The sequence below is a fragment of the Procambarus clarkii genome, chromosome 5 (genome assembly GCF_040958095.1).
Source record: "Procambarus clarkii isolate CNS0578487 chromosome 5, FALCON_Pclarkii_2.0, whole genome shotgun sequence".
Lineage (NCBI taxonomy): Eukaryota > Metazoa > Arthropoda > Malacostraca > Decapoda > Cambaridae > Procambarus > Procambarus clarkii.
Window position 1 is genome coordinate 50,960,694 of NC_091154.1, and position 65,553 is coordinate 51,026,246.

The window sequence follows — 65,553 nt, forward strand, 5'->3', positions numbered from 1 at the left end:
CAAGTTGTGCATTAAGCATAGACACGGAGTTCTCCCATATTAATAGGAATTTGATGAAAGAACGTGAGTAGCCCCTCACTATGCTCTAGTTGCCCTTGGGAGATGGTGATCTTTGGAGGTGAAATACTCCGAAGTTACCATCTCTTTTTAAGGGTCTGAGCTGTGGTGCAGTGGGTTAAAGGCGTACCAGTTATGCCAGTTGCTGTATGGCTTCTGTGCTGGCTAGGGTTCGAATCTCCAGGTGGGAAAGTGTTCTAAGGTTGTATAATCTCTCTTGCGTGTTTAGGCAAGTTGTGCATTGAGCATAGACACAGAGTTCTCCCATATTAACAGGAATTTGATGAAAGAACGTGAGTAGCCCCTCACTATGCTCTAGTTGCCCTTGGGAGATGGTGAGCTTTGGAGGTGAAATACTCCGAAGTTACCATCTCTTTTAAGGGTCTGAGCTGTGGTGCAGTGGGTTAAAGGCGTACCAGTTATGCCAGTTGCTGTAAGGCTTCTGTGCTGGCTAGAGTTCGAATCTTTTGGTGGGAAAGTGTTCTAAGGTTGTATAATCTCTTGCGTGTTTAGGCAAGTTGTGCATTAAGCATAGACACAGAGTTCTGCCATATTAACAGGAATTTGATGAAAGAACGTGAGTAGCCCCTCATTATGCTCTAGTTGTCCTTGGGAGATGGTGATCTTTGGAGGTGAAATACTCCGAAGTTACCATTTCTTTTTAGGGTCTGAGCTTTGGTGCAGTGGGCTAAAGGCGTACCAGTTATGCCAGTTGCTGTAAGGCTTCTGTGCTGGCTTGGGTTCGAATCTCCTGGTGGGAAAGTGTTCTAAGGTTGTATAATCTCTCTTGCGTGTTTAGGCAAGTTGTGCATTAAGCATAGACACAGAGTTCTCCCATATTAATAGGAATTTGATGAAAGAACGTGAGTAGCTCCTCACTATGCTCTATTTGCCCTTGGGAGATGGTGATCTTTGGAGGTGAAATACTCCGAAGTTACCATCTCTTTTAAGGGTCTGAGCTGTGGTGCAGTGGGTTAAAGGCGTACCAGTTATGCCAGTTGCTGTAAGGCTTCTGTGCTGGCTAGAGTTCGAATCTCTTGGTGGGAAAGTGTTCTAAGGTTGTATAATCTCTTGCGTGTTTTGGCAAGTTGTGCATTAAGCATAGACACAGAGTTCTGCCATATTAACAGGAATTTGATGAAAGAACGTGAGTAGCCCCTCACTATGCTCTAGTTGCCCTTGGGAGATGGTGATCTTTGGAGGTGAAATACTCCGAAGTTACCATCTCTTTTAAGGGTCTGAGCTGTGGTGCAGTGGGCTAAAGGGGGCATATCAAACGCAAAAATTCGGAAAAATCGAATATTTTTGAAAAATTTATAAAAATACTACAACGTTCTGGCAACACTTTGGCGCAAACACGATAATGTTATGATATAAATTAAAGTATTATCGTACATTTCCATGCGTAATTGTGCAGAATGCAGCCACGGCTGTGGCGCGCCAAGAGTATTGCGTCTTATGTTCTAAACGTCAATTTTTTCGTAATAACGTCGGAAATAACTATGTATATATGACAACAAATATACACTAATTGGCAACTGTCTCCTAGTGCGGGTGAGTGAGGTAGTCACATGGTGTGTCCTGTTGAGAGTGGAGGTGTCGACGCGCGCTCCATTTTGGCTCCTGAAATCTCGCTTTTTTAGCGTCTAGTGCACAATGACCTATAAACGGAGGGCTCGGAAGACAAAGGAAGCCAATTTGGCACGCGGTCGCCGTCTTTGGCAGGAAAGGAGAGCCGCTGTAGCACAAGGGAGAGTTATATCAAGTGAGGATGTAGGCGGCCTACCCTCCTCACACACCCTCCTCAACCCCAACCCCTCGATGTGTATGGACCGGCCACGACAGTGCCATCTACATCTACTGGTGTGGCAGTGCCATCTACATCTACTGATGTGGCAGTGCCATCTACATCTACTGGTGTGGCTGGTGTTGCAGTGCCATCTACTGCTGTGGCTGATGTTGCAGTGCCATCTACTGTTTCAATAGACCAATTTCAATAGGTTAGTATGTTTTAGTGTTATAATTTGGTATTTTGTAATATGTATGTGCAGGATATATATATGTATAATTTTTTTTTTTTTTTTTTAATTTTTTTTTTTTCGTTTGTTATCAGGGGATGTGCATGGAACTTTCACACCTTGCTCAATGGATGCCTATCTGCAAGGGTGCCAATTATGAACAAAATCTGTTGAAGTCAAGCTCAGTTACAGGTGGCCGAACTTTGATCTTATTTTACTCAGGTAAGTAATTTACAACTTCATAGTACTTCATAGCTTTCATTTATTAATCAATTTACATGCAAATTACACCTTATATGTAGAGTTTGTGCTTCTACAAAACCTAGTAGACATTTTAGTTCAAAGTCTATTTGTTGATTTTATAAAAATTTATAAACATCATATATTGCATATTTTTGGAAGGGTAACTTTGAAAACTTATATTATTGCACTAAACACTTTATTGATAAAACTGATCACTACAATCCTTTATTATGTGCTAATTTTAATATCTGAGTGTTATAGAAATGATTTTAGTTGACAAATGTGGTCCCTAAAATTATTTGAAAATGTTGAAAATTCGTTGCATAATACGTTGTGTATTTTTTTTCTCCTTTTCTGTTTAGGGTGTGATGGTGAAACTTGGACCAGTTGCCACTACAGCTCAGACCCTTGGTCTGAGCTGTGGTGCAGTGGGTTAAAGGCGTACCAGTTATGCCAGTTGCTGTAAGGCTTCTGTGCTGGCTAGGGTTCGAATCTCCAGGTGGGAAAGTGTTTTAAGGTTGTATAATCTCTCTTGCGTGTTTAGGCATGTTGTGTATATATATATATATATATATATATATATATATATATATATATATATATATATATATATATATATATATATATAAATGTAAAATTTCACCAATTGTTCATTTGGTGTTATTATGGTCGCATAATTGCTTATAATCTTCATCTGTATAATTGTAGAATATAGTTTTCAGTATAGTTTACTTTAAAAAAAATTGTCACTGTGACATTTTAAATGTGCGGTATTATGAGTCAAAAATTTATAACTCCAAACGTTTTGTGTTTATCAATAATCTGAATGAGGAAGGTGTGGAACAGACAGTGTTGCACACTATATATTAGAATGGTGAAAATCGGTAAGAAACTGTATTTTTGAAGCAGTATTAAAATTTTATTTTTAGTTTTAGCAAAATTGAAGTTTAAGTTATTGACAAGGAATATGGAAGTTCTAAATGATGATTCTTCTTGTATGTTTTAATAAACATTGTCTGACATTCGTAATCGAATATGTGAAATTTGAAGGTCAATATGTGTTAAAATTAAGTTAAAAAAATACCCCCACCCCACAAAAAAAATATTGGGATAATTATAATGATTTAGGGGATATATAATGTATACGTAAAAAAATTGATAAAACCCTAATCTGGTCCCCAATTACCAAAAAACTCTGAAGAGAAAAGCAAATAGAGTTTGAAATATGTGAACAAATCGGCTAAAACATACTTTGTGACGGGTATATATTTTCCAAGATGAAGAAGCCACAAAACAATCAAATAATAAACAAAGGAGAAAAAAAATCCCTCCCGCCACCAAAATACAAAAAAAATAAAAAATGGAGGACATAAAAAATATTGGCATTGGACAATGATATTTATAAAATTCAGCAAAATAACATACCTACTCATTACTATTAGTGTGAAATTTGACCTTCCTGGTGGCACTCAGCACTCCTAGAAGACATATCCACTTCACGACGTTGACATTTTCACAACGCTGATGCCAAATAACGTTAGATTTGTTTAATATTTGATACTAAATTTCATATGAGGACGAATACTTTTTCGTGTCTCGTCCCCTTCAACTAATCTGAAACATTCAGATAGAAGGAGCTGCTAACTATCCGTCCCCCAGGAGTAGAAGAGTTCATGTGAGAGTATTGCCTTATGTGGTGGTGTCTAGCACAACACACACAGTCACCATGACAACAGTCACCATGACAACAGTCATATTGACAACAGTCACCATGACAAGTCATATTGACAACAGTCATATTGACAACAGTCACCATGACAACAGTCACTATGACAACAGTCACCGTGACAACAGTCACCATGACAACAGTCACCATGACAACAGTCATATTGACAACAGTCACCATGACAATAGTCATATTGACAACAGTCACCATAACAACAGTCACCATGACAACAGCCACCATGACAACAGCCACCATGACAACAGTCACCATGACAACAGTCACCATGACAACAGCCATCATGACAACAGTCACCATAACAACAGCCACCATGACAACAGTCACCATAACAACTGTCACCATGATAACAGCCACCATGACAACAGTCACCATGACAACAGTCACCATGACAACAGTCACCATGACAACAGTCACCATAACAACAGTCACCATGACAACAGCCACCATGACAACAGTCACCATGACAACAGTCATATTGACAACAGTCACCATGACAATAGTCATATTGACAACAGTCACCATAACAACAGTCACCATGACAACAGCCACCATGACAACAGCCACCATGACAACAGTCACCATGACAACAGTCACCATGACAACAGCCATCATGACAACAGTCACCATAACAACAGCCACCATGACAACAGTCACCATAACAACTGTCACCATGATAACAGCCACCATGACAACAGTCACCATGACAACAGTCACCATGACAACAGTCACCATGACAACAGTCACCATAACAACAGTCACCATGACAACAGCCACCATGACAACAGTCACCATGACAACAGTCACCATGACAACAGTCACCATAACAACAGTCACCATGACAACAGCCATCATGACAACAGTCACCATGACAACAGCCACCATGACAACAGCCACCATGACAACAGTCACCATGACAACAGTCACCATAACAACAGTCACCATGACAACAGCCACCATGACAACAGCCACCATGACAACAGTCACCATGACAACAGTCACCATAACAACAGTCACCATGACAACAGCCATCATGACAACAGCCACCATGACAACAGTCACCATGACAACAGTCACCATAACAACAGCCACCATGACAACAGTCACCATGACAACAGTCACCATGACAACAGTCACCATGACAACAGTCACCATAACAACAGTCACCATGACAACAGCCATCATGACAACAGTCACCATGACAACAGCCACCATGACAACAGCCACCATGACAACAGGCATCATGACAACAGTCACCATGACAACAGCCACCATGACAACAGGCATCATGACAATAGTCACCATGACAACAGCCACCATGACAACAGGCATCATGACAACAGCCATCATGACAACAGCCACCATGACAACAGCAACTATGACAACAGGCATCATGACAACAGTCACCATGACAACAGCCACCATGACAACAGTCACCATGACAACAGCCACCATGACAACAGCCACCATGACAACAGCCACCATGACAACAGCCACCATGACAACAGTCACCATGATAACAGTCACCATGACAACAGGCATCATGACAACAGTCACCATGACAACAGGCATCATGACAACAGTCACCATGACAACAGGCATCATGACAACAGCCACCATGACAACAGTCACGGTGACAACAGCCACCATGACAACAGCCACCATGACAACAGCCATCATGACAACAGCCACCATGACAACAGCCACCATGACAACAGCCACCATGACAACAGGCATCATGACAACAGTCACCATGACAACAGCCACCATGACAACAGTCACCATGACAACAGCCATCATGACAACAGCCACCATGACAACAGCCAACATGACAACAGCCACCATGACAACAGGCATCATGACAACAGTCACCATGACAACAGCCACCATGACAACAGTCACCATGAAAACAGTCACCATGACAACAGTCACCATGACAACAGTCACCATGACAACAGTCACCATGACAACAGTCACGGTGACAACAGCCACCATGACAACAGCCACCATGACAACAGCCACCATGACAACAGGCATCATGACAACAGTCACCATGACAACAGCCACCATGACAACAGTCACCATGACAACAGCCATCATGACAACAGCCACCATGACAACAGCCAACATGACAACAGCCACCATGACAACAGGCATCATGACAACAGTCACCATGACAACAGCCACCATGACAACAGTCACCATGAAAACAGTCACCATGACAACAGTCACCAAGACAACAGTCACCATGACAACAGTCACCATGACAACAGTCACGGTGACAACAGCCACCATGACAACAGTCACCATGACAACAGCCACCATGACAACAGCCACCATGACAACAGGCATCATGACAACAGTCACCATGACAACAGTCACCATGACAACAGTCACCATGACAACAGTCACGGTGACAACAGCCACCATGACAACAGTCACCATGACAACAGCCACCATGACAACAGCCACCATGACAACAGGCATCATGACAACAGTCACCATGACAACAGGCATCATGACAACAGTCACCATGACAACAGTCACCATGACAACAGTCACCATGACAACAGTCACCATGACAACAGTCACCATGACAACAGTCACCATGACAACAATCACCATGACAACAGCTACCATGACAACAGCCACCATGACAACAGCCACCATGACAACAGCCACCATGACAACAGGCATCATGACAACAGTCACCATGACAACAGTCACCATGACAACAGTCACCATGACAACAGCCACCATGACAACAGGCATCATGACAACAGCCATCATGACAACAGCCACCATGACAACAGGCATCATGACAACAGTCACCATGACAACAGTCACCATGACAACAGTCACGGTGACAACAGCCACCATGACAACAGCCACCATGACAACAGCCACCATGACAACAGCCACCATGACAACAGCCACCATGACAACAGCCACCATGACAACAGGCTTCATGACAACAGTCACCATGACAACAGTCACCATGACAACAGCCACCATGACAACAGCCACCATGACAACAGGCATCATGACAACAGCCACCATGACAACAGCCACCATGACAACAGTCACGGTGACAACAGCCATCATGACAACAGCCACCATGACAACATCCATCATGACAACAGTCACCATGACAACAGCCATCATGACAACAGTCACCATGACAACTGTCATGGTGACAACAGTGTAACATCTAGTTTTCTCTATCTAGTCTGTAATGGTGAGAAAAAACAGCAAAGTAGGGAAGAGAGGAGGGGAGGAGGAGGGAAGAGAAGAGAGGGGACAGACATGGATAAGGTTGAGGGGGGAACTCGTCCGCCTGGCAACAGAAAACGAGAGGCGCACAGGGAAGAGTGGAGGTAGGAGGAATGAAGGAAGGAGGAGGGGGAAGGAAGAAGGGATAAGAAGGAGTAAGGTGAGTGGACTGACTTTATTCTATCTATGCTGTTATACTATACTGATGTTCTGATGAAACCTGCCACCACCTGTCATTGAAACTAAATATAAATTCCACTTATTTATACAATGCGACAGGAACACTGCTTAATTTAGTTATCTCTCACTTGCTCATCTAGGTATCTCTGTCCTTCACTCTTACTTGAGGGGACATTGATTCAAAAAGAGGACTGAACTAAAGTCAAGCTTGTTATTTTACACATAGACATTTATTGAATAAAATTATTTCAGATTATTTCAATTTCCAGCAATTGATATTTAACACTTTGACATTCTATTATTTAACACAATATTGGCCAAATTAAAAAGTGGGAGATCACCCACTCCATACACGCCCACACCATGCATGGCTAAATGGTTCAGACTCCACTAGCTTGTCACCACTAAGACACACTTCTGGCTTAAGACAATGCATAACTGAACTCTCACCTTCTGAACTCAGACGGATACACCCTGAGGGTGTCTGGGTGTCACCCGTCAGGGTGAGGAAGCTGGCTGTCACCTTCCCTCTCTGAAAGCTTGCCTCTAACTGAATCTACCAGCCACCCCCAACGTGGGGAAGCTGTATACTCCTCCCTCGTGCCCAAATAAAGACTGAGAAGCAAAACTAGCCCTTATAGGACCCAGGCAGGTCCTGCAGTACACAAGGCCCTTCTTATTACGTACTGCCATGTCAGCGGATTGAAGCTAGTCAACACCTCCCTCGTACCATCTCGCACCACACCAACACGCTCACACACACACACACACACACACACACACACACACACACACACACACACACACACACACACACACACACACACACACACACACTTGGGGGCCTCGTAGCCTGGTGGATAGCGCGCAGGATTCGTAATTCTGTGGCTCGGGTTCGATTCCCGCACGAGGCAGAAACAAATGGGCAAAGTTTCTTTTACCCTAAGTGCCCCTGTTACCTAGCAGTAAATAGGTACCTGGGAGTTAGTCAGCTGTCACGGGCTGCTTCACCCCAGGAGTGTGTGTGTGTGGTGTGGGAAAAAAAAAAAAAAAAAAAAAAAAAGTAGTTAGTAAACAGTTGATTGACAGTTGAGAGGCGGGCCCAAAGAGCAAAGCTCAACCCCCGCAAAAACACAACTAGTAAACACAACTAGTAAACACACACACACACACACACACACACACACACACACACACACACACACACACACACACACACACACACACACACACACACACACAGATCCCCCCTGCCCCCAGTCACCCCCCAGACATCCCCCAGATCCCCCCAGACCCCCAGAGAAAGGGAGAACTCTGATACAAGAGTTTCCATGAAGAATCTCAAGGTTTGGTACACCAATGCTGATGGGGTATCTAATAAAGCAGAAGAGATAAAAGAAAGAGTGAGTGAAGCAGATCCTGACATAGTTGCAATTGTGGAAACTAAAATTAATGACATGATCTCAGATGCAATGTTTCCTGAAGGGTACCAGGTAATACGAAAAGAGAGGACACAGAGACAGGGAGGGGGAGTAGCACTCCTAATAAAGCGGAAATGGAAGTTTGAAGACCTGGGAAATCGAGTTACCAATGAGTGCACAAGCTTCATACATGGAACTCTGACAGTAGATGGGAGGAAGATTGTGATCTTGGTAATCTACAATCCCCCACCAAACAGTAGAAGACCCAGGCAGGAGTATGATGACAACAACAAAGCATGTATAGATGAACTGCAGAAGGCAGCAACACTAGCCCACAGAATGAGAGCGAAGCTGCTGATCATGGGGGACCTAAATCATGGAGAGATAAATTGGGAATCAAGGAATCCCCATGGAGGGGACGAAACGTGGGGAGCAAAATTAGTAGATGTTATAGATAGGAATTTCCTGACACAACATGTGAAGGAAGACACAAGGGAAAAAGGAGGAGATGCACCGAGCCTATTAGACCTTATTTTCACCCAGAACGTAGAAGATATCGAGAATTTAGAGCATGAAATACCTCTAGGGGCCAGTGACCATTGTGTCCTAGTCTTTGACTACATGATGGAATTCAAACTTATGACCATGGGACAAGAGATCTGGGAAAGGAGAGCTGACTACAGGAAAGGGGACTATATGAGGATAAGGGACTATCTGGGTGAAGTGCAGTGGGAGGAAGAAATTAGAGGAAAAACAGTCCAAGATATGATGGACCTAGTCATACAGAAATGCCAGGAGGCCGAAGAGAGATTTATACCAACGGTAAAGGGAAAAAATAAGAAGGAATATAATAACCCATGGTTTAATAGACAGTGTCAGGAAGCAAAAATGGGCAGCAGGCGGGAGTGGAGGAAGTACAGAAGACAAAGGACAGAGGACAACAGAAGCAGATACAGCAGAGCTAGGAACGATTACATTAACATAAGACGAACATCGGAAAGGGACTATGAGAACGATATTGCAATCAAAGCGAAAAAACAACCTAAGTTGCTACACAGTCATATAAGAAGAAAAATGTCGGTGAACGACCAAGTGACAAGACTAAGGAAGACAGAGGGGGCATATACTGAAAGTGACAAGGAAATCTGCGAGGCACTGAATGCCAGTTTCCATGGAGTGTTCACTACCGAGCCTGAGCAGCTCCCATTGTTGGAAGGGGTTACCCTAGATGAAAGACTATCAGATATAGAGGTGACAGCAGAGGAGGTAATGAAACAGTTGACAACTCTAGATGCAACTAAAGAAGTTGGACACGACAAAGTATCACCGTGGATACTAAAAGAAGCAGCACAGGCCTCAGCGTGCCTCTGGCAATGATCTTTAATGAGTCACTTATGTCAGGAGAATTGCCCAGTTGCTGGAAGAAGGCAAATGTCGTGCCGATCTTCAAGAAAGGTGATAGGGAGGAGGCACTTAACTATAGACCTGTATCACTGACAAGCATCCCCTGTAAAATACTGGAAAGAATAATTAGGCTACGACTGGTTGCACACCTGGAAAACATTAGGTTTGTGAACAAACATCAACATGGGTTCTGGACAGGGAAATCGTGCCTAACAAACCTTCTGGAATTCTATGATAAAATAACGAGGATAAGACAGGACAGAGATGGTTGGGCAGACTGCATATTTCTGGACTGCCAAAAAGCCTTTGATACAGTACCGCACATGAGACTGCTGTTCAAGCTCGAGAGGCAGGTGGGGGTGGGGGGAAAGGTCCTAGCATGGATAAGGAACTACCTAACAGGAAGGAGCCAAAGAGTTACGGTAAGGGGCGAGAAGTCGGACTGGCGAACAGTAACAAGTGGAGTACCACAAGGATCGGTGCTGGGACCAATTCTATTTCTTGTATATGTTAACGACATGTTTACAGGCGTAGAGTCCTACATGTCGATGTTTGCGGATGACGCAAAGTTGATGAGAAGAGTTGTGACAGATGAGGATTGCAGGATCCTCCAAGAGGACCTGAACAGGTTGCAGAGATGGTCAGAGAAATGGCTACTGGAATTCAACACAAGCAAATGTAAAGTTATGGAAATGGGACTAGGAGATAGGAGACCAAAGGGACAGTACACAATGAAGGGGAACAGCCTACCTGTAACGACGCGTGAAAGAGACCTGGGGGTGGACGTAATACCTAATCTATATCCTGACGCACATATTAATAGGATAACGACAGCAGCGTACTCTACACTGGCAAAAGTTAGAACATCATTCAGAAACCTAAGTAAGGAGGCATTTAGGGTGCTTTACACTGCCTACGTAAGGCCAGTCTTAGAGTATGCCGCCTCATCATGGAGTCCCCATCTGAAGAAGCATATAATGAAACTGGAAAAGGTTCAGAGGTTTGCAACGAGACTCGTCCCAGGGCTACGAGGGATGGGGTATGAGGAGCGCCTGAGGGAACTGTGCCTTACGACACTAGAAAGAAGAAGGGAGAGGGGGGACATGATAGGAACGTATAAGATACTCAGAGGGATTGTCAGAGTGGACATAGACGAAATGTTCACACGGAATAGTAACAGAACGAGAGGACATGGATGGAAGCTTGAAACTCAGATGAGTCACAGAGATGTTAGGAAGTTTTCTTTTAGCGTGAGAGTAGTGGGGAAATTGAATGCACTTCAGGAACAGGTTGTGGAAGCAAGTACTATTCATAATTTTAAAACCAGGTATGATAGAGAAATGGGACAGGAGTCATTGCTGTAAACAACCGATGCTCGAAAGGCGGGATCCAAGAGTCAATGCTCGATCCTGCAGACACAACTAGGTGAGTACACACACACACACACACACACACACACTCACACACAAACACACTCACACTCACACTCACACTCACACACACATACACACACACACACACACACACACACACACACACACACACACACACACACCTACAATTATAATTCACACTTATACATGAAAGAATGCAAAATACTTGCACTGTAACAACAGTCACCATGACAACAGTCACTATGACAACAGTCACCGTGACAACAGTCACCATGACAACAGTCACCATGACAACAGTCACCATGACAACAGTCACCATGACAACAGTCACTATGACAACAGTCACCGTGACAACAGTCACCATGACAACAGTCACCATGACAACAGTCACCATGACAACAGTCATGATGACAACAGTCACCATGACAACAGTCACTATGACAACAGTCACCATGACAACAGTCACTATGACAACAGTCACCATGACAACAGTCACCATGACAACAGCCACCATGACAACAGTCACCATGACAACAGTCACCATGACAACAGTCATCATGACAACAGTCACCATGACAACAGTCACCATGACAACAGTCACCATGACAACAGTCACCATGACAACAGTCACCATGACAACAGTCACCATGACAACAGTCATCATGACAACAGTCACCATGACAACAGTCACCATGACAACAGTCACCACGACAACAGTCACCATGACAACAGTCACCATGACAACAGTCACCATGACAACAGTCACCATGACAACAGTCACCATGACCACAGTCACTATGACAACAATCACCATGACCACAGTCACCATGACAACAGTCACCATGACAACAGTCACCGTGACAACAGTCACCATGACAACAGTCACCATGACAACAGTCACCATGACAACAGTCACCATGACAACAGTCACCATGACAACAGTCACCATGACAACAGCCACTATGACAACAGCCACCATGACAACAGTCATGATGACAACAGTCACCGTGACAACAGTCACCATGACAACAGTCACCATGACAACAGTCACCATGACAACAGTCACCATGACAACAGTCACCATGACAACAGTCACCATGACAACAGTCACCATAACAACAGTCACCATGACAACAGTCACCATGACAAGTCACCATGACAACAGTCATGATGACAACAGTCACCGTTACAACAGTCACCATGACAACAGTCACCATGACAACAGTCACCATGACAACAGTCACCATGACAACAGTCACCATGACAACAGTCACCATGACAACAGTCACCGTGACAACAGTCACCATGACAACAGTCACCATGACAACAGTCACCATGACAACAGTCACCATGACAACAGTCACCATGACAACAGTCACCATGACAACAGTCACCATGACAACAGTCATGATGACAACAGTCACCGTGACAACAGTCACCATGACAACAGTCACCATGACAACAGTCACCATGACAACAGTCACCATGACAACAGTCACCATGACAACAGCCACCATGACAACAGTCACCATGACAACAGTCACCATGACAACAGTCACCATGACAACAGTCACCATGACAACAGTCATGATGACAACAGTCACCGTGACAACAGTCACCATGACAAGTCACCATGACAACAGCCACCATGACAACAGTCACCATGACCACAGTCACCATGACAACAGTCACCATGACAACAGTCACCATGACAACAGTCACCATGACAACAGTCACCATGACAACAGTCACCATGACCACAGTCACCATGACAACAGTCATGATGACAACAGTCACCATGACAACAGTCACCATGACAACAGTCACCATGACAACAGTCACCATGACAACAGTCACCATGACAACAGTCACCATGACAACAGTCACCATGACAAGTCACCATGACAACAGTCACCATGACAACAGTCACCATGACAACAGTCACCATGACAACAGTCACCATGACAACAGTCACCATGACAACAGTCACCATGGCAACAGTCACCATGACAAGTCACCATGACAACAGTCACCATGACAACAGTCACCATGACAACAGTCACCATGACAACAGTCACCATGACAACAGTCACCATGACAAGTCACCATGACAACAGTCACCATGACAACAGTCACCATGACAACAGTCACCATGACAACAGTCACCATGACAACAGTCACCATGACAACAGTCACCATGACAACAGTCACCATGACAACAGTCACCATGACAACAGTCACCATGACAACAATAAGTGTTTAATATCTCTCCTCTGACAATAATAACAGATAACAGGAGAGGACTTCCAGGGCCTAACAGAACAAGGTGGAATATAACGTTAAATGAATTGATGTTGTTGAGGCGGAAGACCATTACTGTTCCTGACAATAATGATCCCATTGAGAGGTTCACCTTCCTTATGTATCCTTCTTGTCCTGTAAACTCCTGCAAGTATAAGTGTTCTGTCAACACAAGACTCCCTGAGTCCCTACAGTCTCACAGCTGAAGTTAATGACTCACTTGTTAAGGAAGCCCAGTCCTAGTCCTAAGTAACCTCTCTAGGGTTTTCCAGCTATCTTAGACAGTGTCAAGATAGCTAACAATTTCGGGAGCTCCTTCACCCATCTTGGGTTTTTCACAATCTCCACCGAAGTAGGCATTAACTTTGGCTGGCACGAGAGACTCGACACCAGTTGATGGATCAACCATCTCATGACACATGTCTCTGAAGACAGACTTCACTATGATCAATATGTCTTGCTCGTGCCAGTCGATTCCTTGCTCTCGCTTCCTTTGCAACTGCCTCAGGAAGGAATTTTTGAGGCAGAATCCTGCAGGAGTTGGAACTTTCCAATTGCGGGAGTCCCACCAGAAAAACTGGTTCTTGACGTGTCTGGGCATCCAAGGCTCAGCCTTCAAGCGGGAGAGGAGAGTCTTGCAGGTGAGGAACACCCGACGCTCCTGAGGCTCCAGCTGCTGCAGCACCTCCACCTCTGTCGCAGCCAGGCTACACCTCCACGACCCATCTTCTGTGTTGCTGAGCTGGATTATTTGTGAGGAGTCGGGCGTGAGGGGAGGTCTGCTGATCTCCTCAGGCCATGGCACCACCACCACTGGCACTAAGTCAACACTGACCAACAACAGCGGATACTCACTTCCCTGCCAGGCCAGTGACAGTGCCACACCCACCTGCGTCCTGGTCAGGCCAGGTGGCACTAGACTAAGACGCTTGTCACCGATGGTGTAGTTCTTCAGGCACTTTCCCACTCTATCATAAAACTTTGTTACTAAGTTATTCCCATGGAGACTTGAATTTTTAGTCTTAATTTTGACTTTTAACTTGTGACCGCTGGCTAAGACGTCTTTCTCTGTTTGTTGTATAACTTTAACTTTGACTCCAGAAAGCTTCTGGAGAACAAAATTAACATCAAACTCATCGGGACAATAGAGCCTTGTACCATCTGCAGCGCTCCCAGACAGTCTCAGTTCCCCTCTAAAAGTTTTATTTGAAACATTTTCTGTAATTTGTTGAAGCTCTCTCATTACTTCATCCTTGACCTCTTGTGCTTCACGCATGGTAAAGTCAACCGTTGTCTTCTCTAAGTCTCTCACCAAGTTCCTTAAGTCAATACGGCGGAGAAGATTCATAGCAGCTTCTGTTGGGTCATTATTTATGTGTTCAGAATCAGCTGATGATACAGTTCCACGTATATTGTACTTCTGCAGATATTGAGAGAAATGTCTAAAGACATCTTGTGGGGTAGTTCCCGCCCTGCAGGAAGGTTGGGGTTCCATGATAAATTCTGCTAAAAGTTGATAAGTGTGTTGATGGCCGAACATTGCAGCGAGGTGGGGAGGTGTGTGGCCATATCTGTCAGGCAGGAGCGGCTGGGCACCAAGGCTCAGGAGGAGGAGGACGCAGCCAGACTTGCCATGAGCGGCTGCCTGGTGGAGGGCAGTGGTGGCACCGGTGGGATCCACTAGTGTGTCTACAGCCAGGCCTCCCACCTTCACCAGGAGGTATATCAGCTGCTGCAGCCCACTTCGTGAGGCCACCAGGAGAGCCTGGGGTCCTGTGGACCACACTCGGAATCTTATAGCTTCGGCAATCTTCTTGGCCCAAGTAGTCTTCTTCAAGTAGCGAGTGAAGAGAGTCTTCTGAACGTCCAGAATCTCTTGCACCTGTTTCTTGTCGCTGGGGTGTTTTGTCTTCTCCTGTAGGTCCTGCAGCTTGTTCCTTTCCTTGTTATAAATACTCTGTAAAATATGTTGGGATATAATTATTATCACAACATTTTAATACCAACGATATCTGATTTCATTTTTTTTAAATAAAAAGCAATAGATATCGAAAGAAAGAAAAAAAAAATTAAAAAATCATTATAATAATGCCTCTTGCAGATTGTTGTAACTATTGCCGTAAAGAAGTTGTTGAAGAAACCGAAATGCCTCACAAACAATTGTTAATGCTACTATTTTTATCTTATACACTGATAGATACATAAATTATAACATAAATTATATACAATTTGTATTAGACCAAAAAAACTTTGTAACCTCATATTACAAAATATACAGATTATTCCTCAGCACTACCAAAATATAATATTAATATAGTTATTATAAAGTATTATTGATGTTGTAACATAACGGAAAATAGAGAAAAATGAAAAGTTAAAAACGCATAGAGTGAGAGAGAGTGAAGTGGAGGGGAGGAGTGAGGAAGAGCGGTCAGGAGAAAGGGAAAGTTTAAAATGGGAGAAAATGGGTTAGAGTAGGTAGATTAGATAAGAGGTAGATAGGTAGGGTAGAAAGTAGTAGAAGTGCTAGAAGATGAGAGGAAAAAAGAAGGAAGGGGGAAGGAAGAAGAAGTTCTGCCACCATTCATTCAAGATTTATTTATAAGACAATGAATGGAACTTGTCTGTCCTACAATATTAACTGATGTTATCATGTAACGACTGTAAGTATTTATATCATTTCATCAAGAATTATTATGTCATAATCTTTAGCAAGTAAACTTCCTAGTGCTCTCCACTCTAGCTTTCACTATATCATAGACATGAATACAAAATCTTGGGATCAGAATTAAAGACAATTTAAGAGTAAGATAATCAATTATTAATTTATATGTATATATTCAGGAAAATTCACAATCATATGGATATCATAACTCATCCCTGTCCCCTTTATGTTCAGATATCAACATTAATTAATAATTTGAGTCACCACACAATAATTTGAGAGCGCCTACGGCTGACTGTTCCTAAAAATCACACAACATATAAGTTGGAAAACACAAAATACTTCAATCAAACAATTTCACTCACCAAAGTCAGAGTATAAAATGGTCAGCAAGGAGGGGAAGATACGGCTGACAGACAGAGTCCCCACCGGCCTGGGACAGATCGGTGGGACAGGTGCCATGACAGACAGACCTAGTCTGGGCTACTGGAACCTCACTCTCTCTCTCTGTCTATCTCTCAAATGTACAATTTCTCAGGTATTTAAGGGAGAACCGAGAGCTAAACTCCTTCTACCGAAAGATAGCCTATTGATATCTTCCTACACACAAAGACAGCGGCTTGTTTGATGGAAAGAACACAGCCACCCGACTGCAGTTATCAGTTTAGCAGAGACCGAGGTCACATAACACGACCTGACCTACTCAACCTGTGACAATTAACACTCATAAGGTGTGACTTTTGACATGCCAAGGATCGACAGCCTGGCGCCACCAATATCCTGTTTACTGACACTCGTTGTATGTAAATTATTAAATACAACCATTTATGGTGTTACAACACAATGTTAACAAAATGTACTTGAAATGTCATCCAAACAGGAATATTTTATTTATTCTGCATGTTCAGCCTCGCTTACTAGGCTAAGTGGGACAGTTCTACTTGTTAGGCACAATATGTGGGCTGGTGTAAGAGAGAGAGATCATAGTACTATAGTGTACCAGTCAATGGAATATCACTGAATATATATAACTGCATATTGATCAATTTCCTTAATTGGATGTTAGTTTAGTTAGTCATGCCAAGTAAAGTATGAATGTAGTGAGGTGAACGACTGACTTGTGGAGGTGGAGCACCTCACCCACATACTGAGTGAGGTGTGGAGCATGTACACTGACCTGCTCCAGAGAGTGGGTGAGGTGTGGAGCATGTACACTGACCTACTCCAGAGAGTGGGTGAGGTGTGGAGCATGTACACTGATCTACTCCAGAGAGTGTGTGAGGTGTGGAGCATGTACACTGACCTGCTGCAGAGAGTGGGTGAGGTGTGGAGCATGTACACTGACCTGCTCCAGAGAGTGTGTGAGGTGTGGAGCATGTACACTGACCTACTCCAGAGAGTGGGCGAGGTGTGGAGCGTGTACACTGACCTGCTCCAGAGAGTGGGCGAGGTGTGGAGCATGTACACTGACCTGCTCCAGAGAGTGTGTGAGGTGTGGAGCATGTACACTGACCTCCTCCAGAGAGTGGGTGAGGTGTGGAGCTTGTACACTGACCTGCTCCAGAGAGTGGGCGAGGTGTGGAGCATGAACACTGACCTGCTCCAGAGAGTGGGTGAGGTGTGGACCATGTACACTGACCTCCTCCAGAGAGTGGGCGAGGTGTGGAGCATGGACACTGACCTCCTCCAGAGAGTGGGTGAGGTGTGGAGCATGTACACTGACCTCCTCCAGAGAGTGGGCGAGGTGTGGAGCATGAACACTGACCTGCTCCAGAGAGTGGGTGAGGTGTGGAGCATGTACACTGACCTGCTCCAGAGAGTGGGTGAGGTGTGGAGCATGTACACTGACCTGCTCCAGAGAGTGGGTGAGGTGTGGAGCATGTACACTGACCTGCTCCAGAGAGTGGGTGAGGTGTGGAGCATGTACACTGACCTGCTCCAGAGAGTGGGCGAGGTGTGGAGGCAGGGTGACTGTGGGCAGGCGACCTGTGGGGTCAGGAACATACAGAGAGCCGTCCATGTCCTTCACCATCCGGGCCGCCAGCTCCCAGTGTCCAGCGTCCAGGGCAGCGTGCAGAGGACTCGCGCCGGACTTGCTACATAAGGAGGACTGGGCACCAGCCAGGTGGAGGAAGCTGCAGGTCAAGGTGCACTTGGCACGAGCCGCCTGAACCATGAGCTGAGTCAGGCTCACCACTGACCTGCCTCGGGGCCAGCAGGCTCTCCATGGAGCCTCGCCTCTTATGGTGGATATTACTTCATCAACACCTGCACCAACCTCTCCTACTACATCAACACCTGCACCAAGCTCTCCCAACTCTTCAATTTTATCACGTTCTTGCTCCAGAACATGAAGGAACACCTGTAAACACATTGTATTGTTGTAACACATTCACCAACACCTTTAAACACATTTTAGTGCTATTACTACATCAACACCTGCACTAAGCTCTCTTACTTCATCAACACCTGCACTAAGCTCTCTTACTTCATCAACACCTGCACCAAGCTCTCTTACAACATCAACACCTGCACTAAGCTCTGTTACCACATCAACACCTGCACCAAGCTCTCTTACTACATCAACACCTGCACTAAGCTCTCCTACTTCATCAACACCTGCACCAAGCTCTCTTACTACATCAACACCTGCACCAAGCTCTCCTACTTCATCAACACCTGCACCAAGCTCTCTTACTTCATCAACACCTGCACTAAGCTCTCCTACTTCATCAACACCTGCACCAAGCTCTCTTACTACATCAACACCTGCACCAAGCTCTCCTACTACATCAACACCTGCACTAAGCTCTGTTACTACATCAACACCTGCACCAAGCTCTCTTACTACATCAACACCTGCACTAAGCTCTCCTACTTCATCAACACCTGCACCAAGCTCTCTTACTACATCAACACCTGCACCAAGCTCTCCTACTTCATCAACACCTGCACCAAGCTCTCTTACTTCATCAATACCTGCACCAAGCTCTCTTACTACATCAACACCTGCACCAAGCTCCCCCAGCTCTTTGATCTTAGCACGTTCTTCCTCCAGTATATGAAGGAACACCTGTAAACACATTATATTGTTGTAAGACATTCACCAACACCTGTAAACACAATATATTGTTGTAAGACATGCACCAACACCTATAAACACATTATATTGTTGTAAGACATGCACCAACACCTGTAAACACATTATATTGTTGTAAGACATGCACCAACACCTATAAACACATTATATTGTTGTAAGACATGCACCAACACCTGTAAACACATTATATTGTTGTAAGACATGCACCAACACCTGTAAACACATTATACAGCGTCTGCAAATACACATAGAAATTGTGCTGCACTAGTGAGGCAGGGAGGGTTCTGTCTCATCTCCCTATTATTCCAAACCAATTTACCTTCCCCTCCCCAATCTTACACGCTCAATATGCCTCCTTTCACTATGGTAATTGTGCACCATAAAGTAGCTTTATCCTTCATGTGTGGGAAATTTCCGTGACCTAGAGTACTAACCCCTGATACAACAAGATAAATTTTCTGCGCCAGGAAACTAATTTTACTAACATTATTAATTTCTAGTTAGTGAACACCAGAAGTTTCCTGGAAGCGTTGGAGGGTGGTTGCTTCACCCACCACATCCGCACGATGACTTATTTTGCCTGACTTCCAATAACGCCAGTCTGCCATCTGCTTTCATTTGCAATTGCTGTATTAGTTTGGATTTAATCAAAATCTAGATAGAACTCAGTGACTTTCTCCTGTGACTTATGTGTTTCGTGCGTTTTTTAAATAGTCACACAATGAATTCTATTTACATATTATATGTCTCAGTTACTGAATTAGTCTCCGTACAGCGTTCCAAGCATTAAAAAAATGCTCCTTGTAACTGAGACCAATATAATACATATTATATGTATAATATATATACATATAATATACATAATTTAACACCTTCCTCTCTTCGTTCATGAACGAATTAAATTCACAGACGTAGGAGTGGCGTGACTAGTCCCGGGGGAGTGGGAGGAGTGGCGTGACTAGTCCCGGGGGAGAGGGAGGAGTGGCGTGACTAGTCCCGGGGGAGAGGGAGGAGTGGCGTGACTAGTCCCGGGGGAGAGGGAGGAGTGGCGTGACTAGTCCCGGGGGAGAGGGAGGAGTGGCGTGACTAGTCCCGGGGGAGAGGGAGGAGTGGCGTGACTAGTCCCGGGGGAGAGGGAGGAGTGGCGTGACTAGTCCCGGGGGAGAGGGAGGAGTGGCGTGACTAGCCCCGGGGGAGAGGGAGGAGTGGCGTGACTAGTCCCGGGGGAGAGGGAGGAGTGGCGTGACTAGCCCCGGGGGAGAGGGAGGAGTGGCGTGACTAGCCCCGGGGGAGAGGGAGGAAGGTCGGCCATTAAGTAAGAGATCTGCGAGGCTCTCGTGAGGTGCTCCTGGCAGCTGCTTTCTGTTCGTGGACCAGATTATCTTCACTTCCGCTGCCGCATCCTCCAATTACTAGAGACCTCGTCCTGGTTGTATTTAAATGTTTCTACTTTTATTTCTGAGCTCAGAAAAATTAGTGATTCAGCCGGGTTATGAGGCATGCATTCTAACCAAACAGAGTGAGTCTCTCACTTTATTAATTAACTTTCAGATTTGTCTAAACTGTGCCAATTGATAGTAGGTTGAAGCAATTGTTACTATGTGACCTTTTGGCAGATCTACTGTGATGACCTGAGAGACCAATCCATCTGTTTCAACAAGCTGGATACTGAGACGCAGAGTCACGAGGTCCCCACTGACTGTCTGGACTACACTTGTTGCCCACACACTCGTGTTTCTGATAGTTAATGTAGAAATCTTCTTGACAGATAACATCACTTGGTCTTTCACTTAACAAACTGTAGAGTAGCTCACTAACCAATTTAATTAAATATTATTAATTTATAATTTACGGTTGATATAACTATTAAATCAACCCCCCCCCCCCCCCAAAAAAAAAAAAAAAATTATGTGTACAGGGTAACACCCAACAGAAGATAAAACTGAACGTACAGTACACCCATATATACGAACATAAAGTAACAAGTTGCCTACTAGGAAATTTCCCACATAAAATTATGGTCCTTTATGAACTCCGTTTACAGTCTCCGTGGTGTAGTGGTAAGACACTCGCCTGGCGTTCCGCGAGCGCTATGTCATGGGTTCGTATCCTGGCCGGGGAGGATTTACTGGGCGCAATTCCTTAACTGTAGTCTCTGTTTAACGCAACAGTAAAATGTGTACTTGGATGAAAAAACGATTCTTCGCGACAGGGGATCGTATTCCAGGGACCATAGGATTAAGGACTTGCCCGAAACGCTACGCGTACTAGTGGCTGTACAAGAATGTAACAACTCTTGTATATATCTCAAAAAAAAAAAATGGATAGTCAAAATTAGACTATCCGTAAACAAACCGGTGCACCAAATTTGACACCTACAGGTTCACGGATAAAATTTTAATAAAATCTAGTTCTTATTTAAAAGGATAGCCAGAAATTAGACTATTCTTAAATCAAACTATAAACTACAGCAGGAAGTAGGCTGCCATTATTTCCTAGCCAAACTTGACCAACCTACAATAATAATTAAGTGATAACACCCACAGCTGCCAGGTAATAAAACCTAATGTTTAAAGTGGTAATTGTGGGCCACAGTCATTTGCCCACAGAACTTGCCACAACACCTGAAGTAGTGATACAAATATTCCGGTGACCAGGTGCTACAGATCATAACTTCCATAATAACCCAGTATTAACGGCAGCTTTGGAGTGGCCATATCATTTAACTATAATTTATTTATGTGTTAATGACATTCACCCATCCTAAAACCAGGCTGAGACAATTACTCAACTTAAAAGTATAATTAACTTCTTTAAATTAAATAACTCTGCTATAGTGTTTACTATAATAGAATCGCACCAACCAACAGAAAATAATAATTGGAGAATCAGTTCCAAGCTTTATAAACGCACAGCTAATTACATTAATTATCGTTTCAGGAGGAAGTTACGGTTGGGAACCACGTTAATTCATTTCACAGCTTGACCATTCCGTGAGAATATTTCTCCAGATGGAGTTCACCTCTCGCATGACTCAAGAGCACATGTGACCAACAAATTGATCAACAGTATCAAGTACCATATGAGGCTGTGGCGAGAAGGCCAAACATAATATATGTATATATTCCCTGAACATAATTGTGTATTTTCTTATATAAAACGTAACAAAATATTGCACTATTCCATTCTGCACATCATTGTATTATAGAATTTCTTGCAAACCCTTTATGAGGGTAGGACATCCTTAGGCTAGAGCTGAATTGAAGAATGTTCAACCAAGTCTAATCAATTTAATTGTGCTAACCCAACTAGGGTAGGATTATTATACACCTAGCACTGTACTTAGGAATTTAAGCCTAGCCAAAATTTAACCCATTTCACAGACCCGAAATAGGGAAGGAATTATTAATTGCAGGAATTGTGTTTACCATATATTTACCATTATTACTTTATTTCTATTGGATTTCATCTTAATACATCAACACCTGCACCAACAGGTGCAGATTACAAGGTATAACTACTCCATACGAAAGTGAAAATGAAGGACTAAACCGAGGAACTTCATGTAGTGATAATAAGTACCACTCAAATCTTGTGTGTATTTAATATTTAACATATATATGTCAACCTTTGAGTGAGGTAGGATAACATAGCCTAGTAAAGGAAATTAAAATACTAGGCTATTACCAACAGTACTTGTTTCAGCTACATGAACAAGTACCCCAGTTATATAAGCAATAACTGTATAAGCCCTATAAGGCTTAAACAAACAACCAATTATTACGAGCCCCTTTCAATTTCTCCCCAAATCCGGCTTTAAGAGTCATATCTTCTGACCCTATTGATTCCCTGTGGTGCAGGGGGCCTCTTGATATATATGTTGACCAGCTCGGCCGCTTGATAAGGGAGAAATTTGCACTTATAAGTTTGAAGGTAAAGGGGAAGTAGCCCCCTTGAGACAAACAAAATGGCGCCCATTGCCTGCAAATCTGGCATTTTGTGGATGACGCCAGCCGGCTGCGGATTGGCTGGCTGAGGTCACATGGTACGGGCGACCATTCAGCGTCAGCCGTGATGTCACCGAATGCCCTTGGCGGCGCCAACAGAAGTAGCGTCAGAGTTGACCTGACTGTGAAAGCGAGAGGACGTGCGTCGATCAGCTCTCGAGGATTGGAGGCTCTGGGGGTCTTTCTCAGTGGATTATAGTTAGCCATCGCAGCCCACCATTGTCACTGGAGACCCTGTACTTCTAGGTAGCAAGAAGAAACCAAGTTTATTGAGCAGAGAAGTGCCAAAACTTGAGGAATCGGTCGGCGACAATTTTGGAGGGCGCCGCCTGTCGCTTGAGGGTCTGGACGGTGTGGCAGGCAGGCCTGCTGTAACTGGATCATATCCACTGAGGACGTCGGAAGGACAACACCATTCCTAGGACAAGGAACAATGCCTTTTTGGAGGGAACGAGTATGTATACAGTGACTAGCTCAGTAACCCCTGGTTGGACCAGGATTGGGATATCTGAATCGGTGGGAGCTGCACAGCGGTGACGCGACAGCTTCACGACACCTGAGGTCTTGCAACACGTTACTGGATCATCAAGGACCGATTCAGGAAGCGTGGGAACCTCACACCATCGAAGGACAGGTGTCGTGAGCCAGGAATGTTAAAGGTAGATGAATTTTCCCTCCCATTACCCCTTGTTGAGTAGGATAGTTAGGCCACGATACATTATATATATATATATATATATATATATATATATATATATATATATATATATATATATATATATATATATATATATATATATATATATATATATATATATGCGAACAAGCCTGAATGGTCCCCAGGACTATATTCAACTGAAAACTCACACCCCAGAAGTGACTCGAACCCATACTGCCAGGAACTACGCAAGTGGTATGTACAGGATGCCTTAATCCGCTTGGCCATCACGACCGGACAAAAGGAGGTGATAGCCGAAGCTATTTGAACCCACCCACCCCCGCCAGAACATGGATGGTAATCTTGGGCATAGCATTTTATCAAATCATCTCATTCTTTGGGACACACGTGAGGAACACAAATACGAACAAGCCTGTGTTCATCTTTTGTTTAGGTATGAAAATACTGTTGGTAAGCGATTAGTTAGAAATAGCCCTCGTAGTGATAATATTGTCATTTATAAAAATACCTTGTTAAAGACTGTAATAAGTTCTATGTTGGGCAAACATCTAAAGATTTGAAATGTAGAATCTCGCAACATAAATACTCTAAGACATGGCCAATTGTCTAATGCTTTGTTCGTTCATTTGTCAGAAGATGCTCACCAAATTAATTGGGAGATGGCTTTTTCAATAACGAATTGTAAAAGCACCTATAACAGAAACATAATTGAATCTGCTTTGATACAGATCACAAAAGAAAGTCATTTGAACATTAGCAGTGGTTTATATAACTTAGATCCATTTTTAATAGATCAATTAAAGGGCGATTTGAGTAGGATCATTGGAACACATTTGTCTCACTAATTCATTGTAAATATTTACTATCTTATGCTATGATTATCCATGTGTGGGCCTGTGTGTGGTTATGAATGGGAGCTGCATCGGATGGGCCAATAGGGCCTCTGCAGTTTTTGTGCGGCTCATATTTGTACCATATTTGTTGACTTATTGTACCTCACCTCACTCCACCATTCTCTCCTACCTATTTATGTCCAGTACTCGACCTGTAAAACCACTCCTTCTGAAGATGTATTAATATACGAAAGTACTTTAGGAAATTCCTGTTTCAATTTTGACACTGTGTCACATTTTTAATCATGTGTTTATTTTTCGTGATTTACACACACACACACACATATATATATATATATATATATATATATATATATATATATATATATATATATATATATATATATATATATATATATATATATGTCGTACCTAGTAGCCAGAACGCACTTCTCAGCCTACTATGCAAGGCCCGATTTGCCTAATAAGCCAAGTTTTCCTGAATTAATATATTTTCTCTATTATTTTTCTTATGAAATGATAAAGCTACCCATTTCATTATGTATGAGGTCAATTTTTTTTTATTGGAGGTAAAATTAATGTAGATATATGACCGAACCTAACCAACCCTACCTAACCTAACCTAACCTATCTTTATAGGTTAGGTTAGGTTAGGTAGCTGAAAAAGTTAGGTTAGGTTAGGTTAGGTTAGGTAGGTTAGGTAGTCAAAAAACAATTAATTCATGAAAACTTGGCTTATTAGGGAAATTGGGCCTTGCATAGTAGGCTGAGAAGTGCGTTCTGGCTACTAGGTACGACATATATATATATATATATATATATATATATATATATATATATATATATATATATATATATATATATATATATATATATATATATATGTCGTACCTAGTAGCCAGAACTCACTTTTTGGCCTACTATTCAAGGCCCGATTTGCCTAATAAGCCAAGTTTTCCTGAATTAATATATTTTCTCTAATTTTTTTCTTATGAAATGATAAATCAACCCCTTTCATTATGTATGAGGTCAATTTTTTTTATTGGAGTTAAAATTAACGTAGATATATGACCGAACCTAACCAACCCTACCTAACCTAACCTAACCTATCTTTATAGGTTAGGTTTGGTTAGGTAGCCAAAAAAGTTAGGTTAGGTTAGGTTAGGTAGGTTAGGTAGTCGAAAAAACATTAATTCATGAAAACTTGGCTTATTAGGCAAATCGGGCCGTGCATAGTAGGCTGAGAAGTGCGTTCTGGCTACTAGGTACGACATATATATATATATATATATATATATATATATATATATATATATATATATATATATATATATATATATATATATATATATATATATATATATATATATATATATATATATATATTAGTATATTTTGGTAGCAGTCTTTCCTGTAGACATATATTATTAAATATGACCGAAAAAGTAAGATTAATAATTCTAACACGAATTTTCTCAATCTTTCGTACATTACGCTTCACTGTTGGAGGTAAATCAAAAATCAATTCTCCAAAATTCATTTTTATTTCTAGTCTGACGCGACACGGGCGCGTTTCGTAAAACTTATTACATTTTCAAAGACTTTAGTTCACAAATACACAACTGATTAGAACTTACGTATCTCTGATTTTATATCTACATTTGAGTGAGGTGGGAGGGGTGATGTGGCATTAACACAAGACAGAACAAGAGGGGATATTAATAGGGTATTAAAAGTATCAACACAAGACAGAACACAAACAATGGGTATTGAATGGAAGTGTTTGTAGAAAGCCTATTGGTCCATATTTCTTGATGCTTCTATATTGGAGCGGAGTCTTGAGGTGGGTAGAATATAGTTGTGCAATAATTGGCTGTTGATTGCTGGTGTTGACTTCTTGATGTGTAGTGCCTCGCAAACGTCAAGCCGCCTGCTATCGCTGTATCTATCGATGATTTCTGTGTTGTTTACTAGGATTTCTCTGGCGATGGTTTGGTTGTGGGAAGAGATTATATGTTCCTTAATGGAGCCCTGTTGCTTATGCAACAGGGCATAATTGCTTATTGCTTATGCATAAGCAACAGGGCTCCATTAAGGAACATATAATCTCTTCCCACAACCAAACCATCGCCAGAGAAATCCTAGTAAACAACACAGAAATCATCGATAGATACAGCGATAGCAGGCGGCTTGACGTTTGCGAGGCACTACACATCAAGAAGTCAACACCAGCAATCAACAGCCAATTATTGCACAACTATATTCTACCCTCCTCAAGACTCCGCTCCAATATAGAAGCATCAAGAAATATGGACCAATAGGCTTTCTACAAACACTTCTATTCAATACCCATTGTTTGTGTTCTGTCTTGTGTTGATACTTTTAATACCCTATTAATATCCCCTCTTGTTCTGTCTTGTGTTAATGCCACATCACCCCTCCCACCTCACTCAAATGTAGATATAAAATCAGAGATACGTAAGTTCTAATCAGTTGTGTATTTGTGAACTAAAGTCTTTGAAAATGTAATAAGTTTTACGAAACGCGCCCGTGTCGCGTCAGACTAGAAATAAAAATGAATTTTGGAGAATTGATTTTTGATTTACCTCCAACAGTGAAGCGTAATGTACGAAAGATTGAGAAAATTCGTGTTAGAATTATTAATCTTACTTTTTCGGTCATATTTAATAATATATATATATATATATATGCGAACAAGCCTGAATGGTCCCCAGGACATATGCAACTGAAAACTCACACCCCAGAAGTGACTCGAACCCATACTCCCAGAAGCAACGCAACTGGTATGTACAAGACGCCTTAATCCACTTGACCATCACGACCGGACATAATGAGGTGATAGCCGAGGCTATATGAACCACCCCACCGCCGGCACTCGGATAGTTATCTTGGGCATAGCATTTTACCAAATCACCTCATTCTTTGGGGCACACGTGAGGAACACAAATGCGAACAAGCCTGAATGGTCCCCAGGACATATGCAACTGAAAACTCACACCCCAGAAGTGACTCGAACCCATACTCCCAGAAGCAACGCAACTGGTATGTACAAGACGCCTTAATCCACTTGACCATCACGACCGGACATAATGAGGTGATAGCCGAGGCTATATGAACCACCCCACCGCCGGCACTCGGATAGTTATCTTGGGCATAGCATTTTACCAAATCACCTCATTCTTTGGGGCACACGTGAGGAACACAAATGCGAACAAGCCTGAATGGTCCCCAGGACATATGCAACTGAAAACTCACACCCCAGAAGTGACTCGAACCCATACTCCCAGAAGCAACGCAACTGGTATGTACAAGACGCCTTAATCCACTTGACCATCACGACCGGACATAATGAGGTGATAGCCGAGGCTATATGAACCACCCCACCGCCGGCACTCGGATAGTTATCTTGGGCATAGCATTTTACCAAATCACCTCATTCTTTGGGGCACACGTGAGGAACACAAATGCGAACAAGCCTGAATGGTCCCCAGGACATATGCAACTGAAAACTCACACCCCAGAAGTGACTCGAACCCATACTCCCAGAAGCAACGCAACTGGTATGTACAAGACGCCTTAATCCACTTGACCATCACGACCGGACATAATGAGGTGATAGCCGAGGCTATATGAACCACCCCACCGCCGGCACTCGGATAGTTATCTTGGGCATAGCATTTCACCAAATCACCTCATTCTTTGGGGCACACGTGAGGAACACAAATGCGAACAAGCCTGAATGGTCCCCAGGACATATGCAACTGAAAACTCACACCCCAGAAGTGACTCGAACCCATACTCCCAGAAGCAACGCAACTGGTATGTACAAGACGCCTTAATCCACTTGACCATCACGACCGGACATAATGAGGTGATAGCCGAGGCTATATGAACCACCATTTTGGTAAAATGCTATGCCCAAGATAACTATCCGAGTGCTGGCGGTGGGGTGGTTCATATAGCCTCGGCAATCACCTCATTATGTCCGGTCGTGATGGTCAAGTGGATTAAGGCGTCTTGTACATACCAGTTGCGTTGCTTCTGGGAGTATGGGTTCGAGTCACTTCTGGGGTGTGAGTTTTCAGTTATATATATATATATATATATATATATATATATATATATATATATATATATATATATATATATATATATATATATATATATGTCATACCTAGTAGCCAGAACGCACTTCTCGGCCTACTATGCAATGCCCGATTTGCCTAATAGGCCGAGTTGCTTTCTTTATTTTTAAAATTTGGTTTCCAATTGATTTATTTGAATTATTATCATTATATTATATTAGGAACATAATTTATTAACTTAGTTATGTTAGTTTAGGTTAGGTTAAGATAGCTTAGGTTAGGTTAGGTAGGGTTGGTTGGGTTCGGTCATATATCTACGTTAGTTTTAACTCAAATTAGCAAAAATTTACGCAAACATAATGAAATTCATAGCTTTATCATTTCATAACGAAAAAATTGGAAAATTATATAAATTCAAGAAAATTTGGCGTATTAGGCAAATTGGACTTTGTATAGTAGGCCAAGTATTGAGTTCTGGCTACTAGGTACAACGTATATATATATATATATATATATATATATATATATATATATATATATATATATATATATATATATATATATATATATATATATATATATATATATATATAGTAGCCAGAATGCACTTCTCGGCCTATTATGCAAGGCCCGATTTGCCTAATAAGCCAAGTTTTCCTGAAATAATATTTTTTCTCAATTTTTTTTCTTATGAAATGATAAAGCTACCCATTTCATTATGTATGAGGTCAATTTTTTTTTATTGGAGTTAAAATTAACGTAGATATATGACCGAACCTAACCAACCCTACCTAACCTAACCTATCTTTATAGGTTGGTTAGGTTAGGTAGCCGAAAAAGTTAGGTTAGGTTAGGTAGGTTAGGTCGTCGAAAAACAATTGATTCATGAAAACTTGGCTTATTAGGCAAATTGGGCCTTGCATAGTAGGCTGAGAAGTGCGTTCTGGCTACTAGGTACGACATATATATATATATATATATATATATATATATATATATATATATATATATATATATAAATGGAAATGTTTGTTTGTTCAAAATCGCTAATCTCCAAAAGTTATTCATCGATTACCTTGAAATTTTCACACAACGTTCCATTCACATCCGAGCGGGTTTTTATATACATACTATATAGATGTCACGTCTGTGACGGGAATTTTTTTTTTTTTTGTGAAAAGCTGTGTTTTTCAAGTGTGGGAAATCTTCGAAACCTCTTTACCGATTGTTTTGAAATCTTGACACAACATTGCATTCGAATAGGTGAGTGTTTTTATATACCTACTGTATACATGCCTCACCTGTGACAGGAAAAAACATGTTTTTTTGTAAAAGCAGCGCTATCTGTATGACGTATGAGCAACACATGCTGTAATCTCCGAAAGTTCTTCGCCGATGGCTTTGAAATTTTGACACAACGTTCCTTTCGAATACATGCATGTTTTGATATTCCTACTATTTAGATGCCACACCTGTGACCGGTGAAAACGTGCATTTTTTGAAAAACAGTGCCATCTGTTGCACGTATGAGCAGCATATGATATATAAGATATGTTACGATTCAATTTCAATGTTTCCAATTGCAATGATATATTGAATTTTCAGAGATTTTGATTTATTTTCATTTTGATTTAATTATTTTGTGTGATATTGCGTTGGAATTGAGCTGTGTTGCTTACCATACAGTTCATTTCGTGGGTATAGCTTATTTGTTTCTTTTTTCATTGTTTTTCATTCCTTTTTTAACTGTTCTTATTTTTCAGTGTAATTGATGGTGAAATTGATCTGTGTCGATTGATCGACGTTTGAATTGAAATATTTTTTAGTATTTTTAGTTTTTGTTTTGAAAACAAGAAAATGGACCACATGTTTATTTCACAGCTGCAAATGTGCAATAAACAGCTATGAATCCACCGGCTACAACGTTAACTGCTTTCTTCACGTTATGTCAAAATGACATGTTTGCAAAAACATTGCTATATTCGGAAGTACCTACGTATTACACATGGAATGTCAGTAGAAAATCATTTGAACGACGTAAGCGAGGAGAGTGAGTCGACAGACAACCTGGCATATTCAAATAAACTACGATAGGCAGACTGTACACCGTGCATCCCAATCAAGTTGAATGCTTCTTTCTTCGCATGTTGTTGGTAAATGTGCCCGGTCCAACGTCTTTCCAGCAATTGAGATTTGTCAGCGGCGTAACTCATGCCACTTTCCGTAGTGCATGTCAAGCTCTGAATTTATTGGAGAACGACCGACACTGGGATGTATGTATTAATGACGCGTCCAACACGTCACATACAAATGAAATTCGTGCATTGTTTGCAATCACATTGACCACCGGCTCTCCTTCATCTCCAACAGAGTATAGGAGAAACACAAATCGCACATGGCTGAAAATATTGTTCGTCGAATACACAAGGAAAATTCAAATATGAACATGAATTTTACAGCAGAAATCTACAACGAAACGTTGATAATGATTGAAGATTTGTGCTTAGAAACCGCAAACAAAGTTCTCATTCAACTGGGAATGCCATCACTGAATCGATATGCTGCTGCTTCGTTCAATATAGAATTGTGTCGTGAACAAAATTACAACACGGGTGATCTGTTATCGTATGTGCAATCAAATATTCTTAAGCTAACGCTTGAGAGAACAGGCATTTATAATCAAATAATGCAAACTGTCAATAACGGGTTTGGAGAGATCTTCTTAGATGCGCCAGGAGGAACTGTAAAACCTTTCTATTTAGATTGATTTTGGCAGCATTTCGATCCAAAAATGGCATAACCTTAGCTCTTGCATCGTCCGGAATAGCTGCGACATTGCTACCAGGTGGAAGAACTGCTATTTCGCTTTTGAAATTGCCAGTGAACATGCAATTCATTGAAACTCCCTCGTGCAACATTTCCAAAGCATCCGGCCTGGGAAAAGTATTGCAAAAATGTAAACTTATTGTTTGGGATGAATTCACAATGGCCCACAAAAAATCGTTCGAAGCTCTTAATCGATCATTTTAAGATTTGCATGGAAACGTCAGACCATTTTGAACGCATTAATATTGCTTGCAGGAGATCTTATGCAAACACTACCTGTAATCCCTCGCTCGACACCAGCGGACGAAATAAATGCTCGCCTGAAATACTCTACTTTGTTGCACCACGTAAATGTGTTAAAATTAACTACAAATATGCGTGTCCAACTGCAAAACGATCCATCAGCTGAGATATTCTCACATCAATTTCTGGAAATTAGGAACGTAAACGTGCCGGTTGATCTGACCTCAGGACAAACTTCATTGTCTCATAACGTCTACAATTTAGTGACGTCAAAAGAAGAAGAATTGGTTGAAAAAGTATTTCCCAATATTCAAACTAATTATAAGAATCATGACTGGCTGAGTGAACGAGCTGTTCTTGCGGCCAAGAACAAAGACGTCTAAGAACTTAACAATATTATTCAGGGTAACAAACAGAGCAAGGTTGTCACATACAAGTTCGTCGACACTGTTGTGGAAACAAATGAAGCGGTTAATTATCCAACATAATTTTTTATTTCACTCGAACTCTCAGGGATACTACCACCCCACGAACTGCAATTAAAAATGGGCGTACCAATTATCATGTTACGAAATATCAACCAGCAAAAGCTTAGCAACGACACGAGCCTTGCAGTAAAAAATTATTCAGCAACGTCGTAGAAGCAACAATCTTGACAGGACCTTTCAAAGGTGAAGATGTCCTCATTCCTCACATTCTTATGATTCCAGCGGATTTGCCATTTCAGTTTAAGAGATTGCAATTCCCAATTCGATTGGCGTTTACAGTCATCATCAACAAAGCTCAAGGCCAATCTTTAGAATTGTGCGAACTAGATCTAGACACAGATTGCTTCTCACATGGACAATTATATGTTGCGTATTCTAAAGTCGGCAATCAGACAATCTCTATATCTTCACAGACAGTGGAACAAGAAAAAATATTGAATACCCACAATCATTGTGAAATTAAACATGTTAGAAACGTGCATTTTCTCTTTTCTTTCTTTTCCATTTAACCAGATTGAGCCACAGCAATGCATGGCGGGTACAGCTAGTGTATATATATATACATATATATATATATATATATATATATATATATATATATATATATATATATATATATATATATATATATATATATATATATATATATATATATGTCGTACCTAGTAGCCAGAACTCACTTCTCAGCCTACTATGCAAGGCCCGATTTGCCTAATAAGCCTAGTTTTCATGAATTAATGTTTTTTCGACAACCTAACCTACCTAACCTCACCTAACCTAACGTTTCGGCTACCTAACCTAACCTAACCTATAAAGATAGGTTAGGTTAGGTTAGGTAGGGTTGGTTAGGTTCGGTTATATATCTACGTTAATTTTAACTCCAATAAAAAAAAATTGACCTCATGCATAATGAAATGGGTAGCTTTATCATTTCATAAGAAAAAAATTAGAGAAAATATATTAATTCAGTAAAACTTGGCTTATTATGCAAATCGGGCCTCGCATAGTAGGCTGAGAAGTGAGTTCTGGCTACTAGGTACGACATATATATATATATATATATGTATATATATATATATATATATATATATATATATATTTATATATATATATATATATGTATATATATATATATATATATATATATATATATATATATATATATATATATATATATATATATATATATATATATATATATATATATGTCGTACCTAGTAGCCAGAACGCACTTCTCAGCCTACTATGCAAGGCCCGATTTGCCTAATAAGCCAAGTTTTCATGAATTATTTATTTTTCGACTACCAAACCTACCTAACCTAACTTTTTCGGCTACCTAACCCAACCTAACCTATAGAGATAGGTTAGGTTAGGTTAGGTAGGGTTGGTTAGGTTCTGTCATATATCTACGTTAATTTTAACTCCAATAAAATAAAATTGACCTCATACATAAAGAAATGGATAGCTTTATCATTTCATAAGAAAAAAATTAGAGAAAATATATTAATTCATGAAAACTTGGCTTATTAGGCAAATCGGGCCCTGCATATTAGGCTGAGAAGTGCGTTCTGGCTACTAGGTTCGGCATATATATATATATATATATATATATATATATATATATATATATATATATATATATATATATATATATATATATGTCGTACCTAATAGCCAGAACGCACTTCTCAGCCTACTATGCAAGGCCCGATTTGCCTAATAAGCCAAGTTTTCATGAATTAATTGTTTTTCGACTACCTAACCTACCTAACCTAACCTAGCTTTTTCTGCTACCTAACCTAACCTAACCTATAAAGATAGGTTAGGTTAGGTTAGGTAGGGTTGGTTAGGTTCGGTCATATATCTACGTTAATTTTATCTCCAATAAAAAAATTTGACCTTATATATAATGAAATGGGTAGCTTTATCATTTCATAAGAAAAAAATTAGAGAAAATATATTAATTCAGGAAAACTTGGCTTATAAGGCAAATCCGGCCTTGCATAGTAGGCTGAGAAGTGCGTTCTGGCTACTAGGTACGACATATATATATATATATTTATATATATATATATATATATATATATATATATATATATATATATATATATATATATATATATATATGTCGTACCTAGTAGCCAGAACGCACTTCTCAGCTTACTATGCAAGGCCCGATTTGCCTAATAAGCCAAGTTTTCCTGAATTAATATATTTTCTCTAATTTTTTTCTTATGAAATGAGAAAGCTACCCATTTCATTATGTATGAGGTCAATTTTTTTTTATTGGAGTTAAAATTAACGTAGATATATGACCGAACCTAACCAACCCTACCTAACCTAACCTAACCTATCTTTATAGGTTAGGTTGGGTTAGGTAGCCGAAAAAGTTAGGTTAGGTTAGGTTAGGTAGGTTAGGTAGTCGAAAAACAATTAATTCATGAAAACTTGGCTTATTATGCAAATCGGGCCATGCATAGTAGGATGAGAAGTGAGTTCTGGCTACTAGGTACGACATATATATATATATATATATATATATATATATATATATATATATATATATATATATATGTCGTACCTAGTAGCCAGAATGCACTTCTCGGCCTAATATGCAAGGCCCGATTTGCCTAATAAGCCAAGTTTTCCTGAATTAATATATTTTCTCTAATTTTTTTCTTATGAAATGATAAAACTACCCATTTAATTATGCATGAGGTAAAAAAAAAATTATTGGAGTTAAAATTAACGTAGATATATGACTGAACCTAACCAACCCTACCTAACCTAACCTAACCTATCTTAGTAGGTTAGGTTAGGTTAGGTAGCCGAAAAAGTTAGGTTAGGTTACGTTAGGTAGTCGAAAAACAATTATTTCATGAAACTTGGCTTATTAGGCAAATTGGGTCTTGCATAGTAGGCAGAGAAGTGCGTTCTGGCTACTAGGTACGACATATATATATATATATATATATATATATATATATATATATATATATATATATATATATATATATATATATTTTTATATATATATATATATATATATATATATATATATATATATATATATATATATATATATATATATATATATATATATATATATTTATATATATATATATATATATATATATATGCAATTGACGATCACAAAACACTGATCATTTTATGCGGAAAATCCACAGAGAAATATGAAATGAGGTGAACGTTTCGGCCCGCTAAAGCCTTTGTCAACACCAGACTGACTTAAGGAGAAGGGAAGGGGGAGGATATATAGGCCGACACCTGACCAACCCATCCCTAGGGAAAGAATTAACCAAAAACAGGTATAGCTTAGCTTAAAATGGTCAAAGAGGATTAAGCGGTCAGAGAATAAGGATGAAAGATTAAAGAAAAGCCTCATGAACACACAATATATGAATATACAATTATAATGAGACATTGTAAGCCTCTCTATCAGAGTTGTTTCTTAAACCGTTGTGCAATATTATAACTTAAAAATGGATCAAGTTTGTACATACCAGTACTAACATTAAGAAGATTTGGACACTGACTGATTAGAGCAGACTCAATCAAATTCCGTTCCACGAAATCCCCACAATTGGTAATGCTTTTTGCCCCATTCCAGTTAATATTGTGATCGCATAAACTCGTATGTAGATACAATGCATTAGACGTTTGGGCAGTTCTAATACTATAAGCATGTTGTGACAACCGTAATTGTAAGGACTTTCCTGTTTGTCCAAGGTACACAGAATCACAATCATTGCAGGGAATCGAATACACACAACCTGCTGTGTCAGGGGAGTTTTTTATTAAATTGGATTTGATCGTACTATTAGTGAACACCAAATTTATATTAAGTTTCTTAAAAATCAGAGACAATTTTTCAAGTCCACTCGCATAAGGTACCACCAATGAGTTAATAATTTTTGGTTTCGCCTTAGGGACGTGATTATAAAACGTACGCTTGGCTTGTACAAACGAGAAATCCAAAAACCTCTTAGGATATTGTAAACTCTTCCCAATTTCATATATTTTAGCAATCTCTTCATCAAAAAACTCAGGGCTGCAAACCCTCAAAGCTCGTAGAAACATTCCTGAAAATACTGCTTGTTTAACTTTACTATGATGATTCGAATAAAAATGAACATACGACCCCACGTTGGTAGGTTTCCTATACACATTAAATTTGAACTTTCTAGTGACTCTATGAATCATAATGTCCAAAAACGGAAGAGTACCATTCTCCTCAGTCTCACAAGTGAATTTTATTGAAGGTACCAAAGAATTGAGTTCATTAAGAAAAACTATCTGGTCTTTGTTGCACGGTCATAAGCACAAAATATCATCAACATACCTAAACCAAACTACATTAGCCGGGATAATCCTGGATAAGATTTTTGTTTCAAAGAATTCCATATACAAATTGCTTAAAACTGGGGACAGGGGATTGCCCATCGCCATACCAAATGTTTGTTTGAAAAATTTTCCATTAAAACTAAAATAATTGTCTTTTATACACAATTTAATAAGTTCCAATACTTTATTGGTCTGCAAGCTCAAATTATATTTAGGCAGTTCCTCACGTAGAAATTCTAACAGATCATCAACAGGAACTTTAGTGAATAAAGAGGTCACATCGAAACTTATAAGTTTAAAATCAAAATTTAAATTCAGTGTGGATAGCTTATTAACTAAGTCCACATTGTTTGTCAAGTGTGAGTTGGAAATAGTACCAACTATAGGGGACAAAACTTTGACTAACCACTTAGAGAGTTTATAAGCCGCCGAACCAATTGAACTAATAATCGGCCTTGCCGGATTATATGGCTTATGAGTTTTTATAAGACCATACATGTAAGGAAGAGAGGGGGATCGACTTGTTAGCCTAGATATCAACTCTTTATCGCCTTTACACACAGTTTTAAGAGTTTTGTTAAAATGTGCAATCACTTTTTCAGTAGGATCTCTGTTAACCAATAGATAAGTATCCCTGTCTTCCAAGAGTAACTCCATTTTTCGGACATAGTCATCTTTTATTCATAATATCTACTGCATTTGACTTATCAGCCTTGGTAATATGTAATGAACTATCTTTTTTGAGATTTTTGAACGCATGAACAAATCGACTTGGACAATTAGGAACAGAATTGTTAAGTAAAACGCCATACATCATACCTTTGCACACATTAATATCTTCAACTGAGACATTGCTATTCTTTTCAATATTTCCAAAGGTTTCAGCAATCTTGAAAAGTATAGCAATGTCTCAGTTGAAGATATTAATGTGTGCAAAGGTATGATGTATGGCGTTTTACTTAACAATTCTGTTCCTAATTGTCCAAGTCGATTTGTTCATGCGTTCAAAAATCTCAAAAAAGATAGTTCATTACATATTACCAAGGCTGATAAGTCAAATGCAGTAGTTATTATGAATAAAGATGACTATGTCCGAAAAATGGAGTTACTCTTGGAAGACAGGGATACTTATCTATTGGTTAACAGAGATCCTACTGAAAAAGTGATTGCACATTTTAACAAAACTCTTAAAACTGTGTGTAAAGGCGATAAAGAGTTGATATCTAGGCTAACAAGTCGATCCCCCTCTCTTCCTTACATGTATGGTCTTATAAAAACTCATAAGCCATATAATCCGGCAAGGCCGATTATTAGTTCAATTGGTTCGGCGGCTTATAAACTCTCTAAGTGGTTAGTCAAAGTTTTGTCCCCTATAGTTGGTACTATTTCCAACTCACACTTGACAAACAATGTGGACTTAGTTAATAAGCTATCCACACTGAATTTAAATTTTGATTTTAAACTTATAAGTTTCGATGTGACCTCTTTATTCACTAAAGTTCCTGTTGATGATCTGTTAGAATTTCTACGTGAGGAACTGCCTAAATATAATTTGAGCTTGCAGACCAATAAAGTATTGGAACTTATTAAATTGTGTATAAAAGACAATTATTTTAGTTTTAATGGAAAATTTTTCAAACAAACATTTGGTATGGCGATGGGCAATCCCCTGTCCCCAGTTTTAAGCAATTTGTATATGGAATTCTTTGAAACAAAAATCTTATCCAGGATTATCCCGGCTAATGTAGTTTGGTTTAGGTATGTTGATGATATTTTGTGCTTATGACCGTGCAACAAAGACCAGATAGTTTTTCTTAATGAACTCAATTCTTTGGTACCTTCAATAAAATTCACTTGTGAGACTGAGGAGAATGGTACTCTTCCGTTTTTGGACATTATGATTCATAGAGTCACTAGAAAGTTCAAATTTAATGTGTATAGGAAACCTACCAACGTGGGGTCGTATGTTCATTTTTATTCGAATCATCATAGTAAAGTTAAACAAGCAGTATTTTCAGGAATGTTTCTACGAGCTTTGAGGGTTTGCAGCCCTGAGTTTTTTGATGAAGAGATTGCTAAAATATATGAAATTGGGAAGAGTTTACAATATCCTAAGAGGTTTTTGGATTTCTCGTTTGTACAAGCCAAGCGTACGTTTTATAATCACGTCCCTAAGGCGAAACCAAAAATTATTAACTCATTGGTGGTACCTTATGCGAGTGGACTTGAAAAATTGTCTCTGATTTTTAAGAAACTTAATATAAATTTGGTGTTCACTAATAGTACGATCAAATCCAATTTAATAAAAAACTCCCCTGACACAGCAGGTTGTGTGTATTCGATTCCCTGCAATGATTGTGATTCTGTGTACCTTGGACAAACAGGAAAGTCCTTACAATTGCGGTTGTCACAACATGCTTATAGTATTAGAACTGCCCAAACGTCTAATGCATTGTATCTACATACGAGTTTATGCGATCACAATATTAACTGGAATGGGGCAAAAAGCATTACCAATTGTGGGGATTTCGTGGAACGGAATTTGATTGAGTCTGCTCTAATCAGTCAGTGTCCAAATCTTCTTAATGTTAGTACTGGTATGTACAAACTTGATCCATTTTTAAGTTATAATATTGCACAACGGTTTAAGAAACAACTCTGATAGAGAGGCTTACAATGTCTCATTATAATTGTATATTCATATATTGTGTGTTCATGAGGCTTTTCTTTAATCTTTCATCCTTATTCTCTGACCGCTTAATCCTCTTTGACCATTTTAAGCTAAGCTATACCTGTTTTTGGTTAATTCTTTCCCTAGGGATGGGTTGGTCAGGTGTCGGCCTATATATCCTCCCCCTTCCCTTCTCCTTAAGTCAGTCTGGTGTTGACAAAGGCTTTAGCGGGCCGAAACGTTCACCTCATTTCATATTTCTCTGTGGATTTTCCGCATATATATATATATATATATATATATATATATATATATATATATATATATATATATATATATATATATATATATATATGTATTTATATATATATATATATATATATATATATATATATATATATATATATATATATATTTATATATATATATATATATATATATATATATATATATAGAGGTTAGATTACAAACCTTTATCAAATTAATTGCCCAGAATAAATTAACCACAGCATCTTCTAACCTTGCTCAACCAGACGTTTAACTGCCTTTAATTAGTTTACCAACATTTTCTCGAACAGAGGATGAAAGTTAGGATGACTTCTGGAATAAATTTGTTGACTCAGTGGATTCTAAAACCACTATTCTTAAAACTACCAAATTCACATACTTACAGGGTCAGATAAAGGGAGAAGCTTTAAAGGTAATCTCCAATTTAACAGTGAAAGCTATGATGATAGCAGTTCAGCTCCTTAAGAGTAATTACGTTGACACAGCGAGAGCTTTTACCAACCTTGTCCAAAAATTGTTGGACTTATCATCCACAGATAGTTAATCTGACTCACTTCAAACTTTTAGATTGGAGCTTGATTCCTTACTTAAGGCATTAAGTCTTATGGTTAACCTAAAGGGTACTGAGTGGTTAACCAAAGTTATTGTAAGACTCAAGTTGTCCAGTGAAACACGGCAAGTTGTGTGCCTTGCATAACAAAACGTCTTTGAATGTAACAGAGATCACTAAAGGTTTATGCTCTGTTGTTGAAAGACAATGAACAAATAATGAAGGTAAAACAATCTCTAAACCTTCAATTAACACTCATCATAAATTACTGGGTACAGCAAGTTCTTCAGTAAAACATAAGTCTAAAACATCTACTTCCACTTCAAAACAGAGGAATGGCAGAGTAGGTGCATATACAGTAAGTCCCTCCAAACCTGTAGTCACTGTGTCACCCAAAGCTGTGACTCCTAAGACTACTATGGGATGGAGAGACTGTTTGTTCTGTCAAGGAGAACATTCAATTTATAAATGCCAAACTTACCCGTCTGGAATAAAGCATCTTAAGGAGTTGCATAAATGCACCCGATGCTTGAAACTACATGACCCCAATACCCAACCCTACTACACACATGCAACAGGTGCCATAAGGGCCCAACACCATATGGTACTGTGTGGGGGACACTAGACCTAGGTCGCCCAAACCCCAGGTGGAACGAGAAACTTCCATCACACAACAGTAAGTTAGGAAGCGACAGGAAGTTAATATACTTACCACCAAATCTGATAACTATGCAACATTACACACAACTTTACATGGTAATGCAACATTACGTACTACCCAATTGCTCCTAACTGATAAAAGATCTAAGATCACTACTCGTGGTCTATTCGATCAGAAAACGGCCTATTCGGTCACAGAAAACGTTTATCACACAGAATGTGGCAAACACTTTAAGACTCAAAACCTTATGTAAAGTAAAATTAAACATCTCAGGGTTCCTAACAAGTACAGGACCTCCTAGAATATAAAGTAGTAAGAACTCTGGTACATCTAGGAGGTTATGCCCACCCCGTGCAGGCTATAGTGGTAGATAAAATCCCATCTGACCTATATGTTCATGGTCTAGGGAACACAACCAAACTCCTTCATAGTAAAGGAGTTAGGTTTGCTGACTATAAGATTAAGTCTGATCACCTCACCGATATCGGTATGCTTGTGGGGGCAGACTATTATTATAAATTTATTACTGGTTGCACTAAACAACAGGGAATGAACCTGTTACTGTCCTCAGGAGGCAAAGTGTTCTCTGGCCCAGTATTGAGTCAGAGACAGCTCAAACAGGAGGACAGCCAAGAAGTCAATTCAATAATGGTTGCGTGACTAGGCCTAGAGCAGTCACTACTCAAGTTCGGAAATATGTCCGGGGATGAAATTGATCCAACCGTACATAAATTATGGGATCTAGACACCTTAGGCATCGTCCCTGAACAACCCAGTCCTGATGATACCTGGACCTACCAACAATATCTAGATTCCGTTATCTATAAAAAAAAATGTCAGTACTGGATCAGATTACCATGAACTTAAACCATCAGTAACTGCCTGTGAACCATTTTATGGTACTGAGTCAATTAAAATCTCAGGTATCACGCTTAAATAAACAGCCTGACAAATTAAAATTGTACCACGAGTTAATACAACAACAACAACTTGACAATAAGTTCATTGAGATCGTCAAGAATGATAACCCTAAGGAGGGAAATTATTTGCCCCATCACACCATTCTGAAGGATTCAGTTACCACACCTATCAGGATTGTGTTTAACTGCAGTACTAAGGCAAAGGTAAATGATACCTTGCTGAATGACTGCCTTCAAACTGGCCTGAGTCTGACTCAAAGACTCTTTAATGTGCTGTTACGGTTCCACATCGAGACTTATGCATACACGGCTGGCATAAGGAAGGCATTCCTTAGGTTAGGTCTCCAAGAGGAAGACCAAAACCAAACAAAGTTTCTCTGGATTAAGGATCCTAATGATCCACATAGTGAAATCTTCACATTCAGATTTGCCTCAGTCTTGTTTGAGGCTACTTCTCCGTTTCTGCTTTATGTAACATTAGATACGCATTTGAAGAAGCCCCTTCGCCCTCACAAGACTGAGATTAGCAAAAATCTGCATGTGTATAATTTCCAGGGGACTTTCAGTGACGATTTTAAACTAATAGAAATGTATCACTAGGCTAATCACAAACTGTTAGGAGCCAATATGCCTCTCGAGTCGTGGGCCTCTAATAATCATCAGTTGAATCAGTATACAGAAAGTGAATTCACCAAATACAAAGTGCCTCAAATGATGAAGGTACTTGGTGTGGAATGGGACACCACCTCTGATGAATTAAACATAAAATCAGTTTTAACAAATACCATTTGTCTAACAATGAGGAAACTATTATCTTTAGTCAGTAAACCATTTGACCCTTTGGGACTAGTAAGCCTCATCTTAATTAAGGGCAAACGCCTCATGCAGGAGAGCTGGCGAAACAAATTAGGTTGGGATGATCTGTTGCCAATGACTTGAGGGAAAGGTGGCAGCAGTTGACAACAGATCAAAGTATCCTAAGCAACCTTAAGTTCTCTCACAATACTATTAGCCCTAATCAATTTATCATGCTGCATGTGTTCTGTGATGCTTCAGGAAAGGTATATGGCACTGTAGCCTATCTAGTGACCAATGAGCAGGCCACACTGCTCACATCTAAAGCTACAGTGGCACCGTTTAAGAAACGGTCATTGACACAAATGGAATTGACAGCTTTATTGATAGAGTTCGCTTGGCTCATTGCCTGACCACTAAGTAATCTCCACTTCACTAAGACAGTGGTGTGGTCAGATAATGAGGTAGTCCTGTAATGGGTAAGAAATAACCATAACAAAACCCCTTACGTGAATAATCGTGTAGAAAAATAAGAGAGTTCTCAGCAGGGTACAAGCTAAGACATGTGCCCATAAAGGAAAATCCAGTTGACTACCTTTCAAGAGTATTGACATTAAGGCAATTAGCCAAAGCAGAGATGTGGTTCAATGGTCCCTATTGGCTAATCAGTGGCCAGTGGCCTGAACAAAAGCCACAAGTCTTAGTGGCCAATGTCACTGTTCCCACTGAGACACCAGAACCCCCTCGGACCTTGGCTATTGATACTACTCAATACTCTAGATTAGGCACACTACTAAGGGTAATGCAAACAGAATTTGAGTTTTTTAATAGAATAAGTGATCCAAACCAATTCCCTAGTCCACCAAAATATTGTGACAATCAAGCCCAGACTAAAACTTATGGGAGAGACTATGGAGACCGCCCCAATAAATTGGTGAAATCTTTGGGTCTCTGGTTCGACTCAGATAGCTACAGAATCTTTGGGTGTGGGGGGACGTCTACAACACGCAAATATAGACTTGGATGTGAAAAATCCCAGGTTTCTCTGACTCTCATGACTCTCTGTTTATTAATGTTCCCCTAGAGGCCTTAGATCAAAATATGCAATAAATGAAAACTGGTTTGATTTCAATCAAACTTTTTTGACGAGTTGTATATAAACAGTATTTCATCTGGTCCAAGTTTCAGCATCGTAGCATAAACAGGAAGAGAGAAAAAAAAATATTGAATTATGTATCAAAAAATTTGGAAAATGGTCAAAAACGATTATCTAACACAGGTGTCAACTGAAATCATGTCTATGACTCTCAGCTATCACAATAGCATATATTAAAAATATATATATAATTAGTTTTTGTCTTCCTCCTCAGCATCAGATGACCTGGTTAAGGAAATTCTACCTGACACCCTGAGTGATGTAGCGGGGATACAGGACCCCTACTACATGGAATGCGACACGAAATGGGGTGCCATGGCAGACCCAGTACTCAGACCAGCCATGCCGAAAGCCAAGAAACAATCCAGTTGAGACAGCCCCATTGTAGACAAAGAAGCCACAGCTTTGCTGGAGGCAGCAACAACCCCCAGTGATCGTGCACGCCTCACAGCTGTGCAGGCTCCCCATGCAGGGGACTTCCTTTTGGCAGTCCCTATGTCTGCGACAGGCACACGTCTTGATCTGCAGGAGCTCCGTATTGCAGTTGCTCTCCATCTTGTTGCCCCTATCCATACTGTTCATAGGTGTATTTGCGGCGAGGCAGATGCTGACGAATATGGATTGCATGGCCTGCACTGTGGAAAATCTGGTGGTTGGCACACTAGACACGACGAAGTCAATGACATCATTAAAAGAAGCCTTGCCTCTGCTCAGTGTCCAGCGGAGAGAGAGCCCCGCAACCTACTCCGTGACTCTGTTAGCTTTGCCGGCCGACCAGATGGAATCACACTGCGTCCGTGGAAGGGTGGCAGACAGTTGGCATGGGACTATACTTGTGTATCCACCCTGGCAACCACATACATCAACCTCTCTGCCGGCACAGCAGGAGCCGCGGTGGCACGCAGAGAAAGAGACAAGTCAGCCAAGTACAGGCAATTAGATCACCGGTACAACTTCGTTCCAATAGGGTCTGAGACCCTAGGGCCATGGGGAGAGAGTGCAAGAAGGTTTCTTAAGGATCTTGGTTCCAAGCTCATTGACACCACAAGAGACCCTAAAGCAGCAAGTTTTCTCTTTCAGTGCCGCAGTGTCGCGATCCAGAGGGGGAATGCTCGCTGCATCCTCGGTTCCTGCCCGGCGTCGGAGGAGTTCGAGGAAATCTACAGCCTTTAGGAAGCGAACTTTTTTTTGTGTCCTCTTAATGTTAATTTTTTTGTATAAAATCAGATATGTAACTGTATGACCTTGCATAATAAAGTGTACACCATAAAAAAAGGTGGTAGCAGAGGTGGTACCCCCCTTTTTATTAGTTTTATTAAAAAAAATAAGTTAAAAAAAATTATTTTTTTTTTCAATTCTATTTTTCATATTTATTTATCGGATGATTTGCATGAAACTTATACACCTGACTGCACGTAAACCTATCTGTAAGGGTGCCAATTTTGGAGGAAATTGGTTAATGTCAACCTCAGGCCACAGATGGCAGCACCTTAGACTAATTTTTTTTTATATTTTTTTCAAGTAACATAAACGAGTTGGTACTCTTTCATTTTTATTCAGTTTACATGAAACTTACACCTTATATGTAAAGTTTATGTCTCTGAAATCTGTAGGTAGCGTTTTTTCCTAAGTTCATTTATTGATTTTATAATAGCAATAAACATGATATATTTGCATAATTTTTGGAGGGAACTTTGACTATTTGTATTAGGAAAACTAAAGGTGTTTTGGAAAATCCCCTCCTTCAGATCCTTTTTTATATGTTAATGTGTCAGAAAAGTGTCATAAAATGATTACATCTGAAAAGGTAAAAGGTTTTAACTCACTTGAAAATGTAATATTCGTTGAAAAAAATTAAATCTCCCCTCCTATTTAGTTGCAGTACTGAAACATGGAACAATTGCAGTCCTTTTCATATACAACTAGCAAAAAAAATATTGGTTGACATTAAACTTCCAACTCCCCACTGACGTCTTCATCGAACTCATTAGACTCTGTGTTGACTCTAACTCCTTCTCTTTCAACGGTCAAAACTTCTCTCAAACTTTTGGTGGCACTATGGGTTCCCCTCTCTCCCCTATTCTTGCCAATCTCTGCATAGAATCTTTCGAAACTGTTCTTCTTCCCACTATTGATTCTCGCCCCTCTCTCTGGCTTCGCTATGTTGATGACAATTGGGCTTTATGGCCTCATGACCTCTTTATGGCCTCTGGCTTCTCTTTCTCTGTCTACCGCACATCTATGCACAGTGACATGTACATTCACTTCATTTATTACCATCCTCCTTCTGTTAAGAAAAGTGTCCTCGTCTCTCTCTTCCTCTGCGATCTACGCATCAGCAACCCTCAGTTTCTTGATTCTGAAATATTCTTTATTTACAAATCTTTCTCTCGCCTTGGTTACCCTCCTTACAGTTTATCAACTGCGCTTATTCTCAAGCTAAACTAAATTTCTTTCATCCCAAACCTATATTCAACACTAGTACCACTGTGCTCTGGCTTCACTTCATATCTGAACTCAAAAATCTTACTAATACCATTCGTACTCTTACAATAAAGCTGCCTTTCGACAAACTAACACAGTAGTAATCAGGTTCACACTGCTCCTCCTGCTTCTAATGCTGCTGGTGTCTATTCTATTTCCTGCTCGTCTTGTTCTCTCCAATACTTTGGTGAAACTGGTCGCACACTTAATGACAGAGTTAAGGAACACAAGAAGTTTTAAGTCTGCCGACACAAACAATGCTCTCTTCTGCCATGTCAGGGATTCTAATCATCGTATTGATTGATCTTCTTCTAAATTAATCTTTCATGCCTCTACTCTACACAGACGCAGTCATGTCGAATCGGCTCTGATACACATATACCCAACATGAACCTTAGCCCTGGTTTTGTTGCTGTTGACTCTTCCTTTTCACATTATATACTGAAATGCTTTAAACTTTCTAACAACCGTAATCTAACATAAGCCTTCCGCTCAATTTTTTTCTTTTTCGTCTTTTTCTTTTATCATCTATTTCGTTCCATTTACACCTATTATTACCCTTTCATACCCATTTTTACCGCTATCTTTCACTTTACTTTTACCTTCCTCTAAGTTTTCCTCCTGCTCACCTCTCTCGCCTTACGCCCGTGCCTCCCTCGTCTCATCACAGTCAACATTGGTAATGGTCCAGGACGGACCGATACGTCGTCGTCGCCTCATCTTCTTGTGTGTGGTTTGGTCACTATACCAACTGGTGTATCGTGGTCACTATACCAGCTGGTGTATGGTGGTCACTATACCAGCTGGTGTATGGTGGTCACTATACCAACTGGTGTATGGTGGTCACTATACCAACTGGTGTATGGTGGTCACTATACCAACTGGTGTATGGTGGTCACAATACCAACAGGTGTATGGTGGTCACTATACCAATTGGCATACGGTGGTCACTATACCAAGTGGTGTATGGTGGTCACTATACCAACTGGTGTATGGTGGTCACTATACCAACAGGTGTATGGTGGTCACTATACCAACTGGTGTATGGTGGTCACTATACCAACTGGTGTATGGTGGTCACTATACTACCTTGTGTATGGTGGTCACTATACCAATTAGTGTATGGTGGTCACTATACAAACTGGTGTATGGTGGTCACTATACCAACTGGTGTATTGTGGTCACTATGCCAATTGGTGTATGGTGGTCACTATACCAACAGTTGTATGGTGGTCACTATACCAACTGGTGTATGGTGGTCACTATACCAACTGGTGTATGGTGGTCACTATACCAACAGTTGTATGGTGGTCACTATACCAACTGGTGTATGGTGGTCACTATACCAACAGTTGTATGGTGGTCACTATACCAACTGGTGTATGGTGGTCACTATACCAACTGGTGTATGGTGGTCACTATACCAACAGTTGTATGGTGGTCACTATACCAACAGTTGCATGGTGGTCACTATACCAACTGGTGTATGGTGGTCACTATACCAACTGGTGTATGGTGGTCACTATACCAACTGGTGTATGGTGGTCACTATACCAACTGGTGTATGGTGGTCACTATACCAACTGGTGTATGGTGGTCACTATACCAACTGGTGTATGGTGGTCACTATACCAACTGGTGTATGGTGGTCACTATACCAACTGGTGTATGGTGGACACTATACCACCTGGTGTATGGTGGTTACTATACCAACTGGTGTATGGTGGTCACTATACCAACTGGTGTATGGTGGACACTAAACCAACTGGTGTATGGTGGTCACTATACCAACTGGTGTATGGTGGACACTATACCACCTGGTGTATGGTGGTTACTATACCTGCTGGTGTATGGTGGACACTATACCAACTGGTGTATGGTGGACACTATACCAACTGGTGTATGGTGGACACTATACCAACTGGTGTATGGTGGACACTATACCACCTGGTGTATGGTGGTTACTATACCTGCTGGTGTATGGTGGACACTATACCAACTGGTGTATCGTGGTCACTATACCAGCTGGTGTATGGTGGTCACTATACCAACTGGTGTATGGTGGTCACTATACCAGCTGGTGTATGGTGGTCACTATACCAAGTGGTGTATGGTGGACACTATACCAACTGGTGTATCGTGGTCACTATACCAGCTGGTGTATGGTGGACACTATACCAACTGGTGTATGGTGGTCACTATACCAGCTGGTGTATGGTGGTCACTATACCAAGTGGTGTATGGTGGTCACTATACCAACTGGTGTATGGTGGTCACTATACCAACAGGTGTATGGTGGTCACTATACCAACTGGTGTATGGTGGTCACTATACCAACTGGTGTATGGTGGTCACTATACTACCTTGTGTATGGTGGTCACTATACCAATTAGTGTATGGTGGTCACTATACCAACTGGTGTATGGTGGTCACTATACCAACTGGTGTATGATGGTCACTATACCAACTGGTGTATGGTGGTCACTATACCAACTGGTGTATGGTGGTCACTATACCAACTGGTGTATGGTGGTCACAATACCAACAGGTGTATGGTGGTCACTATACCAACTGGTGTATGATGGTCACTATACCAACTGGTGTATGGTGGTCACTATACCAATTGGCATACGGTGGTCACTATACCAAGTGGAGTATGGTGGTCACTATACCAACTGGTGTATGGTAGTCACTATACGAACTGGTGTATGGTGGTCACTATACCAAGTGGAGTATGGTGGTCACTATACCAACTGGTGTATGGTAGTCACTATACGAACTGGTGTATGGTGGTCACTATTCCAACTGGTGTATGGTGGTCACTTTACCGAGTGGTGTATGGTGGTCACTATACCTACTGGTGTATGGTGGTCACTATACCTACTGGTGTATGGTTGTCACTATATCAACTGGTGTATAGTGGTCACTATACCAACTGATGTATGGTGGTCACTATACCAACTGGTGTATGTTGGTCACTATACCAGCTGGTGTATGGTGGTCACTATACCAACTGGTGTATGGTGGTCACTATACCAACTGGTGTGTCGTGGTCACTATACCAGCTGGTGTATGGTGGTCACTATACCAACTGGTGTATGGTGGACACTATACCAACTGGTGTGTCGTGGTCACTATACCAGCTGGTGTATGGTGGTCACTATACCAACTGGTGTATGGTGGTCACTATACCAACTGGTGTGTCGTGGTCACTATACCAGCTGGTGTATGGTGGTCACTATACCAACTGGTGTATGGTGGACACTATACCAACTGGTGTGTCGTGGTCACTATACCAGCTGGTGTATGGTGGTCACTATACCAACTGGTGTATGGTGGTCACTATTCCAACTGGTGTATGGTGGTCACTATTCCAACTGGGTGCCTCAGCACAACAGATGTCCTGGTGAACTTGGAGGTCTATATTCGTACTGCTTTTGCTGCGAAGACCTCCGTTGTTGCCGTCCTTTTTGACCTAGAAAAGGCTTACGACACCACTTGGCGATATCATATTCTATCCCAGCTTCATTCTTTTGGCATTCGTGGTCATCTCCGTCTCTTTCTCCGCAGCTTCCTCTCTCGTCGTTCCTTTCGGGTGAGGCTTGGTACCGCTCTCTCTGCCTCTTTTCACAAATACGAAGGTGTGCCCCAGGGTAGTGTTCTGAGCACTAATCTTTTTCTGGTTGCTCTCAATCGTCTTCTTTCTTCTCTTCCTTCAGGCGCCTTCTCCGCTCTCTATGTCGATGATCTTACCCTTTGCTGTCAGGGTGATGATTCGCCTCTTCTTCAACGCCGGCTTCAACTTGCGATAGATGCCGTGTCGTCTTAGGCCACCGATCATTTCTTCAAGTTCTCTACTACTAAGATTTGTGCCATGACTTTTACTCGGAAACGGATCGTTCTTCGTCCCTCTTTGTCACTTTATGGTCATCCCCTTGATTACAAAGATTCCGCGAAGCTTTTTAGGTTATTCTTTGACACTCGTTTGTCTTGGTCTCCCCATATCTCTTACCTCAGCGTTGAGGGCTCGAAGGCCCTTACCCGCCTTTGGGTATTGTCCCATACTTCTTGGGGAGCGGATAGGCGCACTCTCCTTGCTTTACATTCCTCTCTCTTGTCCTGTCTAAGCTCGATTATGGTTGCCCTGCTTACTCGTCTGCTTCTCCTTCCACTCTTTGCCGTCTTGATGCTTTGCACCATACTGGGTTGCGCCTCAGTTCTGGTGCCTTTCGTTCGACTCCCGTCCTCAGCTTGTATGTTGACACTGGGTTCCTATCTCTCCAGGACCGCCGTGATCGCTACTGTCTTCGCTATCTTGCTCGGTCCTTGCAACAGCCTTCCTCTCGCCTCTGTCGTGCTTTAACTTTTACCCCTCCTGCGGTTCCTGTTCCTCTTCACCACCTCCCTCTTTTTGTCCGGTTATCTCGCTTACAGGATTCTCTTTCCATTCGTATTTCTAATATTTCTCCTCGTGTAGTTCCTTCTTTGCCCCCGTGGAGAGTTCCCCTTCCGCAGTTTTGTACGTCCTTGACCCGCATCCCTAAAGCTTTTACCCCTCCTACGGTTCTAAAACTATGTGAGCACTTTTCTTCTCACTCCCACTCCGTTTCCGTCTTCACTGATGGGTCTAAGTCTGCGGATGGTGTTGGCTACTCTGTTGTTTTTCCAGATCACACTTATATGTGTCGCTTACCTCCGGAGGCTAGCATCTTCACAGCAGAGCTTTATGCTATTCTCTATGCTCTTCGTCTCCTGCTCTCTTGTTGTCAATCTTTCTTTGTAGTTGTTGTTGACTCTCGTAGTGCCCTCATGGCTCTCGGGTCCTTTAATCCAGTTTATCCAGTGGTTGTCGAGATCCAGCGTTGGCTGTTTCTTGTTCACAGTAAATTTAACTCGGTTGAGTTTTGTTGGGTTCCCAGCCATATTGGTGTCTCTTTAAATGAGCGTGTGGATGCTGCCGCTAGGGAAGCTGTCCGCTTCTGTCCCATCTCTCGTAAAGGTATTCCTTATTCCGACTTTTACCCGGTTATCCATTCCTCCATCCTTACCCGTTGGCAGGCTTGTTGGTCGTCTGTTACTGGTAACAAATTACGTTCTCTTAAAAGTTGTGTGTCCTCGTGGCCGTCCTTCTACCACCGTAACCGGCGATGGGAAACAACTCTGGCGAGGTTGCGTATTGGACATACTCGCTTAACTCATGGTCACTTGATGGAGCGCCGCCCTGCTCCTTATTGTCCTAATTGCATTGTCCCTCTTACAGTCGTGCTTATCCTTCTTGAATGTCCTGACTTCCAGGACGAGCATGTGTCTTGTTTTCCGACCTTCCCCCGCGGTCGCTTCTCTCGATAGTATTCTTCGTGACTCAGATACTTTTGATATCGTTCGCCTTATGCGTTTCTGTTCTCGTATTGGCATCCTTGGTGATGTTTAGCGCCCTCTGATTACCCCACGCATTTCATGGTGCTACATAGCCTTCCCGGTTTGGTGCCTTCTTGTTGATAATTACTTACTTACTATACCAACTGGTGTATGATGGTCACTATACTAACTGGTGTATGATGGTCACTATACCAACTGGTGTATGGTGGACACTATACCAACTGGTGTATGGTGGACACTATATCAACTGGTGTATGGTGGTTACTATACCAACTGGTGTATGATGGTCACTATACCAACTGGTGTATGGTGGACACTATACCAACTGGTGTATGGTGGACACTATATCAACTGGTGTATGGTGGTTACTATACCAACTGGTGTATGATGGTCACTATACCAACTGGTGTATGGTGGACACTATACCAACTGGTGTAAGGTGGACCCTATACCAACTGGTGTATGGTGAACACTATACCAACTGGTGTATGGTGGTCACTATACCAACTGGTGTATGGTGGTCACTATACCAACTGGTGTATGGTGGTTACTATACCAACTGGTGTATAGTGGTCACTATACCAACTGGTGTATGGTGGTCACTATAACAACTGGTGTATAGTGGACACTATACCAACTGGTGAATGGTGGAGACAATACCAACTGGTGTATGATGGACACTATACCACTATACTAACTGGTGTATGGTGGTCACTATACCAACTGGTGTATGGTGGACACTATACCAACTGGTGTATGATGGACACTATACCACTATACCAACTGGTGCATGGTGGTCACTATACCAACTGGTGTATGATGGACACTATAGCAACTGGTGTATGGTGGTCACTATACCAACTGGTGTATGGTGGACACTATACCAACTGGTGCATGGTGGTCACTATACCAACTGGTGTATGATGGACACTATAGCAACTGGTTTATGGTGGACACTATTCCAACTGGTGTATGGTGGACACTATACTAACTGGTGAATGGTGGACACTATTCCAACTGGCGTATGGTGGTCACTATACCAACTGGTGTATGGTGGTCACTATACCAACTGGTGTATGGTGGACACTATTCTAACTGGTGTATGGTGGACACTATACCAGCTGGTGTATGGTGGTCACTATACCAACTGGTGTTTGGTGGTCACTATTCCAACTGGTGTATGGTGGACCTATACTAACTGGTGTATGGTGGACACTATACCAACTGGTGTAAGGTGAACACTATACCAACTGGTGTATGGTGGACACTATATCAACTGGTGTATGGTGGACACTATACTAACTGGTGAATGATGGACACTATACCAACTGGTGTATGGTGGTCACTATACCAACTGGTGTATGGTGGACACTTTACCAACTGGTGTATGGTGGTCACTATTCCAACTGGTGTATGGTGGACACTACACCAACAGGTGCATGGTGGTCACTATACCAACTGGTGTCTGGTGGACACTATACCATACTGGTGTATGGTATAGTGGGTTGTGGACACTATACACTGAACTGGTGTATAGTATCCACCATACACCAGTTGGTACACTGTCAGTTAGTATAGTGTTCACCATACACCAGTTAGACTGGTGTATGGTGAGCATTATACCAATTGGTGTATGGTGGTCACTATACCAACTGGTGTATGGTGGTCACTATACCAACTGGTGTATGGTGGTCACTATACCAACTGGTGTATGGTGGTCACTATACCAACTGGTGTATGGTGGACACTATACCAACTGGTTGTGAGGAGATGGTTCACCAGCTCACTTACAATAGTGCTCTTATGCCTGTGGGAGCCAGTACACTTGTTAAGTGCACTTGTTAAGTGGACGGACTTAAGTTTGGTACCAGCAACCGAAACATCTAGTGTTTGGGCTCATGTGAGAGCCCCAGTCATCAGCAGTCCATAAATGTTACCCTGGCCAGAGTAACACGTCTGTGGACAGTGCTAGAGCTGATAGCATCATCTCCTTGTATGGCATGAGGCGAGACTCCACTTTGCGCGGGAACAGCTAGGCCGCCGGCGTGGGTGAGCTGTGGGCCTCCCGCGCTCAAGTCGTCAAGGAAACAGCCACCATCTTAGCAAACATCTTGAGCCGCCATGTTGGTCGGCCATCTTGGAGCTGCCCCAGGGGCTATGCTACACTGTCGCTGATTGGATGAGAGGGGTAGGCCGCTGTATGCCTTCCTCTCATTGGTTATTTCGAGAAGGACGCGGGGATAGCCGGTGTAAGCATCATTCTGAACCCAGCTGCCACCTTGTCAAGACGCTTCCTGTACTCAATTCGGCCAAATTGAAGTATAGGGCGTCGTGGTGGCTGGACTACTCAACTGCTGATGCTTTCTGCTTCACCAACGACAGAGGTCGTCACAGAATCCGGCCGAAGTCGTCGCTTGGAGGGGTTTAAGACATTGTGTACAGTGGGTAGAGGTACAGTGATCTGGGATTGTGGGGAATGTGCATACGAGCAGTAACAGACTCGTAGATCACATACCAGTGATGATTAGACTTGCTAGTGCTCTGTAGCAGTCGATGGGAACGGGGAAATTCGCGTAACCTGGGTACGAACGCTACACTTCACCGGTGGGTCGAGGGTGCGAACTCAGCCGTGTTGAGAGTGGGAGGGGTTCGAGTGTGCGCCAATTGTACGAAAAAAATACCACGTAAGGTACTACCGCCGCCTACGCCACCCTGAGCGAGCCAGCCGCCTGTAGCGGGATGCCTGATGTATGGGAATGGTGTGTAGCTGGCAGTGTGAATGAGTAAGTACCTATGTGTGTATTTCTGGTGATCAGTTAGTCTCTAAAAAGCTTGAATTCGAGGTCAAGTGTTCCGTCACATTGTCACGCAGCACCTGTTCAGGTGGAGTGGAGTGTGGGCGAGGAGATAATCACCTTTGTTGTCATCTTGTCAGTCCCGAGGGGCTTACGTTTGGTGTACACAGACGTACAGTGTGTGTGTGTGTGTATGGGTACACACGGGAACAGAGTATACATAGATTAGCCAAGGACTGAGAGGATGTCCATGTAATAATTATATTATTCATTGTGGTAATCATTTTTGATCGTCCGTGGGACGGAGTGATATCATTTCCATGTGTGGTCTTGCAGGTGTGGAATTCCAACACTGAGCGCTCAGGTATGTGTAACGCCAGTGATTCCTGGCAATGATTATTGTGGAGTGTACCACAGTGTGGTCTTAATTTCTTGTATTGTTCCCAGGGCCGTGACAAGTGTGATTTATATTTACATATATATATGTATTATCGTAATTTTGGTAGAATTTGGTGAGTGACGAGGCTGTCTGGAGAGACCGCCACCGCTCTGTCGAGTAAGGTAACTCTCGAGAGTGTTTATCGGCACGCGTGATCGATAAATCACTCACCCATGTGATTTAAGGAGTGCGAGATCTCTTTAGTGTTCCCAATAACGTTTGATAGCTGTAGGCTACATGTGTCAGCAGTAATTATATATATATAATCGTAGTGTCACGGTGCCCAGTGTTATTGTGTTATTTACTGTGTGGTGATTGAAATATTTTGACCTATGTTTTAGGGGTTATTGAGAGCACTGGGGTCATTTGCAACAGTAAGTAAGTGTGTGCAGTATTCTAATACTTGGAAATTAGAGTACTTGCCGTGTGTGTTATTGCAAAGGGGTTGTTATTTGATGGTGATTGTTGTTAGTGTTGAGCATCACTGTACGTGATTGCAGTTCAGTAAAGTCATTGTGGGGCAGTGTTCTAGAGGGTTCATGTCCTGTATGTTATTTTACTAGGTTCTGCAGTATTGTCATTGCAACCGGATTGTAACGTAAATCACTGTGATTTGTTAGTGTCATCTGTCATTGTCGTGGGTGAACTCGGCTGTAGACGAGTACTTGGGTACACATATATTCTCCTGGTTATCTGGTAGGACATCGAAGTCCAGTATTCAGTGAGGTGATTGCGAGGCAATTAATATAACGTAACCAAGGGAATGCCCATTGCTTTAGGAGAATTTGTTCTCTGACAATTTGAGTAACGTAGAATACGTTTGGGTTAATTTACTTTCCTGCAAGCAGCTACGGTTGTCTCGAGGAACCTAGCCATCAGCCAGATAAGAATTAGAGTATTGTCTGTCGTAATTAACGGTCAGTGGGCCGGGTAATTGACGTGTTTCAGGAAGTCAAAGTAATTAACCTCGATCCTTGTTTGATCGACTCACACGAAGGCTACATTGTTCCATTAACGTAACGTCGTTATTTATCTGCCCGGAAGTACCGGCACTTGATTGACTCGTGGGAGGAGTAACGTCATTTTAGAATAACGTAAATGTGGGGCTAATTACTGTTATTAGCCGCCTGAATTGGTCTGAGTATGGAAGGCTCAGACGGAATTCATTCCTTAATGTCAATTGCTGAGCCAGTGTGAAAGGTTGCGTATTTTAATTGTTTAATTATTGATCTTGAGGATAGTAATTAATTACTCTGAAGGTAATCACGAGTGATTACCGTTCTCTTAGCACTTTGGACATTGTAAATCAGAGTTTACCATCGCTGAGTGATTAGTAACCGATTAACGTAAATTAACGTAACTAGTAAAGAGATTAATCAGCTGTCTGGTAGTACAGGGATTAATGGGATTTTCTCACTGAATGCTCGACGGGTAGAGTGTTGTGTAATTTCCGCGTTACTAGTGACAGTTGTAAGTGTTATTAATTTAACGTAAATGTTATTGTGTTATTAACGTAAATCAATTGTTATTGATTGTTGATCATCCGTGGGACGGAGTGTTAACGTAAGGATTAATTTGAGGAAGGGTTGCTGGAGTTGCCAGTGAACCCATTAGTTATTGTTGTCATTGAAAGACTACTGATTTGATTGCATTGCAACCGCCATTGCAGGAGTAGACTGCACTGAGGCGTAGAACAGTTAGGAGGTTACTGGAGACGTGTTTCAGAACCCACTGTGTCATTTGTTGTAATTGTGATTATAGATCTGTTAGTTCTTGTTTCTTGTTGATTCCTCTGTGGTCACACTTATGTTCGAGTTAGTTCATTGTGCAGCCCGAGGGGCTGGTGTCTAGCTGTCATTGATAGTGTCACAGGAAGGATTTCGAGTAACGTCATTGACATTTCTTTTTGTTTTGTTGTAGTAGTTAGTACTTTATTGAATAAACTAAGTTGTTATGGTTAACACTGTCTTTTCGTTACACCCCCACACATTATTATTGTTATGCAAATGTTCTTCACACTCGACAAATAAAATTGAGACTGATTCTGAGCATTGGATCAAATATACGGCACCACACAACAATAAATTATTGTTGTGAGAGCCCGTGACCTACTCGTTAGATTCGCTTCGGCGATTGGCGAAGGTCAGCGGCCTAGTGGGGGGGATTTCAATTTTCATTGGGGTCTCGGCGTTTGCTCGCGCCTAGTCAATTGTTCATACATGGTCCCAAAGTGAGGAATGAGCTGCTTACTACACTGGTGTGTTAGCTAAGCAAGTCCTTCCTCAGGCGACCTAATTGAATATCACGACAGGAATAAAGGTTAAAGAATAAAGAAAATTCTTAGAAATTTTCCGAGCTCAATTCCTTATACCAATTTCAATTTATTCCAAACTTCTCACAAGTTACAAATACTCTCACACTGGTGTATGGTAGACACTATACCAACTGGTGTATGGTGGAGACGATACCAACTGGTGTATGATGGACACTATACCACAATACTAACTGGTGTATGGTGGTCACTATACCAACTGGTGTATGGTGGACACTATGCCAACTGGTGTATGGTGGACACTATACCAACTGGTGTATGGTGGACACTATACCAACTGGTGTATGGTGGTCAATATACCAACTGGTGTATGGTGGTCACTATACCAACTGGTGTATGGTGGACACTATACTAACTGGTGTATGGTGGACACTATACCATCTGGTGTATGGTGGACACTATACCAACTGGTGTATGGTGGTCACTATACCAACTGGTGTATGGTGGTCACTATACCAACTGGTGTATGGTGGTCACTATACCAACTGGTGTATGGTGGTCACTATACCAACTGGTGTATGGTGGACACTATACTAACTGGTGTATGGTGGACACTATACCATCTGGTGTATGGTGGACACTATACCAACTGGTGTATGGTGGTCACTATACCAACTGGTGTATGGTGGTCACTATACCAACTGGTGTATGGTGGTCACTATACCAACTGGTGTATGGTGGACACTATACCAACTGGTGTATGGTGGACACTATACCAACGGGTGTATGGTGGACACTATACCAACTGGTGTATGGTGGACACTATACCAACTGGTGTATGGTGGACACTATACCAACTGGTGTATGGTGGTTACTATACCTGCTGGTGTATGGTGGACACTATACCAACTGGTGTATGGTGGACACTATACCAACTGGTGTATGGTGGACACTATACCAACTGGTGTATGGTGGACATTATACCAACTGGTGTATGGTGGACACTATACCAACTGGTGTATGGTTGACACTATACCAACTGGTGTATGGTGGTCACTATACCAACTGGTGTATGGTGGTCACAATACCAACTGGTGTATGGTGGACACTATACCAACGGGTGTATGGTGGTCACTATACCAACTGGTGTATGGTGGACACTATACCAACTGGTGTATGGTGGACACTATACCAACGGGTGTATGGTGGACATTATACCAACTGGAGTATGGTGGACACTATACCAACTGGTGTATGGTTGACACTATACCAACTGGAGTATGGTGGTCACTATACCAACTGGTGTATGGTGGACACTATACTAACTGGTGTATGGTGGACACTACACTAACTGGTGTATGGTGGACACTATACTAACTGGTGTATGGTGGACACTATAGCAACTGGTGTATGGTGGACACTATACCAACTGGTGTATGGTGGTCACTATACCAACTGGTGTATGGTGGTCACTATACCAACTGGTGTATGGTGGACACTATACCAACTGGTGTATGGTGGTCACTATAGCAACTGGTGTATGGTGGACACTATACCAACTGGTGTATGGTGGTCACTATAGCAACTGGTGTATGGTGGTCACTATACCAACTGGTGTATGGTGGACACTATACCATCTGGTGTATGGTGGTCACTATAGCAACTGGTGTATGGTGGACACTATACCATCTGGTGTATGGTGGTCACTATACCAACTGGTGTATGATGGACACTTACCCGCGTGATGGTGACCTGAAGACGGAGAGTGACGTCGGGGGAGCACCAGGCTAGTGTCAGCAGGTTGAGGCCGTGGGAGGTGGTGGTGAGCGGTGCTCCAGCTGCCAGCAGGAGGGTGGTGATCCTGCACCGGTTACTGGTGACGGCCAGACACAGCGGGGAGACGCTCCAGCATCCCAGGGGCTCCAGGGACGCTCCTGACCACAACAGCTGAATTGCCTGCTCGATGTCGTCACACAGGCTGATCACACCCAGCAGCTGCTCGTACATCTCTCCTGGTCCACCCTCAACCTGCACAATGTCACAGTCTTAGACAAATGTCGCTCCTCTTCTTCTTCATGGTGAATCATCACAACCCAGTAAACACATAACGTTTTCTGACATTTATTTGGTAACAGAAAGGTGACACTGTAACTATTTATATAAAGTCGTCTTTTAAACGTATAAAATACGTATAAAGTGTGTACTCACCTAGTTGTGTCTGCAGGATCGAGCATTGACTCTTGGATCCCGCCTTTCGAGCATCGGTTGTTTACAGCAATGATTCCTGTCCCATTTCCCTATCATACCTGGTTTTAAAATTATGAATAGTATTTGCTTCCACAACCTGTTCCTGAAGTGCATTCCATTTTCCCACTACTCTCACGCTAAAAGAAAACTTCCTAACATCTCTGTGACTCATCTGAGTTTCAAGCTTCCATCCATGTCCCCTCGTTCTGTTACTATTCATTTTCATCATTCATCAGACGAGAACATTTCGTCTATGTCCACTCTGTCAATCCCTCAGAGTATCTTATACGTTCCTATCATGTCCCCCCTCTCCCTCTTCTTTCTAGTGTCGTAAGGCACAGTTCCCTCAGGCGCTCCTCATACCCCATCCTTCGTAGCTCTGGGACGAGTCTCGTTGCAAACCTCTAAACCTTTTCCAGTTTCATTATATGCTTCTTCAGATGGGGACTCCATGATGAGGCGGCATACTCTAAGACTGGCCTCACGTAGGCAGTGTAAAGCGCCCTAAATGCCTCCTTACTTAGGTTTCTGAATGATGTTCTAACTTTTGCCAGTGTAGAGTACACTGCTGTCGTTATCCTATTTATATGTGCCTCAGGAGATAGATTAGGTGTTTCGTCCACCCCCCAGGTCTCTTTCACGCGTCGTTACAGGTAGGCTGTTCCCCTTCATTGTGTACTGTCCCTTTGGTCTCCTATCTCCTAGTCCCATTTCCATAACTTTACATTTGCTTGTGGTGAATTCCAGTAGCCATTTCTCTGACCATCTCTGCAACCTGTTCAGGTCCTCTTGGAGGATCCTGCAATCCTCATCTGTCACAACTCTTCTCATCAACTTTGCGTCATCCGCAAACATCGACATGTAGGACTCTACGCCTGTAAACATGTCGTTAACATATACAAGAAATAGAATTGGTCCCAGCACCGGTCCTTGTGGTACTCCACTTGTTACTGTTCGCCAGTCCGACTTCTCGCCCCTTACTGTAACTCTTTGGCTCCTTCCTGTTAGGTAGTTCCTTATCCATGCTAGGACCTTCTCCCACCCCCAAGAAATGCCTGCCTCTCGAGCTTGAACAGCAGTCTCATGTGCGGTACTCTATTAAAGGCTTTTTGGCAGTCCAGAAATATGCAGTCTGCCCAACCATCTCTGTCCTGTCTTATCCTCGTTATTTTATCATAGAATTCCAGAAGGTTTGTTAGACACGATTTCCCTGTCCAGAACCCATGTTGATGTTTGTTCACAAACCTAATGTTCTCCAGGTGTGCAACCAGTCGTAGCCTAATTATTCTTTCCAGTATTTTACAGGGGATGCTTGTCAGTGATACAGGTCTATAGTTAAGTGCCTCCTCCCTATCACCTTTCTTGAAGATCGGCACGACATTTGCCTTCTTCCAGCAACTGGGCAATTCTCCTGACATAAGTGACTCATTAAAGATCATTGCCAGAGGCACGCTGAGGGCCTGTTCTGCTTCTTTTAGTATCCACGGTGATACTTTGTCTGGTCCAACTGCTTTAGTTGCATCTAGAGTTGTCAACTGTTTCATTACTTCCTCTGCTGTCACCTCTATATCTGATAGTCTTTCATCTAGGGGTAACCCCTTCCAACAATGGGAGCTGCTCAGGCTCGGTAGTGAACACTCCATGGAAACTGGCATTCAGTGCCTCGCAGATTTCCTTGTCACTTTCAGTATATGCCCCCTCTGTCTTCCTTAGTCTTGTCACTTGGTCGTTCACCGACATTTTTCTTCTTATATGACTGTGTAGTAACTTAGGTTGTTTTTTTCGCTTTGATTGCAATATCGTTCTCATAGTCCCTTTCCGATGTTCGTCTTATGTTAATGTAATCGTTCCTAGCTCTGTTGTATCTGATCCTGTTGTCCTCTGTCTTCTGTACTTCCTCCACTCCCGCCTGCTGGCCATTTTTGCTTCCTGACACTGTCTATTAAACCATGGGTTATTATATTCCTTCTTATTTTTTCCCTTTACTATTGGTATAAATCTCTCTTCGGCCTCCTGGCATTTCTGTATGACTAGGTCCATCATATCTTGGACTGTTTTTCCTCTAATTTCTTCCTCCCACTGCACTTCACCCAGATAGTCCCTTATCCTCTTATAGTCCCCTTTCCTGTAGTCAACTCTCCTTTCCCAGATCTCTTGTCCCATGGTCATAAGTTTGAATTCCATCATGTAGTCAAAGACTAGGACACAATGGTCACTGGCCCCTAGAGGTATTTCATGCTCTAAATTCTCGATATCATCTACGTTCTGGGTGAAAATCAGGTCTAATAGGCTCGGTGCATCTCCTCCTCTTTCCCTTGTGTGTTCCTTCACATGTTGTGTTAGGAAATTCCTGTCTATAACATCTACTAATTTTGCTCCCCACGATTCGTCCCCTCCATGGGGATTCCTTGATTCCCAATTTATCTCTCCATGATTTAGGTCCCCCATGATCAGCAGCTTTGCTCTCATTCTGTGGGCTAGTGTTGCTGCCTTCTGCACTTCATCTATACATGCTTTGTTGTTGTCATCATACTCCTGCCTGGGTCTTCTACTGTTTGGTGGGGGATTGTAGATTACCAAGATCACAATCTTCCTCCCATCTACTGTCAGAGTTCCATGTATGAAGCTTGTGCACTCATTGGTAACTCGATTTCCCAGGTCTTCAAACTTCCATTTCCGCTTTATTAGGAGTGCTACTCCCCCTCCCTGTCTCTGTGTCCTCTCTTTTCGTATCACCTGGTACCCTTCAGGAAAGATTGCATCTGAGATCATGTCATTAATTTTAGTTTCCACAATTGCAACTATGCCAGGATCTGCTTCACTCACTCTTTCTTTTATCTCTTCTGCTTTATTAGATACCCCATCAGCATTGGTGTACCAAACCTTGAGATTCTTCATGGAAACTCTTGTACCGGAGTTCTCCCTTTCTCTGGGGGTCTGGGGGTGTCTGGGGGGTGACTGGGGCAGGGGGGATCTGGGGGTGTCTGGGGGATGACTGGGGGCGGGGAGGATCCGGGGGATGTCTGGGGGGATCCGGGGGGTGTCTGGGGGGGGTCCGGGGGGTGTATGGGGAGTGAAAGAGGTCAGGAGGGGTGCTTGGGGGTCTACTGGGGGCTGGGCTTCTAGGAAGGTAGGCAGGAGGGTCTGGGGTAGGGCCTGGGTAGGTAGGTCTGGAGTAGGAAGGGCATACTGGGTCTGAAGATTAGGGAGTGCATAGAGGGGTTGGGAGATAGCGTAAGGTTGGGAGTCAGATAGAGGTTGAGAGGTTGGGAGGGGGAAGGATAGAGGGGGTGGGGGGAACCTCCCACCCCCCTCGCAAGGGTGGGGGGGTCACATGGAAGGAGAGGGAATGAGGAGGGGTGAGGGCTGTGTAGGTTTTGGGTGTTGAGGGGATGAGGGCTGGGTGGGTTCTTGGGGTTGAGGGGATGAGGGCTGGACAGGTTTTGGGGGTTGAGGTGATGAGGGGGTCCTTGGAATGTGGGACAAATTTGACTGCAGTGGGGTCAGAGGGGTCAAGGGATGTGTTGGGGAGATAAGCAGGGGCAGGGAGGGCTGATTTGGGGAAGGAGTGACCTGAGAAGCAGGTGTGAGCTGGTTAGCATGGGGTGGATTAGCACTGGGGTGTGTAGCTATGCTCAAATGGGAATAGTTGTATTGGTGTTTGCTTGCTCTGTGGGCTATCTGCTCCTCCTTCGTCATGAATTTGTCAATATATACGTTGTAGTAATTTTCGCTACCTCTGAGTAAGTGTTTGTGATGCAGTATGTAATCCACTGCCTCTTCGTTAGTGAACTGTACCAGGACAGGTCTTTTCCTGTTACAGTTGTATGGTCCAATGCGTCGTTGAACTTGCACCTCATTCCCTGCCATCTGGGCTCTCATGTCTCTCAAGATCCCCTGTAGCTCCAAATCCTCAATCTCCATCCTTTCCTGCCTCGATGGTGCCCTGGCTTCAAGCAATCCATGGATTATGATTGTCCTCTTTCTCAGTTCAGGATCATGCTGGTGGCCCCCTTCCTGGCTGACCCCCACCCCTCCCACTCCCGCTACTCCACCTACTACTACTCCCCCTTCCCCTGCCAAGCTTCCCTTATTCCTGCCAAATTCATTAGTAAGCCTAGATATTTCTCCTTGCCATTCTACCCTGCTCTTCGTGATTTCCTCTTGAATATAATCCATAAACTCTTGTTTGAGTCTTTGAACCTCGTCCTGTATCTTATTAAAGACCTCACTTTTAATCCCTTGGATTAGATCATCTATCCAAATATCCCTCTTCTCTACAAATTTCCCAATCATCTTCTCCACAAACCTATCTTCTTCCTCAATTATAATACTGTTGGACCTAGACACCCTTCCTGACCTAGTCATTGCTATAATGCAACCTTACCCACAGGGGTTCCAAGTATCTTACCGTCCTGCTAACACAATAGGTGAGTGAATCTCCAATCGTCGTACCATGTGGTGGTAGAAGGGTTGCTGCCGGGGGTGAGGTCACGTGGTCAGAGGCGGGTGAGGTCTGCTCAACACTGCACACTGCCACAGTACTTCCTCAACTATTTTGAATTACGCTATTTAAACTGTTTTTCTTTACTACCTTTGTGTGTGTGTGTGTGTACTCGCCTAGTTGTGTTTGCGGGGGTTGAGCTCTGGCTCTTTGGTCCCGCCTCTCAACCGTCAATCAACAGGTGTACAGATTCCTGAGCCTATCGGGCTCTATCATATCTACACTTGAAACTGTGTATGGAGTCAGCCTCTACCACATCACTTCCTAATGCATTCCATTTGTCAACCACTCTGACACTAAAAAAGTTCTTTCTAATATCTCTGTGGCTCATTTGGGCACTCAGTTTCCACCTGTGTCCCCTTGTGCGTGTTCCCCCTTGTGTTAAATAGACTGTCTTTATCTATCCTATCAATTCCCTTCAGAATCTTGAATGTGGTGATCATGTCCCCCCTAATTCTTCTGTCTTCCAGCAAAGTGAGGTTTAATTCCCGTAGTCTCTCCTCATAGCTCATACCTCTCAGCTCGGGTACTAGTCTGGTGGCAAACCTTTGAATCTTTTCCAGTTTAGTCTTATCCTTGACTAGGTATGGACTCCATGCTGGGGCTGCATACTCCAGGATTGGCCTGACATATGTGGTATACAAAGTTCTGAATGATTCTTTACACAAGTTTCTGAATGCCGTTCGTATGTTGCCCAGCCTGGCATATGCCGCTGATGTTATCCGCTTGATATGTGCTGCAGGAGACAGGTCTGGCGTGATATCAACCCCCAAGTCTTTTTCCTTCTCTGACTCCTGAAGAATTTCCTCTCCCAGATGATACCTTGTATCTGGCCTCCTGCTCCCTACACCTATCTTCATTACATTACATTTGGTTGGGTTAAACTCTAACAACCATTTGTTCGACCATTCCTTCAGCTTGTCTAGGTCTTCTTGAAGCCTCAAACAGTCCTCTTCTGTTTTAATCCTTCTCATAATTTTAGCATCGTCCGCAAACATTGAGAGAAATGAATCGATACCTTCTGGGA

At 42.0% G+C, this 65,553-nt stretch overlaps 1 protein-coding gene across 2 annotated transcripts; it reads right to left on the minus strand.

Annotated features, from left to right (window-relative positions):
* Positions 1–13,803: 13,803 nt before the first annotated feature.
* Positions 13,804–59,799, minus strand: LOC138350875 (uncharacterized). Of its 2 annotated transcripts, XM_069302326.1 has the most exons (3): positions 59,513–59,799; positions 18,631–19,059; positions 13,808–15,989 (listed from the first exon to the last, which is right to left on the minus strand). In XM_069302326.1, the coding sequence occupies exons 1-3, from the start codon at positions 59,780–59,782 to the stop codon at positions 14,310–14,312; spliced, it is 2,379 nt and encodes a 792-aa protein (XP_069158427.1). In that variant the 5' UTR covers positions 59,783–59,799; the 3' UTR covers positions 13,808–14,309. The 2 variants fall into 2 exon arrangements, with proteins under 2 accessions (XP_069158433.1, XP_069158427.1); XM_069302332.1 differs by lacking the exon at positions 18,631–19,059 and having other exon boundaries at positions 13,804–15,989.
* Between the last annotated feature and the right edge of the window lie 5,754 nt (positions 59,800–65,553).

Bases quoted from the DNA above. Each gene is read 5' to 3' on its own strand.
- LOC138350875 (XM_069302326.1), bottom strand. From the start codon at position 59,782: ATGTACGAGCAGCTGCTGGGTGTGATCAGCCTGTGTGACGACATCGAG. The intron at 19,060-59,512 runs GTAAGTGTCCAT...ATGTGTTTACAG, and splicing joins TTCAGGTCACCATCACGCGG to GTGTTCCTTCATGTTCTGGA. The intron at 15,990-18,630 runs GTCAGTGTACAT...CATATTTTACAG, and splicing joins TCGCCCACTCTCTGGAGCAG to AGTATTTATAACAAGGAAAG.